This window comes from Corvus hawaiiensis, chromosome 7, assembly GCF_020740725.1.
Source record: "Corvus hawaiiensis isolate bCorHaw1 chromosome 7, bCorHaw1.pri.cur, whole genome shotgun sequence".
Classification (NCBI taxonomy): Eukaryota; Metazoa; Chordata; class Aves; order Passeriformes; family Corvidae; genus Corvus; species Corvus hawaiiensis.
The window spans coordinates 1-68839 of record NC_063219.1 but is presented as its reverse complement, the minus strand read 5'-3'; the positions used below and the strand labels follow the sequence as shown (position 1 = coordinate 68839).

Below are 68839 nucleotides of genomic sequence, written 5' to 3'. Positions count from 1 at the left end.
AGAAAAGATGGGAATGCCCTTGGCAGAAAAGCAGCTGTGAGGCACAGCAGGCTTCAAATGCCTGTCAGCAGGCGCTCCAGGAGAAATGGCTGCTGGCTCCGGGCATCCTGGGCTTTCCAGGCAGGTTTTGTACTGGATTGCAAGGCAGTTCTTCTGCCTCTGGGGGGTGGCACCTGCATCCCACTGGAAAGGGAAAATGTGGAGAGAGCGGCAAGCGGGAAGACGGTTGCTGATGTGTGTCCTTGGATTGCAGTTCCTCCCGGTGGGTCTGTGCTGCTGGAAGTTTGAAGGAGATCAGTCCTGGAGTACGTGTGGGTTCACCGGTGGGGCTTGGGAGAGATGCTGGACATGAAATTCCAGGGATGTTCCCCTTGCTGGAGTGAGAAGCAGTGGAAGCACTTTGCTGTCTGCTTCTTCATCGCCCTCACCTCGGTCCCCTGGGGCTCCAGGAAATCCCCTCTCACCTTTGCTTTTCCAAGGGTCTCTAAATGAGGGCTTGAGCTTTGGTGCAGCTGCCTTTACAGGGAAGATCTGTTCCAGGAAAGGTCTCCTGGTCTGGACCGATGGCGTTGCAGGAAGAGCAGGAAACCCCAGAGCTCCTGTGGCTCCCTCATCTGATTTGCCTGCAGGCAGCAAGGATCATTCCCAAGTGTCATCCCCTGGCTCCGTGACTCGGGGAGGTTGTGTTCCCCCAAAGGCCAGGGGCCGCTTTGTGTTGCAGCTCACGGAAGTCCAGCTCGGTGGTGCTGGGTTTGGTTTTTGTGTGCAATGAAGGCACTAAAAAATTCCCCTCCTTCACTGGCACAGCCCTGGAGTGGGAGCAGATTCCCCTTATCCCGGAGTTATCCCGCTCCTGCCCTGGATCCCTGCGGTGCCGTGTGTTCTCCAAGCTCACAGCACTGCTGGCTCTAAACAAGAAAAACAATCCCTGTTCCATCTCTTCTCTGTCCTTGATGTTCCCAGGCCCTGCATCTCCCTGGCTATTCCCTGTGGGAGTCTTCATCTCCATCCCACCTTATCCCGATCAAATAAGGGTCTGAGACGTGTTTAGCAGCAAATGCATTCTTGTAAAGAAAGCCAAGAGCAAGGAGCGTCCAGATGCAGAGAAGTCTTTAGAAAAGCATTGCAGACGTGCAAATGAGGGATGTGTCTTCCTGCATCTCCTGTTGTTTTTTCTCTGTCAGGTTTTGGAAGGGTTTTCTCTCAGTGATTTCCTGCAGTCCAGGTGCGTCCCTTCTTTTGTCCAAATCCAGTGCCAGAGGATCGAATAACTGACGAGTCGGGTCTGGGATGAAAACGGTTCTCCTAAAATGAGGGAAACAATGCTAGAAGAGAAATGAGCATCCTTTTAATGCCTGGAATAAAAATGCTGGAAAAGGGCAATTTTATTTGATATGGTGTCTTTCTCTTTTTTTTTTCCATGGCTAAAACTGCACGGTGAGCAATCAGAGCAGAAATAGGAAATGCAGGAGTCTTGGATTCCACAGTGGGATTAACTTCCCTTTTCTGCTCTCTTTCAGGACAGGAAAAATCCACTGAACTCGCCCCATCTTTGGGACCAAGAGCTTTGGTGTTGGAGTAGGCAAAGCCAGCTAGGGCCCCCCTTGTCCTGCCCATGGTGTGGGTCAGGGACAGGCTCCTCTTCTCCTCTGGGCTGGGATGAACTGGCTAGGGAATGCTCTTTCTGACAGGCCGGTCCTAGCCCCGGCTACTGGAAATGGGCAGAGGTGAAGAGGCAAGTGCCAGAGTTCCTTGGGGATGATGGAACTGTGGTGTTTGGCTGTGCCCAGAGGGGCAGGTTGGGCATTTCTGTGTGTGTGAGGAGCGGTTTGGGTGCTGGGGAGCCCGGGGAGCCGAGCTCTCAGTGCATTCCCAGCTCTCCCAGGGGTGGGAGCTGGTGCAGGGCTGGGTGACAGCCTCTGGTCGGGCTCGGGGCAGGCCCTGGCCCCGGCACAGACACGCTGGGGTGGTTTGGGGCCGCTTGGGGAGCCGTGGGAGGCAAATGAGGGATGGTGCTGGGCGGAGCGATCGGCCTGCGCTCGTGTCAGTGCAGCCGTGCAGGGCACTGGGATCTGGGTAAAACACCAGCTCTCCTGGCGTTCAGGGATGCAAACAGAATTTAATTCCCCCCCCTTGCCCATGTGCATGATGATCTCCTTCCTAATTGCCCATCCACGCTTTTCCCACAGAAGGGCTGTCCCGAGGTTGGAGATGGTTCCAGCTTTATGGAGCTTTGATCTTTATCTGGTTTTACTTTTTACAGAGCACAGAACCCGAGAGTGGCAACTGCTTTCCTCTTGTTCCTCCTGTGGCAGTGAACTGCTCTTCCCAAGGACGGCTGCAGGAATTCTCAGGCAGCAGAACGTATGGAATGCCAGGCACGCTACAGAATTCCAGTGGGAGCAGCAGGAACTTCTGTTCTTTACTGGCAGGGCTGTGCCATGAAGGGGAGCTCAGAGATATTGGTCAGCTCAGGGAATGAGCCTGGCTCATGGTAAGGAAATTCGCTGTGCAGTTACTTTGGGCCCTTTCTCCTCCTTCTCCTTCTCCTTCTCCTTCTCCTTCTCCTTCTCCTTCTCCTTCTCCTTCTCCTTCTCCTCCTTCTCCTTCTCCTTCTCCTTCTCCTCCTTCTCCTTCTCCTCCTTCTCCTTCTCCTCCTTCTCCTTCTCCTTCTCCCTCTCTTCCCAACACCGGTTCCAGACCTCAGTATAATCCATGTTCCCACAGCCTGACCTTGCAGTTTTCCCAGTTTAGCAGCCCCAGCAACACTTGCAGCCTCTCTGTCTGGACTTTGTCTTGCTGAAATCTCCCTTTGTTGCTGCCTCACCTTTTATCCAGCAATAACGTGCAGTGGGTGGAAGCTTCTCAGAATTCCCTCGCTGTTCCACTGGAAACATTCCCGAGTGGAAGCAGCTGCACTGCCCATCAGCACTTCCCTGCTTTTAGGGGTGGTTGAGGCATGAAGGATGCAACAAATGGAGTTGGCTCCAAGGGGATGAAATGCTCCCCCTGAGGTTGCTCAGAGAGCTGGAGCTGAGGAATCCGGGTGGGAATCACTGCAGGAAAAAGGAAGGAAAAGAGAGCGGAGGAACAGGGATGCAATTCCAACCTCTCCAAGGACTGGCATGGGCACATTCACCATCACCATTTAATCTAGACACGATTTCTTCTTTGTCTCTGGCTGCCAGGAGCAGGATGAGCAGTTTAATGAGTTTAAATAGTGAATAGTTTAATTAGCTGGAAGAGACTGGATCAATAGCTGCTTAAACAAACAACTGGCTCCCTGTTTCCAAGCTTGGATGTAGTTTTGGAAGGTTCCTGGCAATTTGGCAGGGATTAGTGATGCTGAGAATGTGTGCTTTTTTGTGGGTTTGGGGCTTTTACTCCTGTTCACGTGGCTGCTTTTTCTTGTTGCGTGGAAAACAGGAGGGAAAGAGCAACCACGGGAGGAATTCCACTCTTGCTGCTTCAAGGGATGGATCAGGAAGGGAAGAGGCTGCAGGGAATTTGGAGTGCAAACTGAGATCTCGCCGATATTTTCGGCTCAGTCAGTCCATCGGTGCTTGGTGGCTGTTTAGGCCACGTGCAAGGTGAAGGATGGTGCACATCGCAGAGCTGCTGGTGGCTCCTTCCCCTGCCCGGCTGTCAGTCACCCTGCAGGGTGCTGGAGCAGCGTGCCAGAGGCCACGGATCCTATGGATCCCATGGATCCCAGGGGCGTGATCAGGAGCCTGAGCCTGCTGGCCACTCCTTGCTCTCTCTTATCCTGACTTTTCAGCTCTGCAGCGAATCCAGCTCGAGCTTTTCAACCCTTAGAAACCCAGGGAACTTTCATGTCTGCTCTCAGATCTGGGATTTAAATCCAGCCCTTATCAAAGCACCCCGTGACCAGGCAGGCCCTGAATCCCAGCAGGGATCTGATAAAGAGGGACCTGACATCCTAAAGAAACCCTTTGAAATCCTGCTGGGATTGATTTGTATCCATAATGGAGCCCAGAGCTCTCTGCCAGGGAGAGATGAAGCTGCTCCTTTGCTTTATCATGCTCAGGCCCTTCCCAGCTTCGAGGGAAATTCACTCCCTCTTCAAGCCCCAAAATCATGGAAAAGTTCCTTTGTATCCTTCTCTCCACAGCCCCTACGTGGATTAATCAACTTTTTATTTGATATGGTGACATTCTCCTTTTTTTTCCCATGGATAAAACTGCACGGTGAGCAATCAGAGCAGAAATATGAAATGCAGGAGTCTTGGATTCCACAGTGGGATTAACTTCCCTTTTCTGCTCTCTTTCAGGACAGGAAAAACCACTGAACTCGCCCCATCTTTGGGACCAAGAGCTTTGGTGTTGGAGTAGGCAAAGCCAGCTAGGGCCCCCCTTGTCCTGCCCATGGTGTGGGTCAGGGACAGGCTCCTCTTCTCCTCTGGGCTGGGATGAACTGCCTAGGGAATGCTCTTTCTGACAGGCCGGTCCTAGCCCCGGCTACTGGAAATGGGCAGAGGTGAAGAGGCGCAAGTGCCAGAGTTCCTTGGGGATGATGGAATTGTGGTGTTTGGCTGTGCCCAGAGGGGCAGGTTGGGCATTTCTGTGTGTGTGAGGAGCGGTTTGGGTGCTGGGGAGCCCGGGGAGCCGAGCTCTCAGTGCATTCCCAGCTCTCCCAGGGGTGGGAGCTGGTGCAGGGCTGGGTGACAGCCTCTGGTCGGGCTCGGGGCAGGCCCTGGCCCCGGCACAGACACGCTGGGGCGGTTTGGGGCCGCTTGGGGAGCCGTGGGAGGAAAATGAGGGATGGTGCTGGGCGGAGCAATCGGCCTGCGCTCGTGTCAGTGCAGCCGTGCAGGGCACTGGGATCTGGGTAAAACACCGGCTCTCCTGGTGTTCAGGGAGGCAAGGTCTGTATTTATCCATACATATTTATCCCTATATTTATCCATATGTTTATCCGTGGATTATCCATCTATGTTTATCCATATACATTTATCCATATATTTATCCACGTATTTCCCCCTGTATTTATCCCTATATTTCCCCATGTATTTCCCCATGTATTTTATGAACACTCAAGTGCCATATCCATGTATTTTATGAGCACTTCCAGGGTTGGTGACTCCACCACTGCCCTGGGCAGCTGTTCCAGCGCTGGACAACCCTTCCCATGCTGGGCCAGGAGATGGATTCTGGAAATCCAGACTCCGAGGAGCAGGGGATTAAGGCAGCATTGGATTCCTTTATTCTCCCAGAAGGATAAAGGAGATTTATCCCCAGACGAACCAGAGGTGATCACACTGAGGTCATCAGTGGGATTTCTTCCTTACTCCCACAAATACCCACTGGGGTGACAGAGTTCCCTACAAGGGCGGTGTTGGAAGGAGCTGCTGGAATGTTTTGCTGTTCATTGGGATCCACAGGATGTTTGGTGTCTCTCAGAGCTGTTCCAGGCTCTCCACAGACCCAAACACACTTCTCCTCAGAGTAGAGAGGTTTCCCAGAGTGCTGGTTTTTAATTTCAGATGCTGGGATAACGACACGGCTTCAGGAGGCAGGAGACTCATTGTGCTGTGCCTCAGTCCAGGCAGGGACAACCCCCAGCTAATAAAAACCTCTTTAAAGCACAAAAAGTCCCATTAAACTGATATTATAAAGGCTGCAAATTGAAGCAGGCCTCAATCAGAAAGCAGCAGAATTTAATTCCCCCCCCTTGCCCATGTGCATGATGATCTCCTTCCTAATTGCCCATCCACGCTTTTCCCACAGAAGGGCTGTCCCGAGGTTGGAGATGGTTCCAGCTTTATGGAGCTTTGATCTTTATCTGGTTTTACTTTTTACAGAGCACAGAACCTGAGAGTGGCAACTGCTTTCCTCTTGTTCCTCCTGTGGCAGTGAACTGCTCTTCCCAAGGACGGCTGCAGGAATTCTCAGGCAGCAGAACGTATGGAATGCCAGGCACGCTACAGAATTCCAGTGGGAGCAGCAGGAACTTCTGTTCTTTACTGGCAGGGCTGTGCCATGAAGGGGAGCTCAGAGATATTGGTCAGCTCAGGGAATGAGCCTGGCTCATGGTAAGGAAATTCGCTGTGCAGTTACTTTGGGCCCTTTCTCCTCCTTCTCCTTCTCCTTCTCCTTCTCCTTCTCCTTCTCCTTCTCCTTCTCCTTCTCCTTCTCCTTCTCCTTCTCCTCCTTCTCCTTCTCCTTCTCCTTCTCCTTCTCCTTCTCCTTCTCCTTCTCCTTCTCCTTCTCCTCCTTCTCCTTCTCCTTCTCCTTCTCCTCCTTCTCCTTCTCCTCCTTCTCCTTCTCCTTCTCCCTCTCTTCCCAACACCGGTTCCAGACCTCAGTATAATCCATGTTCCCACAGCCTGACCTTGCAGTTTTCCCAGCTTAGCAGCCCCAGCAACACTTGCAGCCTCTCTGTCTGGACTTTGTCTTGCTGAAATCTCCCTTTGTTGCTGCCTCACCTTTTATCCAGCAATAACGTGCAGTGGGTGGAAGCTTCTCAGAATTCCCTCGCTGTTCCACTGGAAACATTCCCGAGTGGAAGCAGCTGCACTGCCCATCAGCACTTCCCTGCTTTTAGGGGTGGTTGAGGCATGAAGGATGCAACAAATGGAGTTGGCTCCAAGGGGGATGAAATGCTCCCCCTGAGGTTGCTCAGAGAGCTGGAGCTGAGGAATCCGGGTGGGAATCACTGCAGGAAAAAGGAAGGAAAAGAGAGCGGAGGAACAGGGATGCAATTCCAACCTCTCCAAGGACTGGCATGGGCACATTCACCATCACCATTTAATCTAGACACGATTTCTTCTTTGCCTCTGGCTGCCAGGAGCAGGATGAGCAGTTTAATGAGTTTAAATAGTGAATAGTTTAATTAGCTGGAAGAGACTGGATCAATAGCTGCTTAAACAAACAACTGGCTCCCTGTTTCCAAGCTTGGATGTAGTTTTGGAAGGTTCCTGGCAATTTGGCAGGGATTAGTGATGCTGAGAATGTGTGCTTTTTTGTGGGTTTGGGGCTTTTACTCCTGTTCACGTGGCTGCTTTTTCTTGTTGCGTGGAAAACAGGAGGGAAAGAGCAACCACGGGAGGAATTCCACTCTTGCTGCTTCAAGGGATGGATCAGGAAGGGAACAGGCTGCAGGGAATTTGGAGTGCAAACTGAGATCTCGCCGATATTTTCGGCTCAGTCAGTCCATCGGTGCTTGGTGGCTGTTTAGGCCACGTGCAAGGTGAAGGATGGTGCACATCGCAGAGCTGCTGGTGGCTCCTTCCCCTGCCCGGCTGTCAGTCACCCTGCAGGGTGCTGGAGCAGCGTGCCAGAGGCCACGGATCCTATGGATCCCATGGATCCCATGGATCCCAGGGGCGTGATCAGGAGCCTGAGCCTGCTGGCCACTCCCTGCTCTCTCTTATCCTGACTTTTCAGCTCTGCAGCGAATCCAGCTCGAGCTTTTCAACCCTTAGAAACCCAGGGAACTTTCATGTCTGCTCTCAGATCTGGGATTTAAATCCAGCCCTTATCAAAGCACCCCGTGACCAGGCAGGCCCTGAATCCCAGCAGGGATCTGATAAAGAGGGACCTGACATCCTAAAGAAACCCTTTGAAATCCTGCTGGGATTGATTTGTATCCATAATGGAGCCCAGAGCTCTCTGCCAGGGAGAGATGAAGCTGCTCCTTTGCTTTATCATGCTCAGGCCCTTCCCAGCTTCGAGGGAAATTCACTCCCTCTTCAAGCCCCAAAATCATGGAAAAGTTCCTTTGTATCCTTCTCTCCACAGCCCCTACGTGGATTAATCAACTTTTTATTTGATATGGTGACATTCTCCTTTTTTTTCCCATGGATAAAACTGCACGGTGAGCAATCAGAGCAGAAATATGAAATGCAGGAGTCTTGGATTCTACAGTGGGATTAACTTCCCTTTTCTGCTCTCTTTCAGGATAGGAAAAACCACTGAACTCGCCCCATCTTTGGGACCAAGAGCTTTGGTGTTGGAGTAGGCAAAGCCAGCTAGGGCCCCCCTTGTCCTGCCCATGGTGTGGGTCAGGGACAGGCTCCTCTTCTCCTCTGGGCTGGGATGAACTGCCTAGGGAATGCTCTTTCTGACAGGCCGGTCCTAGCCCCGGCTACTGGAAATGGGCAGAGGTGAAGAGGCAAGTGCCAGAGTTCCTTGGGGATGATGGAATTGTGGTGTTTGGCTGTGCCCAGAGGGGCAGGTTGGGCATTTCTGTGTGTGTGAGGAGCGGTTTGGGTGCTGGGGAGCCCGGGGAGCCGAGCTCTCAGTGCATTCCCAGCTCTCCCAGGGGTGGGAGCTGGTGCAGGGCTGGGTGACAGCCTCTGGTCGGGCTCGGGGCAGGCCCTGGCCCCGGCACAGACACGCTGGGGTGGTTTGGGACCGCTTGGGGAGCCGTGGGAGGAAAATGAGGGATGGTGCTGGGCGGAGGGATCGGCCTGCGCTCGTGTCAGCGCAGCCGTACAGGGCACTGGGATCTGGGTAAAACACCAGCTCTCCTGGCGTTCAGGGATGCAAGGTCTGAGGGACTGGATTTACTTGGGCCTTTCCAGGACAGCAGGAACAAGAGGAGGTGTGGTGCCAGAGTTGCGTCCCATCCGGTTGCATTTCCCTCTTTCCCATTTCCATTTCCTCCTCAGTGCAGGTGTCCCCTGCAGCCCATGAGCACGGGGCCGGTGACAACTCCCTGTCTGTAGAGGGATTCCTTATGGAACAAGGGCAGATGACACTTGTGTGAGGCTTACGACTGTTAGAATTAGACCAGGATGGGTTAAGAAAAAGAAAACTAGAATGGTGTGTTAATCTTACTGGTCAATTAACAAATAGAATCCACACTTCTGTAAGAAAAAATACAGTGTATGGAGCATATAGAAGAAGCTGGTTTTGCCTGCTGCTGCTGCTTGGCTTTATCATGTAACCCCATTCGAACTCTGCCTTCAAGACAGCTGTGAGACCGTGAAATAAAGAACTTAGCAGAACAGCAACCGCCTCTGCTCTTTCAACCTGGTCCGAGAAGGAAGGGTACCCTGTCAAAGGCTCAACACTTGCCTTTCTGAGTTTGTTTCTAAATTTCTACCTTTCTAATTTTGTTTCTAATTTTTTTTTTTGTTTCTAACTTTGGTTTTAACTTTCAACCTTTCTACCTTTAGAAATGTGTTCATTTCTTGTATTTTACCTCTTTGTTTGTTTCTAACTTCCTATTTTTAAATTTCATTTGTTTTTAACTTTTTATCATTCCTCCCAGGGAGGGATGTGTGCAAAATACCAAAACCTGTTAAGTTCTTCATTTTTACATCTCTAGGGAAATGCTACTGATTTAGATGTAAATTCATTTTGAAATAAGCCGGCCCTCCCTCTCTAATCTGTTGCATATAGGAGTACAAGAAGCTGGGAATAGAGATCAGCAAGTTTTGAGAATAACGAGCCGGCGTTTTTCTGTAGGAAGGAAAGAAGCAAGTGCCTGGCCCCAGGAGCCGAGACGCTCGGGCTGCAGGAGCTGCAGAGCGCCCAGAGCCGGCTTTTCCCTCTGCTGTCCCTGCCCCCGGGCTGAGCTGGGCGGCGCTGCTGCCGCCCGGTGCCGGCTGAGCCGAGAGGGCGGCGGCCTCGGTGGCTGCCGAGCGTGGCAAGGGCAAGGAGCGGGAGCGAGCGGGGCTGGGTCTGTCAGCGGAGGGGAGGGGCGAAGGGCGGTTCTGAGCGCCGAGGGACACGGCCGTGCGTGAGCGGGGCCACAGCTATGGAAAGGAGTGGGCGCCGTGCGGGGCGGCGACCGCGAGGAATGACAGGGCGGGGGGCGGCCCGGCGGGGCCGGTTTTGCCGGGCAGCAGAGGCGCGGTCGCAGCGCGACCCGGGCGGGGGGCACCGGGCGGGCACGGTCGGAATGGAGCCGCCCGCGTGCCGCTCTCAAGGGGGCGGCTCGGAAAGGAAGGCGCAGTTCTGCGCTCTCGGGACGGCGTTAAGTGACCTTGCAGAGGGTGGTTTACACTTCCGCCACACTCAAGATGGCGGACGCACTAGGCCCCTTTGAGAGGTGTCCCTGCCGATGCCTGCCGCCGGTCGCGGAGCAGTCGCCCGCCTCCGGTGCCGCTGACCCCATCAGCCGTGTCCTCGCGCCGGGAAGCACCGCGGAAAATCGCGCGGAAAGCGCGGGGCCGGCGTCGGAGTCCGGGCCGGATTCAGGCAGCTGAATAGACGCCCTTGTGAGGAGCGGCGGGGGCCCTTAAGTGTACCACACTAAAGATGGCGGCTCGACCGGAAGTGGCTTCTGCCAGCACCCAAGATGGCGGCGAAGGGCGGAAGTTTCGTCGCAGCCACACTAAAGATGGCGGTCGTGTCCAGTGTTTTCTGACCTTCTCAATATGGCGTCAGGGAAGGGCCCCCCGGCACCCCCCCCCCAAGGTGCGTCTTTTCGGCTGCCTGAACGCGACGCCGACGCCGACGCCAGCCCAGCGCTTGCACGCAATTTTCTGAGGCGTTTCCCGCTATGCGGACACCGACTGTGGGGTCAGCGGCGCCTGGGGCAGGCGGGAGCATTCAGGCAGTCGAATAGACGGAGCGGGGTCCTTCCGGCCGCCATCTTGAGAAGGTCGAATAGCCACTGACGCAATCGCCACATTGGTGCGGTACCGGTGACTTCCGCCCTTCTTCACCAGGAGCGGCAATGGCGGGGAGCCCGGGGAGCAGCGCGGCCGGGCCGGGGGCACCAGCGCGGCCGGGCCGGGGGCACCGGCGCGGGTGCTCCGGGCTCGGAGGTGAGCGGGGAACGGGGACAGCCCCGAGCGGACGGTGGGGGCCGCGGGGGATCGGTATTCCGGCCCAGGGATGGCTGCCCCGGCCCAGGGATGGGTCCCTGGACTATCTAATAATATTATATAACGATCGTACAAGGAGATCTATAAAAAAAAGTCCTCCATGGTCATCCTTCTCCCAGCCCCTCTGGGGGAAGAGTTTGGGTCTGGACAAGGCTCTCGGGCACAGGGTGGGATTCTTGGGGTGCAGGGCCAGGATTTGGACTCGATGCTCCCTGCGGGTCCCTTCCAGCCCAGGAAATGCTGCGATCCTGTGCCTCTGAGGGTGAAATAAAGGGCACCGGTGGGGTTTGTGCCCGCTGTGTTCACGGCCCCGCCGGCTCAGGGCGGGTTCAAGGCGCAGCTGCCCCGAGCCAGCGGGACCGGCCGGGGCTGCTCGCTCCCGGTGCTGCCGCCTTGTGGGGAGAGCCCGGCACTGCAGCCCGCACAGGCGCTGGACCACGGGATCGGCGTGGAACAGCAGCGCAGGGAGTGCTGAGGCAGCCCAGGGAATGCTGCGGTCCCAGGGAAGGCTGAGGCGTCCCCTGCCCGAGGCACTCGGCAGCAAATCCCTGATGTTGAGCAGCAAAAGGAAAGTTCTGGGTTAATGGGAGGAGGTTTCTGGAATGGAGCTGGGACAGGTGCTGATCCACGCATGGAATCACGGGCTGGTTTGGCTTGGAAGGGACCACCAAGATCATTTCCACTCTGTTTGTTGTCTGGTTCCACAGCAAAGAACATCCAGAACTGCCACCTCACCCTCACGGACAGCAGGAATGTCTTCCACAGCTCTTGTTTTGGAATGGGAATGGCTGTTGGGAGCTCTGGCAGGACCAGGTAAGAAGAGAAATGGGATCATTCTGGCTGCTGCTGGAGGTGGTTTTCTGCTTTCAGGCTGTTCTTCTCATTGATCCTTTCACAGCAGTGTTCTAGGGCACATTTGAGGGTAATTCCAGGAATTTCAAACCAGATAAAAACTGGTGGGGCAAAAATGTGAACCTGATCCATTTCTGGTAATTCCAAGCTTCTCCCACAACCTTTCCGTTCCAGGGGAAAGCTGATGAAAGGGTAAAGATGCAGAGGAACAAGTGCTGTAAACCCCCCATGCGCTCTTGACAGAGCAAACCTTGCAGTACTCCCAGCAGATCTCTTGGAGAAAGTGTGGGATCGCAAGGTTTTCCGGGAAAGCAAAACAGGGGCGGAGATGAGGGACTAGGCTTCCAGTTCTTCGTTTAGCTGAAAGCCTGGGGGAATTGAGAGGGGCCACAAGAACTGTTTGTGTAGGAAAATGGGAGTTTGGGGGCTGAATCTGAGTTTCCCTCTGGGGCGTTTTTGAGGGAAAAGCTGAGGTGCTGTTTAAGGGAGAGAATGCACATTTTTGGGGTAGAAAAGGTTTGATCAATATTGTAGAGGAAGTAAAATGTTGGGGGTAAAAGTGGATGCAATCTGGAGGGGACAGAAGGAATATTTTGGAGGCAAAATGGGGAACTCAGTAGTGGACAGATGGGGAACATTTTGGGGGCAACACTTGACAAACTCTCTGGGGTGGAGAACGAAGACATTGAGGGAAAAATGAGGTGATGAGCAGTGGGCATGTAGGGAAGGTGGTGGGGGTAAATGTTGAGAAAAGCCCCGTGGTATTCAAGAAATCCTTGGAAGCAGGACTGAGGAATTCAGTGGTGGAAAGATAGGGGAATTTTGCGGGGGTAAAACTTTAAAAGATCTAAGAGTTGAGAGTGAGTGTTTTTAGGTAAAAAGGATGTCTTGTTGAAGTTGGGCGTCTGGATTGTGGCATTTGTGGATCACAGGGTGTTTTTGCAGAAAGTAGGAGAAAAAGAAGACTCCCAAAGCCTCGGTAGCTGTGTTAAGAAATCCCTCGCAGGGAAGAAAGGTACCTAAACCTCCTAGAAGTAGGGACTAATTAGCACGGGAAGGGGAAAACCCACCCCCAGTGGGAGAGAGCCCGCCGGGTAAGGGAAGAGAAGGATGCCCTTAAGAAGGAGCAGGGAAGGTGAATTTCTCGGTTTGCTAAAATGTATCAAAAAGTTTGGAATCTGGGTCTGTGTGGAGGCCGGGATTTTCTCGGCCATATGCAGAGCCCAGCACTAGGAATAAAGTTTTGATATCCTTCCAGCACCCAAACGCAACAGAGGGAATCCTGGAGGAGGTGGAAAACGCTGTCGCTCCGTCGGTGGAATTCCTGGGAAATGGAAAGCAGCAGAAGCAGCAAGAACAGAGTTGGAAGCAGGCTCCAGCCGGGTAAGGCAGACACCAAATCCTTTGGAATTAGAAGTGGGCAGGGGTGGGAAGAATTAATTCTTACATTCGTAGCCCATGGATTCCTGAGCAGGATCCTGGCAGGGAAGACTGCAGGGATCAGACTGGGGACTGATCCCAGCTGGGGGCAGCGAGCCTTGGAATTGGCTGAAGGGAAGAAAGAGGGATCCTTTGAGCACAAGGATCAGCTGTCAAATGCGGAGATGGCATCAGACAATTCCTGGGGAGGGTTTAGTTCCTGGGCCAAATCGATCTCCTGCCTTGTGAAGGAGCTCAGAGACCTGGGAAGAGCCCAAGCAACGCAGGGAATGCAGTGGCAGATAAAACTGCCGGGGAACGGTGGGGAAAAGCATCGAACAGGGGGCCTCGTTTTGTACAGGAACGGTACAAAAAAATGTCCAAAAGAGCAGGAATCCAGTGGGATTTTACGTATTCCTCGGAGACGACAATCCAGTGGGAAGGCTGAGAGAAGGAAGCAAAGCCTAAAAAGGCAAATGAGCCAAATCCTGCCCAAAGCCTCCAATGGCCACATTCCCTGGCATTGCTGAGGACTTCAGCCGAGCTCCAGGCAAAAGGTGAGCCCCTATGGAATCCTTTCTGGGAGACCATATCCAGCTGGGACCCTTCCTGGAGAAGGCCATGGGATATGGGTTATGCCAGGTCCAGAGAATATGTCATTTCCTTGGAAAAACACTTGGATCACTGCATCACTTTCTTGTTTTAGGCTCATCAGTCACCCGGGCTATCCAAGTCCATCCTCCCCAGCGGGGAGAGCGGGAGCACGTCCGGCCATGGAGAATTTCTGGGAGAGCCCGGGAGAAGAAAGAAGGCTCCAGCTTCACAGATCTGTGTCATAACCCATCCTGTCGGCCGCTCCTGTTTGATCCCGGTGCATTTGTCCTCTTGGATTCAACCTGAGCAGCGCTAATTGCTGGGAATGAAGCAGCCTTTGGTACTTCTTTGCCACAAAACCTCTCCATCCTGCCCTTCAATCCTGTTGCAAACACGGGGAAAACCCAAAACTCCGTTTTTTCCCCTCTCCCCTTCACTTTGCCTCCTCTTTTCTTGCAGGCTTTGGGCTATCCAGGCTTGCATGTGGATTAGGCAGAGCACCCTGTAAGCTCAGCTCCAGGTGGGATTGCAGCGGTGTTGGAAGCACCAGGGATTCTCCCAAGGTTTGGTGTGAGGAGCTGCATCTTGGGAGGGGCTGGGATTTTGTGCACTTCTGGGGGTTTTTTTTCCTGTTTGCCTTTTGGGCCGCCTCAGAGAAAAGGCTGAAAACCGAAGGAGCTGAGGGGGGGGTTCCCAAATTCCTTTCCAGCCCTTCAGAGGAGGCACAAAGCCACGTGCAGCTGAGGAGAGGGATGTGAGGAGAACGGCAATAATGGAGCCTTGGGACTCTGCACTTCATTCTTTTCACGTGTTTGGAGGTGCAGGAAATGCCAAACCCCACAGGAATTCTGCGTCTGTAACATCGGGTGCAACCTTTTGAAACCCAAGTGCTCAGAGTGGGGTTTTCCCAAGGGTAAATCCCAATGTGACATGGCAAGGCTTCAGTGAGGATTTCCAGGCTTGACTGCACAGCTTTTGGGAAAGCTCAGTAGCCAAACAAGATCAGATTTCTGTCGGATTTGGATCAAACGTGGCGTTTAAATCTGGGACAGCTCAGCTCCCCGGGTGGGAAAGTGCTTGGAGTAGCCGAGAGCTGAGCCGTTTTTGAGAATTCCAAGCGTTGTGTCCTTACGCTCCTTAATACAGCGTTTAAATAATTGATCCTGAATGGAGCCAGTATCAGAGGGATTTGTTAGAGGGGCAGGGATGTTTTTTCACGTGGCAGTGTGTCGGGATAGTCAAGACTCCTTACGTCAGAATTAATTGGTCTTCCTTCTTTTCCCTTTTGTTCTTTCTAGATTGTGGCTGAGTGGGGAGAATATTTGGGATAAAGAAACGAAATGCCCGAGGGAAGCTTCGTGTTCCCATGGGGATGCTTTAGGCACGTGCAGCTTCTGAGCTGCACCGAAACTTGAGGCTCCCACGGAAGCCTTCCGAAGCTGGAAGGGCCGGGGAAGAGAATTGCAGGAGAGGTGTGGGAAGCGCTTTCTGCCGGGTCTGGACAGCACCGAGGTGGGAATGACTTCAAAGTGTTCCTTGTCCCTGTCCTGTTCCCAGCCCAGGACAAAGTTGGTGTTCCCTGAGCGGCTGCGGTTCCCTGGATGTGGCAGGAGGAGGTCTCTGCCGGGGAGTGGGAGAAATGTCCCTGCCCGGTGCCGTGTCCTTGGCGGGCAGAGAGCGCCGATCGTGGCAAGGGGGGTTTGTGAGTATGGAATCAATCCTAGCTCCTTTTTAAGGAGGTGTTTTAATGAGTCATCAGCAGGGACCACTTTTAGCCAGCTTTAGTTAAGTTCCTTTTGCACAGGTTTCATGTGGCTTTGATGGTGAAATCACCAAACCCTGAAGTTTGCCAAATTACCCCTGAAAAGCTTTAATGAACCAATCCTGAGGGAACTGGGGATTGCATATCTGGGATCTTATGGCCCTTTGAGGCCATGTTGGGTTTAGCCCCTGATTTTGGTGCCGAGGGAAACTCCAAGTTAAGAATAATCCAAATATGAAGCACTTCTCACAAAACTCAGCTTTGCAAACCTTTATTTGGGCTAAAAAAGAAAAGATGGGAATGCCCTTGGCAGAAAAGCAGCTGTGAGGCACAGCAGGCTTCAAATGCCTGTCAGCAGGCGCTCCAGGAGAAATGGCTGCTGGCTCCGGGCATCCTGGGCTTTCCAGGCAGGTTTTGTACTGGATTGCAAGGCAGTTCTTCTGCCTCTGGGGGGTGGCACCTGCATCCCACTGGAAAGGGAAAATGTGGAGAGAGCGGCAAGCGGGAAGACGGTTGCTGATGTGTGTCCTTGGATTGCAGTTCCTCCCGGTGGGTCTGTGCTGCTGGAAGTTTGAAGGAGATCAGTCCTGGAGTACGTGTGGGTTCACCGGTGGGGCTTGGGAGAGATGCTGGACATGAAATTCCAGGGATGTTCCCCTTGCTGGAGTGAGAAGCAGTGGAAGCACTTTGCTGTCTGCTTCTTCATCGCCCTCACCTCGGTCCCCTGGGGCTCCAGGAAATCCCCTCTCACCTTTGCTTTTCCAAGGGTCTCTAAATGAGGGCTTGAGCTTTGGTGCAGCTGCCTTTACAGGGAAGATCTGTTCCAGGAAAGGTCTCCTGGTCTGGACCGATGGCGTTGCAGGAAGAGCAGGAAACCCCAGAGCTCCTGTGGCTCCCTCATCTGATTTGCCTGCAGGCAGCAAGGATCATTCCCAAGTGTCATCCCCTGGCTCCGTGACTCGGGGAGGTTGTGTTCCCCCAAAGGCCAGGGGCCGCTTTGTGTTGCAGCTCACGGAAGTCCAGCTCGGTGGTGCTGGGTTTGGTTTTTGTGTGCAATGAAGGCACTAAAAAATTCCCCTCCTTCACTGGCACAGCCCTGGAGTGGGAGCAGATTCCCCTTATCCCGGAGTTATCCCGCTCCTGCCCTGGATCCCTGCGGTGCCGTGTGTTCTCCAAGCTCACAGCACTGCTGGCTCTAAACAAGAAAAACAATCCCTGTTCCATCTCTTCTCTGTCCTTGATGTTCCCAGGCCCTGCATCTCCCTGGCTATTCCCTGTGGGAGTCTTCATCTCCATCCCACCTTATCCCGATCAAATAAGGGTCTGAGACGTGTTTAGCAGCAAATGCATTCTTGTAAAGAAAGCCAAGAGCAAGGAGCGTCCAGATGCAGAGAAGTCTTTAGAAAAGCATTGCAGACGTGCAAATGAGGGATGTGTCTTCCTGCATCTCCTGTTGTTTTTTCTCTGTCAGGTTTTGGAAGGGTTTTCTCTCAGTGATTTCCTGCAGTCCAGGTGCGTCCCTTCTTTTGTCCAAATCCAGTGCCAGAGGATCGAATAACTGACGAGTCGGGTCTGGGATGAAAACGGTTCTCCTAAAATGAGGGAAACAATGCTAGAAGAGAAATGAGCATCCTTTTAATGCCTGGAATAAAAATGCTGGAAAAGGGCAATTTTATTTGATATGGTGTCTTTCTCTTTTTTTTTTCCATGGCTAAAACTGCACGGTGAGCAATCAGAGCAGAAATAGGAAATGCAGGAGTCTTGGATTCCACAGTGGGATTAACTTCCCTTTTCTGCTCTCTTTCAGGACAGGAAAAATCCACTGAACTCGCCCCATCTTTGGGACCAAGAGCTTTGGTGTTGGAGTAGGCAAAGCCAGCTAGGGCCCCCCTTGTCCTGCCCATGGTGTGGGTCAGGGACAGGCTCCTCTTCTCCTCTGGGCTGGGATGAACTGGCTAGGGAATGCTCTTTCTGACAGGCCGGTCCTAGCCCCGGCTACTGGAAATGGGCAGAGGTGAAGAGGCAAGTGCCAGAGTTCCTTGGGGATGATGGAACTGTGGTGTTTGGCTGTGCCCAGAGGGGCAGGTTGGGCATTTCTGTGTGTGTGAGGAGCGGTTTGGGTGCTGGGGAGCCCGGGGAGCCGAGCTCTCAGTGCATTCCCAGCTCTCCCAGGGGTGGGAGCTGGTGCAGGGCTGGGTGACAGCCTCTGGTCGGGCTCGGGGCAGGCCCTGGCCCCGGCACAGACACGCTGGGGTGGTTTGGGGCCGCTTGGGGAGCCGTGGGAGGCAAATGAGGGATGGTGCTGGGCGGAGCGATCGGCCTGCGCTCGTGTCAGTGCAGCCGTGCAGGGCACTGGGATCTGGGTAAAACACCAGCTCTCCTGGCGTTCAGGGATGCAAACAGAATTTAATTCCCCCCCCTTGCCCATGTGCATGATGATCTCCTTCCTAATTGCCCATCCACGCTTTTCCCACAGAAGGGCTGTCCCGAGGTTGGAGATGGTTCCAGCTTTATGGAGCTTTGATCTTTATCTGGTTTTACTTTTTACAGAGCACAGAACCCGAGAGTGGCAACTGCTTTCCTCTTGTTCCTCCTGTGGCAGTGAACTGCTCTTCCCAAGGACGGCTGCAGGAATTCTCAGGCAGCAGAACGTATGGAATGCCAGGCACGCTACAGAATTCCAGTGGGAGCAGCAGGAACTTCTGTTCTTTACTGGCAGGGCTGTGCCATGAAGGGGAGCTCAGAGATATTGGTCAGCTCAGGGAATGAGCCTGGCTCATGGTAAGGAAATTCGCTGTGCAGTTACTTTGGGCCCTTTCTCCTCCTTCTCCTTCTCCTTCTCCTTCTCCTTCTCCTTCTCCTTCTCCTTCTCCTTCTCCTTCTCCTTCTCCTTCTCCTTCTCCTTCTCCTTCTCCTTCTCCTTCTCCTCCTTCTCCTTCTCCTTCTCCTTCTCCTCCTTCTCCTTCTCCTCCTTCTCCTTCTCCTCCTTCTCCTTCTCCTTCTCCCTCTCTTCCCAACACCGGTTCCAGACCTCAGTATAATCCATGTTCCCACAGCCTGACCTTGCAGTTTTCCCAGCTTAGCAGCCCCAGCAACACTTGCAGCCTCTCTGTCTGGACTTTGTCTTGCTGAAATCTCCCTTTGTTGCTGCCTCACCTTTTATCCAGCAATAACGTGCAGTGGGTGGAAGCTTCTCAGAATTCCCTCCCAGTTCCACTGGAAACATTCCCGAGTGGAAGCAGCTGCACTGCCCATCAGCACTTCCCTGCTTTTAGGGGTGGTTGAGGCATGAAGGATGCAACAAATGGAGTTGGCTCCAAGGGGATGAAATGCTCCCCCTGAGGTTGCTCAGAGAGCTGGAGCTGAGGAATCCGGGTGGGAATCACTGCAGGAAAAAGGAAGGAAAAGAGAGCGGAGGAACAGGGATGCAATTCCAACCTCTCCAAGGACTGGCATGGGCACATTCACCATCACCATTTAATCTAGACACGATTTCTTCTTTGTCTCTGGCTGCCAGGAGCAGGATGAGCAGTTTAATGAGTTTAAATAGTGAATAGTTTAATTAGCTGGAAGAGACTGGATCAATAGCTGCTTAAACAAACAACTGGCTCCCTGTTTCCAAGCTTGGATGTAGTTTTGGAAGGTTCCTGGCAATTTGGCAGGGATTAGTGATGCTGAGAATGTGTGCTTTTTTGTGGGTTTGGGGCTTTTACTCCTGTTCACGTGGCTGCTTTTTCTTGTTGCGTGGAAAACAGGAGGGAAAGAGCAACCACGGGAGGAATTCCACTCTTGCTGCTTCAAGGGATGGATCAGGAAGGGAAGAGGCTGCAGGGAATTTGGAGTGCAAACTGAGATCTCGCCGATATTTTCGGCTCAGTCAGTCCATCGGTGCTTGGTGGCTGTTTAGGCCACGTGCAAGGTGAAGGATGGTGCACATCGCAGAGCTGCTGGTGGCTCCTTCCCCTGCCCGGCTGTCAGTCACCCTGCAGGGTGCTGGAGCAGCGTGCCAGAGGCCACGGATCCTATGGATCCCATGGATCCCAGGGGCGTGATCAGGAGCCTGAGCCTGCTGGCCACTCCTTGCTCTCTCTTATCCTGACTTTTCAGCTCTGCAGCGAATCCAGCTCGAGCTTTTCAACCCTTAGAAACCCAGGGAACTTTCATGTCTGCTCTCAGATCTGGGATTTAAATCCAGCCCTTATCAAAGCACCCCGTGACCAGGCAGGCCCTGAATCCCAGCAGGGATCTGATAAAGAGGGACCTGACATCCTAAAGAAACCCTTTGAAATCCTGCTGGGATTGATTTGTATCCATAATGGAGCCCAGAGCTCTCTGCCAGGGAGAGATGAAGCTGCTCCTTTGCTTTATCATGCTCAGGCCCTTCCCAGCTTCGAGGGAAATTCACTCCCTCTTCAAGCCCCAAAATCATGGAAAAGTTCCTTTGTATCCTTCTCTCCACAGCCCCTACGTGGATTAATCAACTTTTTATTTGATATGGTGACATTCTCCTTTTTTTTCCCATGGATAAAACTGCACGGTGAGCAATCAGAGCAGAAATATGAAATGCAGGAGTCTTGGATTCCACAGTGGGATTAACTTCCCTTTTCTGCTCTCTTTCAGGACAGGAAAAACCACTGAACTCGCCCCATCTTTGGGACCAAGAGCTTTGGTGTTGGAGTAGGCAAAGCCAGCTAGGGCCCCCCTTGTCCTGCCCATGGTGTGGGTCAGGGACAGGCTCCTCTTCTCCTCTGGGCTGGGATGAACTGCCTAGGGAATGCTCTTTCTGACAGGCCGGTCCTAGCCCCGGCTACTGGAAATGGGCAGAGGTGAAGAGGCGCAAGTGCCAGAGTTCCTTGGGGATGATGGAATTGTGGTGTTTGGCTGTGCCCAGAGGGGCAGGTTGGGCATTTCTGTGTGTGTGAGGACCGGTTTGGGTGCTGGGGAGCCCGGAGAGCCGAGCTCTCAGTGCATTCCCAGCTCTCCCAGGGGTGGGAGCTGGTGCAGGGCTGGGTGACAGCCTCTGGTCGGGCTCGGGGCAGGCCCTGGCCCCGGCACGGACACGCTGGGGCGGTTTGGGGCCGCTTGGGGAGCCGTGGGAGGCAAATGAGGGATGGTGCTGGGCGGAGGGATCGGCCTGCGCTCGTGTCAGCGCAGCCGTGCAGGGCACTGGGATCTGGGTAAAACACCGGCTCTCCTGGTGTTCAGGGAGGCAAGGTCTGTATTTATCCATACATATTTATCCCTATATTTATCCATATGTTTATCCGTGGATTATCCATCTATGTTTATCCATATACATTTATCCATATATTTATCCACGTATTTCCCCCTGTATTTATCCCTATATTTCCCCATGTATTTCCCCATGTATTTTATGAACACTCAAGTGCCATATCCATGTATTTTATGAGCACTTCCAGGGTTGGTGACTCCACCACTGCCCTGGGCAGCTGTTCCAGCGCTGGACAACCCTTCCCATGCTGGGCCAGGAGATGGATTCTGGAAATCCAGACTCCGAGGAGCAGGGGATTAAGGCAGCATTGGATTCCTTTATTCTCCCAGAAGGATAAAGGAGATTTATCCCCAGACGAACCAGAGGTGATCACACTGAGGTCATCAGTGGGATTTCTTCCTTACTCCCACAAATACCCACTGGGGTGACAGAGTTCCCTACAAGGGCGGTGTTGGAAGGAGCTGCTGGAATGTTTTGCTGTTCATTGGGATCCACAGGATGTTTGGTGTCTCTCAGAGCTGTTCCAGGCTCTCCACAGACCCAAACACACTTCTCCTCAGAGTAGAGAGGTTTCCCAGAGTGCTGGTTTTTAATTTCAGATGCTGGGATAACGACACGGCTTCAGGAGGCAGGAGACTCGTTGTGCTGTGCCTCAGTCCAGGCAGGGACAACCCCCAGCTAATAAAAACCTCTTTAAAGCACAAAAAGTCCCATTAAACTGATATTATAAAGGCTGCAAATTGAAGCAGGCCTCAATCAGAAAGCAACAGAATTTAATTCCCCCCCCTTGCCTATGTGCATGATGATCTCCTTCCTAATTGCCCATCCACGCTTTTCCCACAGAAGGGCTGTCCCGAGGTTGGAGATGGTTCCAGCTTTATGGAGCTTTGATCTTTATCTGGTTTTACTTTTTACAGAGCACAGAACCTGAGAGTGGCAACTGCTTTCCTCTTGTTCCTCCTGTGGCAGTGAACTGCTCTTCCCAAGGACGGCTGCAGGAATTCTCAGGCAGCAGAACGTATGGAATGCCAGGCACGCTACAGAATTCCAGTGGGAGCAGCAGGAACTTCTGTTCTTTACTGGCAGGGCTGTGCCATGAAGGGGAGCTCAGAGATATTGGTCAGCTCAGGGAATGAGCCTGGCTCATGGTAAGGAAATTCGCTGTGCAGTTACTTTGGGCCCTTTCTCCTCCTTCTCCTTCTCCTTCTCCTTCTCCTTCTCCTTCTCCTTCTCCTTCTCCTTCTCCTTCTCCTTCTCCTTCTCCTCCTTCTCCTTCTCCTTCTCCTCCTTCTCCTTCTCCTCCTTCTCCTTCTCCTTCTCCCTCTCTTCCCAACACCGGTTCCAGACCTCAGTATAATCCATGTTCCCACAGCCTGACCTTGCAGTTTTCCCAGCTTAGCAGCCCCAGCAACACTTGCAGCCTCTCTGTCTGGACTTTGTCTTGCTGAAATCTCCCTTTGTTGCTGCCTCACCTTTTATCCAGCAATAACGTGCAGTGGGTGGAAGCTTCTCAGAATTCCCTCGCTGTTCCACTGGAAACATTCCCGAGTGGAAGCAGCTGCACTGCCCATCAGCACTTCCCTGCTTTTAGGGGTGGTTGAGGCATGAAGGATGCAACAAATGGAGTTGGCTCCAAGGGGATGAAATGCTCCCCCTGAGGTTGCTCAGAGAGCTGGAGCTGAGGAATCCGGGTGGGAATCACTGCAGGAAAAAGGAAGGAAAAGAGAGCGGAGGAACAGGGATGCAATTCCAGCCTCTCCAAGGACTGGCATGGGCACATTCACCATCACCATTTAATCTAGACACGATTTCTTCTTTGCCTCTGGCTGCCAGGAGCAGGATGAGCAGTTTAATGAGTTTAAATAGTGAATAGTTTAATTAGCTGGAAGAGACTGGATCAATAGCTGCTTAAACAAACAACTGGCTCCCTGTTTCCAAGCTTGGATGTAGTTTTGGAAGGTTCCTGGCAATTTGGCAGGGATTAGTGATGCTGAGAATGTGCTTTTTTGTGGGTTTGGGGCTTTTACTCCTGTTCACGTGGCTGCTTTTTCTTGTTGCGTGGAAAACAGGAGGGAAAGAGCAACCACGGGAGGAATTCCACTCTTGCTGCTTCAAGGGATGGATCAGGAAGGGAAGAGGCTGCAGGGAATTTGGAGTGCAAACTGAGATCTCGCCGATATTTTCGGCTCAGTCAGTCCATCGGTGCTTGGTGGCTGTTTAGGCCACGTGCAAGGTGAAGGATGGTGCACATCGCAGAGCTGCTGGTGGCTCCTTCCCCTGCCCGGCTGTCAGTCACCCTGCAGAGCTGCTGGAGCAGCGTGCCAGAGGCCACGGATCCTATGGATCCCATGGATCCCATAGATCTCAGGGGCGTGATCAGGAGCCTGAGCCTGCTGGCCACTCCCTGCTCTCTCTTATCCTGACTTTTCAGCTCTGCAGCGAATCCAGCTCGAGCTTTTCAACCCTTAGAAACCCAGGGAACTTTCATGTCTGCTCTCAGATCTGGGATTTAAATCCAGCCCTTATCAAAGCACCCCGTGACCAGGCAGGCCCTGAATCCCAGCAGGGATCTGATAAAGAGGGACCTGACATCCTAAAGAAACCCTTTGAAATCCTGCTGGGATTGATTTGTATCCATAATGGAGCCCAGAGCTCTCTGCCAGGGAGAGATGAAGCTGCTCCTTTGCTTTATCATGCTCAGGCCCTTCCCAGCTTCGAGGGAAATTCACTCCCTCTTCAAGCCCCAAAATCATGGAAAAGTTCCTTTGTATCCTTCTCTCCACAGCCCCTACGTGGATTAATCAACTTTTTATTTGATATGGTGACATTCTCCTTTTTTTTCCCATGGATAAAACTGCACGGTGAGCAATCAGAGCAGAAATATGAAATGCAGGAGTCTTGGATTCTACAGTGGGATTAACTTCCCTTTTCTGCTCTCTTTCAGGACAGGAAAAACCACTGAACTCGCCCCATCTTTGGGACCAAGAGCTTTGGTGTTGGAGTAGGCAAAGCCAGCTAGGGCCCCCCTTGTCCTGCCCATGGTGTGGGTCAGGGACAGGCTCCTCTTCTCCTCTGGGCTGGGATGAACTGCCTAGGGAATGCTCTTTCTGACAGGCCGGTCCTAGCCCCGGCTACTGGAAATGGGCAGAGGTGAAGAGGCAAGTGCCAGAGTTCCTTGGGGATGATGGAATTGTGGTGTTTGGCTGTGCCCAGAGGGGCAGGTTGGGCATTTCTGTGTGTGTGAGGACCGGTTTGGGTGCTGGGGAGCCCGGGGAGCCGAGCTCTCAGTGCATTCCCAGCTCTCCCAGGGGTGGGAGCTGGTGCAGGGCTGGGTGACAGCCTCTGGTCGGGCTCGGGGCAGGCCTTGGCCCCGGCACAGACACGCTGGGGTGGTTTGGGGCCGCCTGGGGAGCCGTGGGAGGCAAATGAGGGATGGTGCTGGGCGGAGCGATCGGCCTGCGCTCGTGTCAGCGCAGCCGTGCAGGGCACTGGGATCTGGGTAAAACACCGGCTCTCCTGGCGTTCAGGGATGCAAGGTCTGAGGGACTGGATTTACTTGGGCCTTTCCAGGACAGCAGGAACAAGAGGAGGTCTGGTGCCAGAGTTGCGTCCCATCCGGTTGCATTTCCCTCTTTCCCATTTCCATTTCCTCCTCAGTGCAGGTGTCCCCTGCAGCCCATGAGCACGAGGCCGGTGACAACTCCCTGTCTGTAGAGGGATTCCTTATGGAACAAGGGCAGATGACACTTGTGTGAGGCTTACGACTGTTAGAATTAGACCAGGATGGGTTAAGAAAAAGAAAACTAGAATGGTGTGTTAATCTTACTGGTCAATTAACAAATAGAATCCACACTTCTGTAAGAAAAAATACAGTGTATGGAGCATATAGAAGAAGCTGGTTTTGCCTGCTGCTGCTGCTTGGCTTTATCATGTAACCCCATTCGAACTCTGCCTTCAAGACAGCTGTGAGACCGTGAAATAAAGAACTTAGCAGAACAGCAACCGCCTCTGCTCTTTCAACCTGGTCCGAGAAGGAAGGGTACCCTGTCAAAGGCTCAACACTTGCCTTTCTGAGTTTGTTTCTAAATTTCTACCTTTCTAATTTTGTTTCTAATTTTTTTTTTTGTTTCTAACTTTGGTTTTAACTTTCAACCTTTCTACCTTTAGAAATGTGTTCATTTCTTGTATTTTACCTCTTTGTTTGTTTCTAACTTCCTATTTTTAAATTTCATTTGTTTTTAACTTTTTATCATTCCTCCCAGGGAGGGATGTGTGCAAAATACCAAAACCTGTTAAGTTCTTCATTTTTACATCTCTAGGCAAATGCTACTGATTTAGATGTAAATTCATTTTGAAATAAGCCGGCCCTCCCTCTCTAATCTGTCGCATATAGGAGTACAAGAAGCTGGGAATAGAGATCAGCAAGTTTTGAGAATAACGAGCCGGCGTTTTTCTGTAGGAAGGAAAGAAGCAAGTGCCTGGCCCCAGGAGCCGAGACGCTCGGGCTGCAGGAGCTGCAGAGCGCCCAGAGCCGGCTTTTCCCTCTGCTGTCCCTGCCCCCGGGCTGAGCTGGGCGGCGCTGCTGCCGCCCGGTGCCGGCTGAGCCGAGAGGGCGGCGGCCTCGGTGGCTGCCGAGCGTGGCAAGGGCAAGGAGCGGGAGCGAGCGGGGCTGGGTCTGTCAGCGGAGGGGAGGGGCGAAGGGCGGTTCTGAGCGCCGAGGGACAGGGCCGTGCGTGAGCGGGGCCACAGCTATGGAAAGGAGTGGGCGCCGTGCTGGGCGGCGACCGCGAGGAATGACAGGGCGGGGGGCGGCCCGGCGGGGCCGGTTTTGCCGGGCAGCAGAGGCGCGGTCGCAGCGCGACCCGGGCGGGGGGCACCGGGCGGGCACGGTCGGAATCGAGCCGCCCGCGTGCCGCTCTCAAGGGGGCGGCTCGGAAAGGAAGGCGCAGTTCCGCGCTCTCGGGACGGCGTTAAGTGACCTTGCAGAGGGTGGTTTACACTTCCGCCACACTCAAGATGGCGGACGCACTAGGCCCCTTTGAGAGGTGTCCCTGCCGATGCCTGCCGCCGGTCGCGGAGCAGTCGCCCGCCTCCGGTGCCGCTGACCCCATCAGCCGTGTCCTCGCGCCGGGAAGCACCGCGGAAAATCGCGCGGAAAGCGCGGGGCCGGCGTCGGAGTCCGGGCCGGATTCAGGCAGCCGAATAGACGCCCTTGTTAGGAGCGCCGGGGGCCCTTAAGTGTACCACACTAAAGATGGCGGCTCGACCGGAAGTGGCTTCTGCCAGCACCCAAGATGGCGGCGAAGGGCGGAAGTTTCGTCGCAGCCACACTAAAGATGGCGGTCGTGTCCAGTGTTTTCTGACCTTCTCAATATGGCGTCAGGGAAGGGCCCCCCCCCGGCCCCCCCCCCCCAAGGTGCGTCTTTTCGGCTGCCTGAACGCGACGCCGACGCCGACGCCAACCCAGCGCTTGCACGCAATTTTCTGAGGCGTTTCCCGCTATGCGGACACCGACTGTGGGGTCAGCGGCGCCTGGGGCAGGCGGGAGCATTCAGGCAGTCGAATAGACGGAGCGGGGTCCTTCCGGCCGCCATCTTGAGAAGGTCGAATAGCCACTGACGCAATCGCCACATTGGTGCGGTACCGGTGACTTCCGCCCTTCTTCACCAGGAGCGGCAATGGCGGGGAGCCCGGGGAGCAGCGCGGCCGGGCCGGGGGCACCAGCGCGGCCGGGCCGGGGGCACCGGCGCGGGTGCTCCGGGCTCGGAGGTGAGCGGGGAACGGGGACAGCCCCGAGCGGACGGTGGGGGCCGCGGGGGATCGGTATTCCGGCCCAGGGATGGCTGCCCCGGCCCAGGGATGGGTCCCTGGACTATCTAATAATATTATATAACGATCGTACAAGGAGATCTATAAAAAAAAGTCCTCCATGGTCATCCTTCTCCCAGCCCCTCTGGGGGAAGAGTTTGGGTCTGGACAAGGCTCTCGGGCACAGGGTGGGATTCTTGGGGTGCAGGGCCAGGATTTGGACTCGATGCTCCCTGCGGGTCCCTTCCAGCCCAGGAAATGCTGCGATCCTGTGCCTCTGAGGGTGAAATAAAGGGCACCGGTGGGGTTTGTGCCCGCTGTGTTCACGGCCCCGCCGGCTCAGGGCGGGTTCAAGGCGCAGCTGCCCCGAGCCAGCGGGACCGGCCGGGGCTGCTCGCTCCCGGTGCTGCCGCCTTGTGGGGAGAGCCCGGCACTGCAGCCCGCACAGGCGCTGGACCACGGGATCGGCGTGGAACAGCAGCGCAGGGAGTGCTGAGGCAGCCCAGGGAATGCTGCGGTCCCAGGGAAGGCTGAGGCGTCCCCTGCCCGAGGCACTCGGCAGCAAATCCCTGATGTTGAGCAGCAAAAGGAAAGTTCTGGGTTAATGGGAGGAGGTTTCTGGAATGGAGCTGGGACAGGTGCTGATCCACGCATGGAATCACGGGCTGGTTTGGCTTGGAAGGGACCACCAAGATCATTTCCACTCTGTTTGTTGTCTGGTTCCACAGCAAAGAACATCCAGAACTGCCACCTCACCCTCACGGACAGCAGGAATGTCTTCCACAGCTCTTGTTTTGGAATGGGAATGGCTGTTGGGAGCTCTGGCAGGACCAGGTAAGAAGAGAAATGGGATCATTCTGGCTGCTGCTGGAGGTGGTTTTCTGCTTTCAGGCTGTTCTTCTCATTGATCCTTTCACAGCAGTGTTCTAGGGCACATTTGAGGGTAATTCCAGGAATTTCAAACCAGATAAAAACTGGTGGGGCAAAAATGTGAACCTGATCCATTTCTGGTAATTCCAAGCTTCTCCCACAACCTTTCCGTTCCAGGGGAAAGCTGATGAAAGGGTAAAGATGCAGAGGAACAAGTGCTGTAAACCCCCCATGCGCTCTTGACAGAGCAAACCTTGCAGTACTCCCAGCAGATCTCTTGGAGAAAGTGTGGGATCGCAAGGTTTTCCGGGAAAGCAAAACAGGGGCGGAGATGAGGGACTAGGCTTCCAGTTCTTCGTTTAGCTGAAAGCCTGGGGGAATTGAGAGGGGCCACAAGAACTGTTTGTGTAGGAAAATGGGAGTTTGGGGGCTGAATCTGAGTTTCCCTCTGGGGCGTTTTTGAGGGAAAAGCTGAGGTGCTGTTTAAGGGAGAGAATGCACATTTTTGGGGTAGAAAAGGTTTGATCAATATTGTAGAGGAAGTAAAATGTTGGGGGTAAAAGTGGATGCAATCTGGAGGGGACAGAAGGAATATTTTGGAGGCAAAATGGGGAACTCAGTAGTGGACAGATGGGGAACATTTTGGGGGCAACACTTGACAAACTCTCTGGGGTGGAGAACGAAGACATTGAGGGAAAAATGAGGTGATGAGCAGTGGGCATGTAGGGAAGGTGGTGGGGGTAAATGTTGAGAAAAGCCCCGTGGTATTCAAGAAATCCTTGGAAGCAGGACTGAGGAATTCAGTGGTGGAAAGATAGGGGAATTTTGCGGGGGTAAAACTTTAAAAGATCTAAGAGTTGAGAGTGAGTGTTTTTAGGTAAAAAGGATGTCTTGTTGAAGTTGGGCGTCTGGATTGTGGCATTTGTGGATCACAGGGTGTTTTTGCAGAAAGTAGGAGAAAAAGAAGACTCCCAAAGCCTCGGTAGCTGTGTTAAGAAATCCCTCGCAGGGAAGAAAGGTACCTAAACCTCCTAGAAGTAGGGACTAATTAGCACGGGAAGGGGAAAACCCACCCCCAGTGGGAGAGAGCCCGCCGGGTAAGGGAAGAGAAGGATGCCCTTAAGAAGGAGCAGGGAAGGTGAATTTCTCGGTTTGCTAAAATGTATCAAAAAGTTTGGAATCTGGGTCTGTGTGGAGGCCGGGATTTTCTCGGCCATATGCAGAGCCCAGCACTAGGAATAAAGTTTTGATATCCTTCCAGCACCCAAACGCAACAGAGGGAATCCTGGAGGAGGTGGAAAACGCTGTCGCTCCGTCGGTGGAATTCCTGGGAAATGGAAAGCAGCAGAAGCAGCAAGAACAGAGTTGGAAGCAGGCTCCAGCCGGGTAAGGCAGACACCAAATCCTTTGGAATTAGAAGTGGGCAGGGGTGGGAAGAATTAATTCTTACATTCGTAGCCCATGGATTCCTGAGCAGGATCCTGGCAGGGAAGACTGCAGGGATCAGACTGGGGACTGATCCCAGCTGGGGGCAGCGAGCCTTGGAATTGGCTGAAGGGAAGAAAGAGGGATCCTTTGAGCACAAGGATCAGCTGTCAAATGCGGAGATGGCATCAGACAATTCCTGGGGAGGGTTTAGTTCCTGGGCCAAATCGATCTCCTGCCTTGTGAAGGAGCTCAGAGACCTGGGAAGAGCCCAAGCAACGCAGGGAATGCAGTGGCAGATAAAACTGCCGGGGAACGGTGGGGAAAAGCATCGAACAGGGGGCCTCGTTTTGTACAGGAACGGTACAAAAAAATGTCCAAAAGAGCAGGAATCCAATGGGATTTTACGTATTCCTCGGAGACGACAATCCAGTGGGAAGGCTGAGAGAAGGAAGCAAAGCCTAAAAAGGCAAATGAGCCAAATCCTGCCCAAAGCCTCCAATGGCCACATTCCCTGGCATTGCTGAGGACTTCAGCCGAGCTCCAGGCAAAAGGTGAGCCCCTATGGAATCCTTTCTGGGAGACCATATCCAGCTGGGACCCTTCCTGGAGAAGGCCATGGGATATGGGTTATGCCAGGTCCAGAGAATATGTCATTTCCTTGGAAAAACACTTGGATCACTGCATCACTTTCTTGTTTTAGGCTCATCAGTCACCCGGGCTATCCAAGTCCATCCTCCCCAGCGGGGAGAGCGGGAGCACGTCCGGCCATGGAGAATTTCTGGGAGAGCCCGGGAGAAGAAAGAAGGCTCCAGCTTCACAGATCTGTGTCATAACCCATCCTGTCGGCCGCTCCTGTTTGATCCCGGTGCATTTGTCCTCTTGGATTCAACCTGAGCAGCGCTAATTGCTGGGAATGAAGCAGCCTTTGGTACTTCTTTGCCACAAAACCTCTCCATCCTGCCCTTCAATCCTGTTGCAAACACGGGGAAAACCCAAAACTCCGTTTTTTCCCCTCTCCCCTTCACTTTGCCTCCTCTTTTCTTGCAGGCTTTGGGCTATCCAGGCTTGCATGTGGATTAGGCAGAGCACCCTGTAGGCTCAGCTCCAGGTGGGATTGCAGCGGTGTTGGAAGCACCAGGGATTCTCCCAAGGTTTGGTGTGAGGAGCTGCATCTTGGGAGGGGCTGGGATTTTGTGCACTTCTGGGGGTTTTTTTTCCTGTTTGCCTTTTGGGCCGCCTCAGAGAAAAGGCTGAAAACCGAAGGAGCTGAGGGGGGGGTTCCCAAATTCCTTTCCAGCCCTTCAGAGGAGGCACAAAGCCACGTGCAGCTGAGGAGAGGGATGTGAGGAGAATGGCAATAATGGAGCCTTGGGACTCTGCACTTCATTCTTTTCACGTGTTTGGAGGTGCAGGAAATGCCAAACCCCACAGGAATTCTGCGTCTGTAACATCGGGTGCAACCTTTTGAAACCCAAGTGCTCAGAGTGGGGTTTTCCCAAGGGTAAATCCCAATGTGACATGGCAAGGCTTCAGTGAGGATTTCCAGGCTTGACTGCACAGCTTTTGGGAAAGCTCAGTAGCCAAACAAGATCAGATTTCTGTCGGATTTGGATCAAACGTGGCGTTTAAATCTGGGACAGCTCAGCTCCCCGGGTGGGAAAGTGCTTGGAGTAGCCGAGAGCTGAGCCGTTTTTGAGAATTCCAAGCGTTGTGTCCTTACGCTCCTTAATACAGCGTTTAAATAATTGATCCTGAATGGAGCCAGTATCAGAGGGATTTGTTAGAGGGGCAGGGATGTTTTTTCACGTGGCAGTGTGTCGGGATAGTCAAGACTCCTTACGTCAGAATTAATTGGTCTTCCTTCTTTTCCCTTTTGTTCTTTCTAGATTGTGGCTGAGTGGGGAGAATATTTGGGATAAAGAAACGAAATGCCCGAGGGAAGCTTCGTGTTCCCGTGGGGATGCTTTAGGCACGTGCAGCTTCTGAGCTGCACCGAAACTTGAGGCTCCCACGGAAGCCTTCCGAAGCTGGAAGGGCCGGGGAAGAGAATTGCAGGAGAGGTGTGGGAAGCGCTTTCTGCCAGGTCTGGACAGCACCGAGGTGGGAATGACTTCAAAGTGTTCCTTGTCCCTGTCCTGTTCCCAGCCCAGGACAAAGTTGGTGTTCCCTGAGCGGCTGCGGTTCCCTGGATGTGGCAGGAGGAGGTCTCTGCCGGGGAGTGGGAGAAATGTCCCTGCCCGGTGCCGTGTCCTTGGCGGGCAGAGAGCGCCGATCGTGGCAAGGGGGGTTTGTGAGTATGGAATCAATCCTAGCTCCTTTTTAAGGAGGTGTTTTAATGAGTCATCAGCAGGGACCACTTTTAGCCAGCTTTAGTTAAGTTCCTTTTGCACAGGTTTCATGTGGCTTTGATGGTGAAATCACCAAACCCTGAAGTTTGCCAAATTACCCCTGAAAAGCTTTAATGAACCAATCCTGAGGGAACTGGGGATTGCATATCTGGGATCTTATGGCCCTTTGAGGCCATGTTGGGTTTAGCCCCTGATTTTGGTGCCGAGGGAAACTCCAAGTTAAGAATAATCCAAATATGAAGCACTTCTCACAAAACTCAGCTTTGCAAACCTTTATTTGGGCTAAAAAAGAAAAGATGGGAATGCCCTTGGCAGAAAAGCAGCTGTGAGGCACAGCAGGCTTCAAATGCCTGTCAGCAGGCGCTCCAGGAGAAATGGCTGCTGGCTCCGGGCATCCTGGGCTTTCCAGGCAGGTTTTGTACTGGATTGCAAGGCAGTTCTTCTGCCTCTGGGGGGTGGCACCTGCATCCCACTGGAAAGGGAAAATGTGGAGAGAGCGGCAAGCGGGAAGACGGTTGCTGATGTGTGTCCTTGGATTGCAGTTCCTCCCGGTGGGTCTGTGCTGCTGGAAGTTTGAAGGAGATCAGTCCTGGAGTACGTGTGGGTTCACCGGTGGGGCTTGGGAGAGATGCTGGACATGAAATTCCAGGGATGTTCCCCTTGCTGGAGTGAGAAGCAGTGGAAGCACTTTGCTGTCTGCTTCTTCATCGCCCTCACCTCGGTCCCCTGGGGCTCCAGGAAATCCCCTCTCACCTTTGCTTTTCCAAGGGTCTCTAAATGAGGGCTTGAGCTTTGGTGCAGCTGCCTTTACAGGGAAGATCTGTTCCAGGAAAGGTCTCCTGGTCTGGACCGATGGCGTTGCAGGAAGAGCAGGAAACCCCAGAGCTCCTGTGGCTCCCTCATCTGATTTGCCTGCAGGCAGCAAGGATCATTCCCAAGTGTCATCCCCTGGCTCCGTGACTCGGGGAGGTTGTGTTCCCCCAAAGGCCAGGGGCCGCTTTGTGTTGCAGCTCACGGAAGTCCAGCTCGGTGGTGCTGGGTTTGGTTTTTGTGTGCAATGAAGGCACTAAAAAATTCCCCTCCTTCACTGGCACAGCCCTGGAGTGGGAGCAGATTCCCCTTATCCCGGAGTTATCCCGCTCCTGCCCTGGATCCCTGCGGTGCCGTGTGTTCTCCAAGCTCACAGCACTGCTGGCTCTAAACAAGAAAAACAATCCCTGTTCCATCTCTTCTCTGTCCTTGATGTTCCCAGGCCCTGCATCTCCCTGGCTATTCCCTGTGGGAGTCTTCATCTCCATCCCACCTTATCCCGATCAAATAAGGGTCTGAGACGTGTTTAGCAGCAAATGCATTCTTGTAAAGAAAGCCAAGAGCAAGGAGCGTCCAGATGCAGAGAAGTCTTTAGAAAAGCATTGCAGACGTGCAAATGAGGGATGTGTCTTCCTGCATCTCCTGTTGTTTTTTCTCTGTCAGGTTTTGGAAGGGTTTTCTCTCAGTGATTTCCTGCAGTCCAGGTGCGTCCCTTCTTTTGTCCAAATCCAGTGCCAGAGGATCGAATAACTGACGAGTCGGGTCTGGGATGAAAACGGTTCTCCTAAAATGAGGGAAACAATGCTAGAAGAGAAATGAGCATCCTTTTAATGCCTGGAATAAAAATGCTGGAAAAGGGCAATTTTATTTGATATGGTGTCTTTCTCTTTTTTTTTTCCATGGCTAAAACTGCACGGTGAGCAATCAGAGCAGAAATAGGAAATGCAGGAGTCTTGGATTCCACAGTGGGATTAACTTCCCTTTTCTGCTCTCTTTCAGGACAGGAAAAATCCACTGAACTCGCCCCATCTTTGGGACCAAGAGCTTTGGTGTTGGAGTAGGCAAAGCCAGCTAGGGCCCCCCTTGTCCTGCCCATGGTGTGGGTCAGGGACAGGCTCCTCTTCTCCTCTGTGCTGGGATGAACTGGCTAGGGAATGCTCTTTCTGACAGGCCGGTCCTAGCCCCGGCTACTGGAAATGGGCAGAGGTGAAGAGGCAAGTGCCAGAGTTCCTTGGGGATGATGGAACTGTGGTGTTTGGCTGTGCCCAGAGGGGCAGGTTGGGCATTTCTGTGTGTGTGAGGAGCGGTTTGGGTGCTGGGGAGCCCGGGGAGCCGAGCTCTCAGTGCATTCCCAGCTCTCCCAGGGGTGGGAGCTGGTGCAGGGCTGGGTGACAGCCTCTGGTCGGGCTCGGGGCAGGCCCTGGCCCCGGCACAGACACGCTGGGGTGGTTTGGGGCCGCTTGGGGAGCCGTGGGAGGCAAATGAGGGATGGTGCTGGGCGGAGGGATCGGCCTGCGCTCGTGTCAGTGCAGCCGTGCAGGGCACTGGGATCTGGGTAAAACACCAGCTCTCCTGGCGTTCAGGGATGCAAACAGAATTTAATTCCCCCCCCTTGCCCATGTGCATGATGATCTCCTTCCTAATTGCCCATCCACGCTTTTCCCACAGAAGGGCTGTCCCGAGGTTGGAGATGGTTCCAGCTTTATGGAGCTTTGATCTTTATCTGGTTTTACTTTTTACAGAGCACAGAACCCGAGAGTGGCAACTGCTTTCCTCTTGTTCCTCCTGTGGCAGTGAACTGCTCTTCCCAAGGACGGCTGCAGGAATTCTCAGGCAGCAGAACGTATGGAATGCCAGGCACGCTACAGAATTCCAGTGGGAGCAGCAGGAACTTCTGTTCTTTACTGGCAGGGCTGTGCCATGAAGGGGAGCTCAGAGATATTGGTCAGCTCAGGGAATGAGCCTGGCTCATGGTAAGGAAATTCGCTGTGCAGTTACTTTGGGCCCTTTCTCCTCCTTCTCCTTCTCCTTCTCCTTCTCCTTCTCCTTCTCCTTCTCCTTCTCCTTCTCCTTCTCCTTCTCCTTCTCCTCCTTCTCCTTCTCCTCCTTCTCCTTCTCCTCCTTCTCCTTCTCCTTCTCCCTCTCTTCCCAACACCGGTTCCAGACCTCAGTATAATCCATGTTCCCACAGCCTGACCTTGCAGTTTTCCCAGCTTAGCAGCCCCAGCAACACTTGCAGCCTCTCTGTCTGGACTTTGTCTTGCTGAAATCTCCCTTTGTTGCTGCCTCACCTTTTATCCAGCAATAACGTGCAGTGGGTGGAAGCTTCTCAGAATTCCCTCGCTGTTCCACTGGAAACATTCCCGAATGGAAGCAGCTGCACTGCCCATCAGCACTTCCCTGCTTTTAGGGGTGGTTGAGGCATGAAGGATGCAACAAATGGAGTTGGCTCCAAGGGGATGAAATGCTCCCCCTGAGGTTGCTCAGAGAGCTGGAGCTGAGGAATCCGGGTGGGAATCACTGCAGGAAAAAGGAAGGAAAAGAGAGCGGAGGAACAGGGATGCAATTCCAACCTCTCCAAGGACTGGCATGGGCACATTCACCATCACCACTTAATCTAGACACGATTTCTTCTTTGCCTCTGGCTGCCAGGAGCAGGATGAGCAGTTTAATGAGTTTAAATAGTGAATAGTTTAATTAGCTGGAAGAGACTGGATCAATAGCTGCTTAAACAAACAACTGGCTCCCTGTTTCCAAGCTTGGATGTAGTTTTGGAAGGTTCCTGGCAATTTGGCAGGGATTAGTGATGCTGAGAATGTGTGCTTTTTTGTGGGTTTGGGGCTTTTACTCCTGTTCACGTGGCTGCTTTTTCTTGTTGCGTGGAAAACAGGAGGGAAAGAGCAACCACGGGAGGAATTCCACTCTTGCTGCTTCAAGGGATGGATCAGGAAGAGAACAGGCTGCAGGGAATTTGGAGTGCAAACAGATCTCGCTGATATTTTCGGCTCAGTCAGTCCATCGGTGCTTGGTGGCTGTTTAGGCCACGTGCAAGGTGAATGATGGTGCACATCGCAGAGCTGCTGGTGGCTCCTTCCCCTGCCCGGCTGTCAGTCACCCTGCAGGGTGCTGGAGCAGCGTGCCAGAGGCCACGGATCCTATGGATCCCATGGATCCCAGGGGCGTGATCAGGAGCCTGAGCCTGCTGGCCACTCCTTGCTCTCTCTTATCCTGACTTTTCAGCTCTGCAGCGAATCCAGCTCGAGCTTTTCAACCCTTAGAAACCCAGGGAACTTTCATGTCTGCTCTCAGATCTGGGATTTAAATCCAGCCCTTATCAAAGCACCCCGTGACCAGGCAGGCCCTGAATCCCAGCAGGGATCTGATAAAGAGGGACCTGACATCCTAAAGAAACCCTTTGAAATCCTGCTGGGATTGATTTGTATCCATAATGGAGCCCAGAGCTCTCTGCCAGGGAGAGATGAAGCTGCTCCTTTGCTTTATCATGCTCAGGCCCTTCCCAGCTTCGAGGGAAATTCACTCCCTCTTCAAGCCCCAAAATCATGGAAAAGTTCCTTTGTATCCTTCTCTCCACAGCCCCTACGTGGATTAATCAACTTTTTATTTGATATGGTGACATTCTCCTTTTTTTTCCCATGGATAAAACTGCACGGTGAGCAATCAGAGCAGAAATATGAAATGCAGGAGTCTTGGATTCCACAGTGGGATTAACTTCCCTTTTCTGCTCTCTTTCAGGACAGGAAAAACCACTGAACTCGCCCCATCTTTGGGACCAAGAGCTTTGGTGTTGGAGTAGGCAAAGCCAGCTAGGGCCCCCCTTGTCCTGCCCATGGTGTGGGTCAGGGACAGGCTCCTCTTCTCCTCTGTGCTGGGATGAACTGGCTAGGGAATGCTCTTTCTGACAGGCCGGTCCTAGTCCCGGCTACTGGAAATGGGCAGAGGTGAAGAGGCAAGTGCCAGAGTTCCTTGGGGATGATGGAATTGTGGTGTTTGGCTGTGCCCAGAGGGGCAGGTTGGGCATTTCTGTGTGTGTGAGGAGCGGTTTGGGTGCTGGGGAGCCCGGGGAGCCGAGCTCTCAGTGCATTCCCAGCTCTCCCAGGGGTGGGAGCTGGTGCAGGGCTGGGTGACAGCCTCTGGTCGGGCTCGGGGCAGGCCCTGGCCCCGGCACGGACACGCTGGGGTGGTTTGGGGCCGCTTGGGGAGCCGTGGGAGGCAAATGAGGGATGGTGCTGGGCGGAGCGATCGGCCTGCGCTCGTGTCAGTGCAGCCGTGCAGGGCACTGGGATCTGGGTAAAACACCGGCTCTCCTGGTGTTCAGGGAGGCAAGGTCTGTATTTATCCATACATATTTATCCCTATATTTATCCATATGTTTATCCGTGGATTATCCATCTATGTTTATCCATATACATTTATCCATATATTTATCCACGTATTTCCCCCTGTATTTATCCCTATATTTCCCCATGTATTTCCCCATGTATTTTATGAACACTCAAGTGCCATATCCATGTATTTTATGAGCACTTCCAGGGTTGGTGACTCCACCACTGCCCTGGGCAGCTGTTCCAGCGCTGGACAACCCTTCCCATGCTGGGCCAGGAGATGGATTCTGGAAATCCAGACTCCGAGGAGCAGGGGATTAAGGCAGCATTGGATTCCTTTATTCTCCCAGAAGGATAAAGGAGATTTATCCCCAGACGAACCAGAGGTGATCACACTGAGGTCATCAGTGGGATTTCTTCCTTACTCCCACAAATACCCACTGGGGTGACAGAGTTCCCTACAAGGGCGGTGTTGGAAGGAGCTGCTGGAATGTTTTGCTGTTCATTGGGATCCACAGGATGTTTGGTGTCTCTCAGAGCTGTTCCAGGCTCTCCACAGACCCAAACACACTTCTCCTCAGAGTAGAGAGGTTTCCCAGAGTGCTGGTTTTTAATTTCAGATGCTGGGATAACGACACGGCTTCAGGAGGCAGGAGACTCGTTGTGCTGTGCCTCAGTCCAGGCAGGGACAACCCCCAGCTAATAAAAACCTCTTTAAAGCACAAAAAGTCCCATTAAACTGATATTATAAAGGCTGCAAATTGAAGCAGGCCTCAATCAGAAAGCAGCAGAATTTAATTCCCCCCCCTTGCCTATGTGCATGATGATCTCCTTCCTAATTGCCCATCCACGCTTTTCCCACAGAAGGGCTGTCCCGAGGTTGGAGATGGTTCCAGCTTTATGGAGCTTTGATCTTTATCTGGTTTTACTTTTTACAGAGCACAGAACCTGAGAGTGGCAACTGCTTTCCTCTTGTTCCTCCTGTGGCAGTGAACTGCTCTTCCCAAGGACGGCTGCAGGAATTCTCAGGCAGCAGAACGTATGGAATGCCAGGCACGCTACAGAATTCCAGTGGGAGCAGCAGGAACTTCTGTTCTTTACTGGCAGGGCTGTGCCATGAAGGGGAGCTCAGAGATATTGGTCAGCTCAGGGAATGAGCCTGGCTCATGGTAAGGAAATTCGCTGTGCAGTTACTTTGGGCCCTTTCTCCTCCTTCTCCTTCTCCTTCTCCTTCTCCTTCTCCTTCTCCTTCTCCTTCTCCTTCTCCTTCTCCTTCTCCTTCTCCCTCTCTTCCCAACACCGGTTCCAGACCTCAGTATAATCCATGTTCCCACAGCCTGACCTTGCAGTTTTCCCAGCTTAGCAGCCCCAGCAACACTTGCAGCCTCTCTGTCTGGACTTTGTCTTGCTGAAATCTCCCTTTGTTGATCCTTTGCTGCCTCACCTTTTATCCAGCAATAACGTGCAGTGGGTGGAAGCGTCTCAGAATTCCCTCGCTGTTCCACTGGAAACATTCCCGAGTGGAAGCAGCTGCACTGCCCATCAGCACTTCCCTGCTTTTAGGGGTGGTTGAGGCATGAAGGATGCAACAAATGGAGTTGGCTCCAAGGGGATGAAATGCTCCCCGTGAGGCTGCTCAGAGAGCTGGAGCTGAGGAATCCGGGTGGGAATCACTGCAGGAAAAAGGACGGAAAAGAGAGCGGAGGAACAGGGATGCAATTCCAACCTCTCCAAGGACTGGCATGGGCACATTCACCATCACCATTTAATCTAGACACGATTTCTTCTTTGCCTCTGGCTGCCAGGAGCAGGATGAGCAGTTTAATGAGTTTAAATAGTGAATAGTTTAATTAGCTGGAAGAGACTGGATCAATAGCTGCTTAAACAAACAACTGGCTCCCTGTTTCCAAGCTTGGATGTAGTTTTGGAAGGTTCCTGGCAATTTGGCAGGGATTAGTGATGCTGAGAATGTGCTTTTTTGTGGGTTTGGGGCTTTTACTCCTGTTCACGTGGCTGCTTTTTCTTGTTGCGTGGAAAACAGGAGGGAAAGAGCAACCACGGGAGGAATTCCACTCTTACTGCTTCAAGGGATGGATCAGGAAGGGAACAGGCTGCAGGGAATTTGGAGTGCAAACAGATCTCGCCGATATTTTCGGCTCAGTCAGTCCATCGGTGCTTGGTGGCTGTTTAGGCCACGTGCAAGGTGAACGATGGTGCACATCGCAGAGCTGCTGGTGGCTCCTTCCCCTGCCCGGCTGTCAGTCACCCTGCAGGGTGCTGGAGCAGCGTGCCAGAGGCCACGGATCCTATGGATCCCATGGATCCCATAGATCTCAGGGGCGTGATCAGGAGCCTGAGCCTGCTGGCCACTCCCTGCTCTCTCTTATCCTGACTTTTCAGCTCTGCAGCGAATCCAGCTCGAGCTTTTCAACCCTTAGAAACCCAGGGAACTTTCATGTCTGCTCTCAGATCTGGGATTTAAATCCAGCCCTTATCAAAGCACCCCGTGACCAGGCAGGCCCTGAATCCCAGCAGGGATCTGATAAAGAGGGACCTGACATCCTAAAGAAACCCTTTGAAATCCTGCTGGGATTGATTTGTATCCATAATGGAGCCCAGAGCTCTCTGCCAGGGAGAGATGAAGCTGCTCCTTTGCTTTATCATGCTCAGGCCCTTCCCAGCTTCGAGGGAAATTCACTCCCTCTTCAAGCCCCAAAATCATGGAAAAGTTCCTTTGTATCCTTCTCTCCACAGCCCCTACGTGGATTAATCAACTTTTTATTTGATATGGTGACATTCTCCTTTTTTTTCCCATGGATAAAACTGCACGGTGAGCAATCAGAGCAGAAATATGAAATGCAGGAGTCTTGGATTCCACAGTGGGATTAACTTCCCTTTTCTGCTCTCTTTCAGGACAGGAAAAACCACTGAACTCGCCCCATCTTTGGGACCAAGAGCTTTGGTGTTGGAGTAGGCAAAGCCAGCTAGGGCCCCCCTCGTCCTGCCCATGGTGTGGGTCAGGGACAGGCTCCTCTTCTCCTCTGTGCTGGGATGAACTGCCTAGGGAATGCTCTTTCTGACAGGCCGGTCCTAGCCCCGGCTACTGGAAATGGGCAGAGGTGAAGAGGCAAGTGCCAGAGTTCCTTGGGGATGATGGAATTGTGGTGTTTGGCTGTGCCCAGAGGGGCAGGTTGGGCATTTCTGTGTGTGTGAGGACCGGTTTGGGTGCTGGGGAGCCCGGGGAGCCGAGCTCTCAGTGCATTCCCAGCTCTCCCGGGGGTGGGAGCTGGTGCAGGGCTGGGTGACAGCCTCTGGTCGGGCTCGGGGCAGGCCCTGGCCCCGGCACAGACACGCTGGGGTGGTTTGGGGCCGCTTGGGGAGCCGTGGGAGGAAAATGAGGGATGGTGCTGGGCGGAGGGATCGGCCTGCGCTCGTGTCAGCGCAGCCGTGCAGGGCACTGGGATCTGGGTAAAACACCAGCTCTCCTGGTGTTCAGGGATGCAAGGTCTGAGGCACTGGATTTACTTGGGCCTTTCCAGGACAGCAGGAACAAGAGGAGGTGTGGTGCCAGAGGTGCATCCCATCCGGTTGCATTTCCCTCTTTCCCATTTCCATTTTTTCCTCAGTGCAGGTGTCCCCTGCAGCCCATGAGCACGGGGCAGGTGACAACTCCCTGTCTGTAGAGGGATTCCTTATGGAACAAGGGCATATGATACCCCTGGAAAGATTGGACAACCCAGGGTTGCTGAGGAAAAGCCCCTGAACAGGCCCCTGACTGCAGGCAGCCCTGAGTGTCCTTGGCAAGGTATACAGCTGCCCGGCTCCCCCCCTCATTAGAGGCCATCTAGAGGGACTGGGTGTGAATCTTTGCAAAAGTAGATGTAAGTTGGCATAGTTGAACAATAAGGGGAGAACAATGCTTAATCATATTGGTGTACATGTCATTTATGCGGCCAGCTCTCCGGACTCGGTCCCTAACACCTGTCCTCCTCCTGTCCCCCTGTGCCCCTTTTCTTGGACAAGTCTCAAATGGCAACACACATTCCCAAAGACTGTCTGCTTCCTTAAATCCACGGACCAGCTAGTGCTGTCACTCAACAGCTGAAATGAGCTTTCAGAGCCTAGAAACTAGCAGGAGTGACAAACAAAGGGATTTGAATCTGGAAATAGGTGAGTTCCACCCACCCACTGCTGCTGATGCAGAGACGGGCTCAGGGCATCTGCGCAGCCCTTCCCTTTGGCACTGATCCTGCACTGGAATGTTGTGTTGTTGCCAAACCGGGCCTCAAACCAGGAGAAGGTAAGCCCTGACCATTTGCCCCTGACCCTGGCACACCCACAGTGTGTTATCTGGAGCATGTGCCTCAGCTGGTGTCACTTGAGTTTCACCAGAGTTGCAAGTTGGCTCCTGCTCTGGGCGATTCCGAGTGACCATCACATCAGTTGTGCACTAAGCACCGTTTAGCCAGACCCAGAGATTTGGCCACATAGTGACTTCTGAACAGAAAATCAAAATGCAGGAAAAGTGCCAGGACCACGGACGGGCCTGGGTACAGCACGGTCTTTGTGGGTCACTGTCACTCCAGGCCCTTACAGTCTCTCCTCATCTTTCTTGTAGGCTCCCTTCAGGTACAGGAGCCGTTGCTCACTGGTGTTTTTGACTATTCTCTGCCAAGGAAATGAGTTGAATTTCCTTGTCAAATCTAATAGGCTTTTATACTTGGGCTTCTCTGCTGTGGGATTCATACTCAGAGACTGGTGTTGGTGTCTGGACGCTTCCAGAAGGTGGATGTTATCCCTGGATGTATAAAGAAAACGCCTATCCATCATCTCTCAGGCAATGAGAGCGGTGCAGGTGTCTGGCATGGCAGCCTTTCCACCAGTTCACTGGTTGAGCTGGTGCCAAGGTGAGCCTACTCTCTAAATTTCCCTTGCATGCCTCAAGGCGTGCATCGTAAGATTCGTGCTTGTTGGAAGGACAGGATTGAGCCGGTCTTCCGTGCAGTGAGTGTCAGGCGACGTTCTCTTTGCTGCACGTTGGTGACTCCAGGGGGTTCTGGAGTAACACAGACATGCTGGCTCGAGAAGGCACAAAAGAGTGCTTTCCTTTCAAACACGGGAACTGGTGAAAAAGTGTGGTTTGTCTCTCACTGCCTGCATTCCCTTCAACCCAGGGAGGCCGTATGGAGCTGATGACTTCCTGCCTGTGTTGACATAGGCCCTAGCCCAGTGTGATGAGCTGGAGACTGAAATCGAATACATGACAGAGTGGCTGGATCCATCCTTGGTGTATGGAGAAGGTAATGGATTTTTTTTATTTTTACTAGAACCCCCTGAAGGACTAGTGAGGGGATGTTCTTCCTCACAGCACAGTTGCTGTTCCTCTTGTTTGAGTAGAAATCCTGTTAAGGGGAGACCTAATGACAGTGATGTTAGTAGTGTAGCAGGACAATGTCCTAATCATTTCCACTGCTGGGTAGCTCGCAGAGCACAAGCCCTAGCAGCCTGAAAATGTGCTGCTGTGCATTGCTTTACGAGCAAATACGTTGTTTCTAACCCGTTTTGACTCTGCAGGCAAGGACATCCATTGTGCAGGTGCCCAGTGGCCTTAGCCTTTTGTGCCTGAAAAATTTCCTGAGAGTACTTATAGGGCAGCAGCACTCAGCTCACTGTGAGGCACATAATGAGACTTGGGTTAGGTGCTGTGTGAAAACTTCTGGGGGACTCTTTGCACCTTTGGGGAAGTGCTTTGAAAATATTGCTCCCTTTTAATGATTTTTACTTCTTTCCAATATTTGCTTCTCACAAAGTATTTTTCTGAGCCCTAGGAATGTGTTTCTTGAGGCATTACTTGCATGAGGACTTAAGTCTGCTAGAAGCAAGGAAATCTGCCTCCTTGCTGTTTCCATGGTAGCATTTTTAACAAACAAGTTTTCTGCAAGGCTCCGGTAGGCCCCAGAATCTAAAAAGTTTATGAGAAAGTTTAAAGGTTCTTGCGGCCAAGCCTAGCTGCGTGTTTAGGTATATGTATGTGTTTCCTATTCCTGCTGCATCTTGGCTTTCTGAAGTTGCTGTATCCTCTTGTATGCCATTATGCCTGGGAGAATTCATGCCACGATTCCTCCAGTCTGGCACTAGTGTGCTCCTTGCTTGGTGTACAGAGCATCCTTGGGCACATTGTTAGGAATCTTAGCATGGAAAATAATTGAGATGTGAAGCTGGAGATCAGTAACGCGCTTGAAAAGCCGAAAGTTTTCCTGGACTATTAAGTCACATTATTATGAATGCCGCAAAGGAAGTCTGTCCATAGGCTGGGCCTGTCTTTGGCACTAGCTCAGCTCTACCGTGCAGAAAAAATTGTGTAGTGCTTTGGGGTTGTGCATTTCAACTGTAATGTATTGTCCAATTTATCTAATGGGTCTCGCATGAATTTTGTGTGTCAATCTCGTTGCAAAGCTAAAGGCTGAGAGGGGACACTGTCGGTAATACAGAAAATACTACCCTGTGTACAGAACGCATCTCTGAACGCCTCTGAACAGACTGTGCTGCCTCTTAGCTGGACACTCCCACCCAAATGGCTGACTTGGAAAAGATAAGACAGACAGTGGGTCTCCTGTTGCTGCGGACCGTTACCTCCCGTCGAGACTCTTTTACTTTGTGACCTGCAGCTTCTTTTGTACATTGCAACTCTGTTGTGGCTTTAATTTGTTCTCTGTTTGTGTAATAAAGGTGGAGTATGCAGGACTGTACACACCATCTCCCGAACAAGTTGGACATTATGGGGAATGCCACAAAGGTGACAGACCAGTTGTTGTTTTAAAAACAAAGGCAACCCTTTGGGATGATTGCAGAGTACAAATCTCACACTCAATTGTTGCTTTATTGCCACTAAGAGCGGTTGCTTTGATGTTGATGAACACCGGTAGATTGTCTTTTACTTTGTTTAAGCAGCCGTGTTTATTTCATCCACCTCTGAAGCTTGGGAAGAAGACAAAACCCTGTTAGATAATCATTTAAAATAAAGCTGGTGTTCCAAGAGTAGAGGAATAAACACGTGGGAGTAAAGGAGAGACAGGAGTCTTTTAAGGAATCGGCTTTCCTCAGCATGAGTGGACCCAGCCACGGGCACCGCCGTATCATATGGAGCACATGCAACCACTGAATGCGTCTCAGTGGCTGAGAATACACACTCCAGCATTTTGCAGGCCAATGAGCTGTTTTCCTTTTGTGTGTAAATATTTTGGCCATAGAATAAAGGGACTTTCTGTATATCCGTGTGTGTGTCTGGGTGCCTCTCTGGATGTATTTATACATCTCAAAGAAAACGGTCTGTACCTGTGACTGAGACCACTCTGAGACGTTCTTCCCTTGCTGTCCTTCACAGGAGGCTATTATTTGACAAGTGCTTATGGAGCACTTTCACTGTTCAAGAACTTCCAGGAAGAACAAATAGCCCTACAGCTCAGCTCAGAGGCCAGGGATACTCTCTGGCAGTGGCACAACAGGAGGACAACAAACAGGACAATACCTCTGGTTGATGATTTTCAGATAGAGCTTAGGGCTGAAATAAGAACTGGGATGATTGTGTTGTTGTAAATTGCTATTTGAGAGGTATGATTTGTAGCAAATTCTCTTGGTGCTGCCAAACACCTCTGCAAACCTACACTACTGCTTACATGAAAGTTCCTTACCAAACTCCTTCACCACCTCCTGTAAGGAGCCTGAAGCAGCAGACTGATGGATTTCAATCCTAAATCGGGTTCTCCACATTCTTTCTCTGCTCCTTCTCTACAACCCTTTCCTTCAATTTGCTCTTGTAGCCTCCTAGTTTTGTTTAAAACACTGCATCTAAGCAATAATAGAGATAACAATACATCAAGTTCAGATAAAGGCACTGGAATCAGTAGTTCTGATGTTGCAACCTTCTCACAGATAACACAAGCTTCCAAAGAACTCTCTTGGAACAGGGAAAGAAGAGAAAGTACATGGACTTTCAATGCCATACTCGAAAACCAGCAAGAGATTTAGTCTTGTATATCAAATGTCAAAAATCACATGCATAATTACAGAATTTTTTATAGTTAAAGAAGTATTTCAAAACCCAACCCTGACAGTTCACCTGCAACTTGCATCAAATATCTGTTATCCATAGGAAGGAAAGCCCGGTGCCCCAGTGTGTCAGGTGCAGAGGATGAGCTGTCCAGGGAATGAGCAGCAAATCCTTTCTGCACCTGCCCTCACACTGGGACTGGCAACAACCCCGGGTGTGAGCTGTGAGGATGATGAGGGGTCAGAGCAGCCCCAGGTGTGAGCTGTGACGGTGAGGAGAGGGCGGCTCCTGCCGGGGGCTGTTTTAGGAGGGGTTTCCTCAGCTCACTTTTGCACGGCGATGCTGGAAGAGAGGCGCTTATGCCGGGCTCCTGGGGGGCGGGGGGTGTCTCTCACGGAAGGACGGTGAGAGCGTCTCCCAGGGTCTGGGGGAGCGCTTGGATGTGGAGCGTTGCTTAAATGAGGTGCCGAGGGATGAACCTTTGTGCCGGGGAGTAGCAGGTGAGCCACGGTGTGGATTTGCAAGGGGGATCTTTCTCCTTTCCCCTTTTTCCTTTTGATTTCATCTTGCCAACCCCTCGACACGCCCGCCCCCCCCCCCCCCCCCCCTCCCCCGCCAGTACCCCCAGAAAAAAAAAAAGGGGGTTGCGAGGACAAAAGGGGTGTAAATTGCCGGAAGAAATTCCTCTTTCGTTATTGCCTGTGTTTAAACTGGGGGGATGCCCCTTCACTTATGACTTTAAGGGTATTGATTGAAGGAAAACCTGCCTTTTCTATGGTGTTAGGGTTATCAGTTGATAGGGAGTTCCCACGTTCCACTTTAATGGAAGGGGAGAGTACGGGTCTTGCCACTTTAGGGGTTTGAATTGCGGGTAACCCCCCCGCATTTTCATCATCCTGAGGTTTACGCTGAGGGGGAAGCCCTGTTGTCCCTGCTTTTTAAGGGTTTTAATTGAGGTAAAAATCGCCGTTTTCCCATTATTTGAAAGATTTAATTTGAGGAAAGCCCGTCTCTTTCTGATATTTCAGGGGATTGAGCTGAAGGGGAGAACCCATTTATTTGCCATTGTATTGGTTTAAATTGTGGTAAACACTGCCCGTTGCCTCAGTTCCAGGGGTTAAATTGAAGGAAACGCCAGCTCTTCCAGCATTTGAAGGGTTTAAATCGTGGCGTGCCGCTGCATTTGAGGGCGCTTTTGCCCGTGCCCCGGCACCGAATGTCTTGCGCGGGAGCACTCCTGGCCCCTGGGGAATTTCTGAGGAGGAATGGCAGTTTGGGGGCTGGGCTGCCGACAGGGACTGATGGAACCGCGGCGGTCCGAGCCGTGCGGAGCCCAGGCGAGCGCTGTCAGGGCGGGCAGGCGGGAGACGAGGCGCGGAGCCGAGCCGCTCCCTGTCGTCCCGCCCGCTGCGTGCGCTCCGTGCGCGGGGCTCAGGCGCCGCCGGGTCCCCCTCGGCCCGGGGCTGCTCGGCAGGCGCCGGGGGCGGGCGGGGCTCTCCCGGCGCGGGGCCGCCTCCGCCTGCCGGAGGAGCCACTTCCGTGCCGGGAGCTGCGCTCCGCCCGGGTCCGGGAGCGCGGGGCCGCCCCCGGGCGCCGAGTGCCGCCGGTGCCGTGGGTCGCGTGGCTTTTCCGGTCCCCTCGCACCGTGGAACGGCGCCAGCCCGGCCCGAGTCCCGGCAAGGGACGCTGGGGGACGCTTGTGGCTTGTCCGCTTCAGAGCTTGCTTGCAAAAGTCACTGAAAGGAAGATTGGAAAAAACCCAACCCCGACTCCCCAGGCTTTTTGCCTGGGGACTTTGTTGGTATTGCTCTTTAACTGAGCCACGCCTTTAAACACCAACGTGGGTGCCTGCTGGAAGCGGTGTTCCATGTATATTGTACTCTCTCATGAGACCTTCGTGGTGTCATATTTCCATTGCTGTGTCAATCCAGCGGCAGGGGTGGAGATAATTGGAGGTCCAAGCTGACAGTGTCCCGTGCATCTGTTGTTCATTGATCTATTTGTGGTGTGAAAAACGAGGTTCACTTTCCTGTGAGAATTTAAAGGGTTTAATATAAAGACAATAAGAGACACAAAATAAAGCAAAGGGGTAATGGCCCCGGTGCCTTGGCGCTCTGCCAAGAGCACACCTGATGCTCGAGGTGAGTCCTTTTTATACTATTTTTACTGTCTGTTCTCGATTAATATTCAAACTTTTCCCGGAGCTGTTCTGCATGGCCACTCCTTGGTTCCGCCTTTTTAGAGCATGCTACTCTTCTGCCTTGTGGTTTTATTTCTTTTGATTCTTGGGGTTGGGCTCACTAGGTAAGAGTCGATGGTAGGGTGGATCTCTTAATTCTCTAGACAGTCAGGGCTGATTGCAGCTTTGGGCCTCTTCGTCTCCCCGGGCAGAGCGGTGATAGCAGCTCTCGGACTCTCCTGGCCGCCCGTTCTTCGGGCGGAGTAGCCTTTGGGCCCTTTTGTTCCCTGGACAAAGTGTTGATTAGCAGCTTCTCGGGCCTCATCCTCTGTTCGCTTGGAGGTTATCTTACTTGGTCACACTTGCTAACATTCTTGCTAAAAAGAGAGAAAACCACATCCACACAGCAAAAAGCATTTCTAACATTATATAATACCTACTTTTATACTTGCGAGAAGCCAATATTATATGTTTATAACAATCCCCCCTTTTTCTATTTTATAAATCATTTGGCTTGAGCAATAATTCTTTTTTCTTGGCTTCTAATGTCCGTTTGTTCTTTTCACAGATCAATTTGGCTTCTTCGAGAGGGTCTTTTATATCACTTTGTCTTTTTAATACTATAATTTTTTGTGCTGTTCCAGACATAGCCAACTTTGGGTCTGTAGGCATTGCCACAACTTGCATGCCTTGAACTACGCTTGTGATTAGCTGAATAAAGCAGGGGATCAAGCAAGGGAGAAATATTAGACTAGCTGTAGCACATAAGAGGAAGAAGCCTAGCTTCTTCCACCATTCTTTCCCTGATATGCCATCCCACCAGTTAGCAGTCGTCATTGATTCCCATTTTTGGACTGGTACATGGGCTATTTTTCTGATATTGTTGGCGATATCTAGAATGGCATCCTCATTGTCATCGACTTTTAAACAACAATCCGATGTATTGAACTTCCCGCATACACCCCCTTCTTCAGCCAGTAAATAGTCTAAAGCCAGCCTATTTTGATATATTGCAGCTCTAGTTTGGCGTTGCTGGCTGACTATTAATTCCATAGCCCCGGCTGTTTCATTGGTTATGATTTCTACAAGAGCTTGGAGTCTGATGATACGATTCAGCATGTAAATTGGGGTTCGATATCCCCAACTTCTATCTTGTGCCCAGGTAGCTGGCCCATGTGTTTCTAATATTTGTTCAGGGGGCCATTCCTCATCTTTCCGTTTTTGGAATCCTCCAATCAAATCTTTTATTTCTTTTGAAGTCTTCATAGACAGCTATTTCTAATTGATCTCCCTCTGGTTCTGGTAAAAGGAAAAACCCTGGTTGAATGATTCCTAGTGTACAACTCCCTTTCCAGTGTGAAGGGAGTCTCGGGTATGCCCTTTCCCCACATATCCGAAATAAGCCATCTGGTGCTTTCCAATAATTAATTTCTTGTTGATTTATATTCTCCCAAAATTTGGATATTTCTGGGATTCCAAAATAAGGATTTTTCCTTGTGTTATTACACTGAAAGAGTCCAATTTCATTATCATATACACAGTCTTTTCTTTTTTTCTGAGCCCAATACCAAGTTGATTTTCCTGGGACCCACTATGTTGAGGTTTTGTTACTCACTTTATACCTTTTACAGGGAGTGTTTTTTACTTCATTAAGAAAGTTTTTCCCAGTTCGCCAGAGGCATTCTTCCCTTATCACTGTTGAACTTAAAATCCACCCCTCAGGTCGGTTCCCCCCTCTTATATTTGTCTGGTTCCATTTAAGGAGTTCTACTGGGCCTGCACTGCTACCTTTCCATGGCCATTCTTCTGTCATTAAAGCTCCTCCAGAGACCCAACAGTTGGTTATGTTAAGTTCTTTACTTATCCTCTCCCCCAATTCCACAAAGAGATTTTTTCCTAACCTTGGGGTTTTTTTCTCTTTTAACTGTTGTTTAAGCTTTGCATACAGGTCCTGATGTGAGGTGAATATAGGGCGAGGTTGCTGTGCTGGCTTTGTATTTTTACTTACCACTTGTTCTTTTACCAAATCTTGGACTATTCCCCTGGTGGCACCTGTGAAGCAAATCCATTTTTCTCCTTTTGGACAATTACTTCTTAGTCTGTTTCCACTTGTTCCCAAATTTTCTGTAATCTAATATTTTTCTCCTTTATGCATGCAAATACCTAATTTGGATGAGTCATAACAGTGACTGTTGATATGGGTATGAGTAATATGTCTTTCCATGTAGAGCTTTCGGTAGCATTTGTCACATGGTCTTGCCGGTGTCCCGAAAGGGACCAGGATAAGTGACAAAAGAAGGAATAACAGAGGTCCGGCATGGCTTATCCTCCCACCTCCCTTGCCTATGAGGTTGCAACCCATAGCAGGTGTATTGGATCATCTTGGTGGCAAGTACAGTGGCCAACCCGGTCTTGCCCTCTATTTCCTTGTAGAAATTTTTTTTCTATTTTCTCCTCTATTACTTCCTTTGTAGCTTTTAGGCAAGTTTCTTTTGGCACCTTTTTTTTTTTTTTTTTTTTTTTTTTTAACTGTAGTATCTTATTATATCTTAGGTATTTCCCATTCAACAGGCACTAGTAATTCCTATCTGCAGAGCAAAGTTGTTGCTTTTGTTGCTTATGATTTTGTCTGGGTAGGGGGTCGATTTTGTGCTTGACACCCTTGCCAATTTCCCTCTAGGTTAATTACTTACATTTGACCTGGCTGGCATGCCCTGTGTTAGAATGATTCAAACAGAGTATATGATGTGGCATTGATGGAAGTTGTGATTCTCCCCCTTCTTAACACAAATCACAGGCTAGAATCAGAACATGAGAGTTCCCTGTTTGATACAGTCCCAACCCTTCCTGTTTGAAGTGAGAATATTCTTCTCCAAGATGTCCCAGAATTTCTCCAGGGGGCACTTGAAACTACTGATATAAATTTGGCTTTTACTTCTCAGTTAGGTGTGATTCTTTGCATATCCTTTGGATTATTTAGATTTGTTCTAGTTCATTGCCACCTGGCCTCCGTTTAAGAATCAATTTGGTATCACTTGGTTTGGATATTGCAGTCCATTCTTCAGGTTCTTTTACAGGTCCTTTGATTCTGCTGGCATGGATCCACCCTCGTTCCTTGGTCCGGATTGCGGCCTCAGTCATCAGCAGTACCTGAAAAGGACCCTCCCATTGTGGAGTCAAAGGTTGTTCTTTCCATATTTTTACTAGTACCCATTCCCCTGGATGGATATTATGAATTTTGAACTCCAAAGTTGTGGTTTGAGGGATCATTCCTTTCAGCTGCAAATTTTCAAGTGTTCTGGCAATTGTGGTGACATATTTTCTGTCACTTACTTCTCCTACTTCATAAGAGGCTGTTTCATGTTGAGTGGTAAGGAAAGGTAATCTGAACATCATCTCATAAGGAGTTACTCCCAGGTCTGACCTGGGCTGTGTTCGGACTCTCAACAGAGCCAAAGGTAAGCACTTTACCCACGACATTTGAGTTTCAATCATTAATTTTGTTAAAGTTTTTTTCAAAGTCTGGTTCATTCTTTCTACTCGGCCTGAACTTTGTGGGTGCCAGGGGGTATGTAATTCCCATTTTATCCCCAAGGCTTGAGTTATTTGTTGTAAGACTTTGGATGTAAAATGTGTTCCTTGATCTGAGTCTATTTTATTAACCATTCCATATCTGGGAATAATTTGTTCCAGAAGGGTTTTGCATACTATGTTAGCTGTAGCTCTAGTAGCAGGAACTGCTTCTACCCAATGAGTTAGATGGTTTACTATTACTAACAGGAACTTCCATCTCTGTACTTGAGGAAGTTCAGTGAACTCTACTTGGATACTTTGGAATGGTCGCAGAGCTAACTCACGGCCTCTTAATGTTGTTTTTCTCATTATTTTCCTATTCACTCTTTGGCAAGTTATACAGTTCCCAGTTATTTGTTTTGCTACCCCAAAGATTCTAATACACCCATAATTTCTCAGAAAATGATCACACAAAGCTTGAGTACCCCAATGAGTTTTTTGATGCATATCTTCTAATATTCTCTTAGTGAGCGGCTTATTAAGTAACTGTCTTCCATCAGGGAGTTTCCATTTTCCAGATTGATCTTGTTCTCCCCCTATCTTAAATAATTCCTTTTCTTCTTTACTAAATTTGGGGATTTCCAATTCTCCCCTTTCTGGGGTCAGGATTAACATAATTCGTTTAGTCCCATTTTCTGCTGCATCTTTGCCTTCTTGGTCTGCTAGATTATTCCCTCTTATTTCTGGGGTCATCCCTTTTTGGTGTCCTTTGATATGCACTATGGCTATTTCTTCAGGCAATTTTAATGCCTCCAGAACTTCTGAAATCAGGCCTTCATGTATCAGTTCCTTCCCCTTTGAATTTAGTAAACCCCTTTCTTCCCTGATCTTTCCAAAGGTATGTATTACCCCAAAGGCGTACTTTGAATCAGTATAGATGGTCCCCTTTTTGTGTGCTAAATGCTCCAGCGCTCTCTCTAGAGCGTATAATTCACAAGATTGCGCCGACCAATTTGAAGGTAGTTTTCCTTTTTCAATGGTCTGCATATTTATCCCATCGACTAAGGCGTATCCTGACATTCTTTTTCCTTGCAAGCATCTGGATGAACCGTCCACATATATTCTTTCCCCTTCTAAGAGGGCTTGTTCTGCTAGATCTTCCCAAACTTTTGTTTGGTATTGAATAATTTCTAAGCTATCATGTGCCAGGTTATCTTTTGGTTCCCCATACAGGAATTGGGCCGGATTAAGGCTTTTGCTTGTTTCTATAGTTAGATCATTACTGTCAATCAGAATTGCTTCATATTTTAATATCCTGGAGTCTGTTAACCATTTTTCAGCTTTTTGATTTAGCACATTTCGGACTGCATGGGGTGTGTATACAATCAGTTTACTTCCAAAGGTGAGCTTACGGCTTTCCTCCACCAAAATAGCAGTAGCTGCTATGGCTTGAATGCATACCAGCCAGCCACGGCTTACTGGGTCCAATAATTTAGATAAATAAGCTATTGGTCTTCTCACTCCTCCCCATTCCTGGACTAATACACCATGAGCTACTCCATTTTCTGCATTCACATATAAATGAAAGGGTTTTTCTAGTGAGGGTAAGCTTAGGGCTGGTATCGAGGCTAGTTTCAACTGCAGTTTTTCTAATTTATCATCATCATTTTTGGTCCATTGTGTATTGTCTCCCCCTGTTAATTTTTCATGTAGAAATTTTACTGCTTGTGTATATCCTTTAATCCATAGTCTGCAATATCTCAGTAGCCCCAGCAGTCTTTTAACCTCCTTCTTTGAAGAGGGAGGAGGGAGGGATAAAATCCCTGTAATTCTTTCAGGACTTAGTTTTTGGCTACCTTTGCTTATCAGGTGGCTGAGATATTTTACTTCTGATTCCACAAACTGTAATTTCCTTTTTGATGCCCTTAGTCCCTTTTCCCCAAGAAAATTTAGAGCCTGGCAAATCCATGCCTCATCAGACCCATATTTTGGCCAGTACACATGATCATATCTGATTTCCTTTTTGACCCACTCTTTCATGCAGAATTGAATCATTTTTACTTTATCTTTTCCTTTTGTAGAAGGATCAGTTTCCCAGTTTGCGAGTTTGACCCCGAGGGGACTGTCTTGGGGTATATCCTCTGGCACCCTTTTATAATTTGAACTTAATTTACTAGGTTGTTGTCCCATTTTTCCAGGGGTTCTCTATTCTAACTTAATTAAAATACCAATTTATCCCCCCCTTTGAAATACTAATTCATTCTTTTAAAACACCAATCTTCACTGCTGTAAAATACTACCCACCCTTTCACAGTACAAAAAACAAAAAAAAATTTATTATAGCCCACCTTCCCCAAAAACCAAGTTAACTTCTAATTACACAGTTTTTCATTCACACATTCACTCTTTTTTAATATTTGTTCACTCACCTATTCTTACTCACAATAGAATAATAAGGTACCTCTTTCAAGTCACTTGTTAGTATCCACGCATGGGTATGATATAATCCTTAGGATTCTGGGTGTTCTTGGATTTCCCTCAACCTAGCACTGCTAGCATCCAACCCCAAATTCTCTTGGGGTAACTTTAGACCCTGGGTGCTCTAGGAGTTTTCCTCAACCCAGCATATGGGGGGGGGGGGGGGGGTAGCTCCCACTTTGCAACCCCTGGTGCCTTGGTGCTCTGCCAAGAGCACACCTGATGCTCGAGGTGAGTCCTTTTTATACTATTTTTACTGTCTGTTCTCGATTAATATTCAAACTTTCCCCGGAGCTGTTCTGCATGGCCACTCCTTGGTTCCGCCTTTTTAGAGCATGCTACTCTTCTGCCTTGTGGTTTTATTTCTTTTGATTCTTGGGGTTGGGCTCGCTAGGTAAGAGTCGATGGTAGGGTGGATCTCTTAATTCTCTAGACAGTCAGGGCTGATTGCAGCTTTGGGCCTCTTCGTCTCCCCGGGCAGAGCGGTGATAGCAGCTCTCGGACTCTCCTGGCCGCCCGTTCTTCGGGCGGAGTAGCCTTTGGGCCCTTTTGTTCCCTGGACAAAGTGTTGATTAGCAGCTTCTCGGGCCTCATCCTCTGTTCGCTTGGAGGTTATCTTACTTGGTCACACTTGCTAACATTCTTGCTAAAAAGAGAGAAAACCACATCCACACAGCAAAAAGCATTTCTAACATTATATAATACCTACTTTTATACTTGTGAGAAGCCAGTATTATAGTATGTTTATAACAGTGGTGTTCATTTCATCTGGATGCAGAGTTGGGCTTTTTGGGCAGATGGTCCCCCTCAAACCACAAGGCTTATTTAAACCTTGTACACTATTTTTTGAAGATGCAGGGTGGGTGAGGACTTTTTCTTGTTGCTGTACTAGGGAATGGAATGCAGGAGGTTCCTACAATATTGGCATTGAGGTTGGAATGTTCAAGGATATCAGTGTGACTATTCTCAAGGATGAATCTTGCTCCCGGCAGTCTGTAGCGTGGTAGAGCAAGACACGACAAAGCAGGGTGTGAGGCACAGGCAGGGTAGGAACAGTGAGGTGCTTCATGCTGGCAGCTCAGTTTGGTGTTGCTGATGTTTTCAGAGTGGAAGCAGATTGATTTGGTTCCGGTGCACTGGAACAGGATCCAAACCTTAGAAAGTATTTCTTTGTCCTCAGGCTGAAAAATATTGCTGTGCAGCACTTGTTCCCTTGTACCTTCAGTTCATTGTGGAAAGCATTTATTTTAGTGAGCACATGTTGTTGTGGCTGGTGCAGTGAAAAGCAGAAGAGTTCTTGATAAGATCAACTTGGAGAGCTGAAGTGCCAGCCAAAACCTTGCTGTGTTCCGCTGTGATGCCACTGAGGGAGGAAAAGAGTGAGTGTGGAAAGCCTTGAGCAGAGTGGTGGGAAATGGGAGGAGAGGAAGAGTCAGGCTGATATGCAGAAAAGATTCCACTACTGGAGTAAGTAGTAAAGTATTTTTTATTATGTATGTTTATTCCAGCGCTGGAACACATGGGGGAATAGTTCCTCCAAAGTCATGCATGCCGACAGCTGCATTCAGCTTGGTATATATCGGGTTACAAGTTCCATATTCATTAAGTTTCCCAATATGCCTATACCTATTCGTTGCCTAGCCTCGCCTTGTATTACAATGAGCCCAAAAGTCATTTATGTCTGCGTTGCGCTTGCGCAGTGTTGTCTGGTGGTTGTGGGCAGGGGTCTCCGGAATGAAATAAGAGTCTTCCTCAGATGAAGTAAAGGGTCTTCCTCATCCTGAACTTTTCACCTTGCTTCCATGTGCATGCTCTTTATGTCCCTGGCCCAAGTCTAAACTTCAAGACTGGTTTGAGTTAGTTTTAGGTTAAAAACAGGATCTTTGGTCAAGATTCCTTCCCTTTATCAATAGTCTTCTATCTTCTCATCTTGCTTTGGTAGGCACAATAAGTGTTGAGCAAGTTGTATGCATTGCTTTTAACAAACAACTTCTTAGCAAATCATTTAACCTCTGCTTCCCCATCCCCCCGATTAAGGGCTAAGTATGGATTTAAACTGGGCCAGGTGTTAGTGTAGGAAGAGACATTTAACTGCAATTTATTTGTTTCAGGAGGTGTCTCATCATTTAGTCTGCTATTTAACAGTTTCCATGCCAGGTTAATTGTAGTGGAAGACAGCAAATGAAGCCAAGAGACTCAGTTAGGATGTCCCAGGTCCCCGCCAAGCACAGATTACAAAAAACCCAAACCCTGGGATTACAAAAATACTGAAAGCTAATCTTAAAAAATACTAAAAAAACAGCCTACCAAAAACTAGGTTCAAAAATACTAGAATAACATTCTTTCAAAATAAGAGAAACCCAAATTTCAAAATACCAGAAAACCAGGTTTCAAAATCTCAGTTTTAAAATACCAGATTACCAAATTCCAAAAGACCACAGTTACCCTGTTTCAAAATTGCAAACTACCAGGTTCCAAAATACCAATTTTTTTCCATTTCATAATAGCAGAGTCTCAAGTTCCAAAATATCAAAATGACTCTGTTTCAAGATATCAAATTGCAAAATGCCAATTTTCAGATGTCTTATACAGGCAGGATTCCCAAACCCACAAGAATGCAACATTGTCAAAATGGGATCCGTGCTACCAAAATGGATATTTTATCCTCTGAAAAGCTTTCTTGCAGTGACCATCAACACAGGTATTTATTTTAATTGCACAGCCAGATGCAACAAGACTTTTACTTCAAAAGCAAACACTCACAGTAGTTTTCTGCTTAGATCGTGTCCGTGAGGACCGGCATTTGGGCCGGAGAGCTGCAGTTGGGATCAAAGGATGGAGTCAATCTGCTCCCTGCAGATGCACAAGGAAAGATCAAGTAGCAGGCAGAGGGAGTATTTATAAACAATATCAATGTTTCACTGAAATTCAGGGTGGACTGGTGATGGGTGTGCCTGCCAGGATCAGCCATAAACAACCCGGCCAAACCCCCGACCCCTCAAGGGGTGCGTCAAACACTTCAACAGAAACGCAAGTCAGTAATGATTATGGAAGAAAAATTACTGGTAATTGCTTGTGATCTGTGGGGAATTTCCTTGGTAGTTACCAGTCTAGGACATACGGAATTTTGAAGGCAGGATCCCAATTTTGGCCACGGGCACCCAGATGAGAAGGCCAGTCCTTTTCCACAGAAAGGAAAGCCCGGCACCCCGGTGTTTCGGGGGTGGACGATGGCCCGCGTAGGGGAGGGAACAACCGGCAAGACCATTCTCTGCCTCATCCCTGCACTCCAAGATGCAGCAGCCCCAGGTGCGACCAGTGAGAATGAGGAGGGGGTGGCTCCTGCCACAGGCTGCTTTCAGAGGGTTCCCCGGGCACACCTATGCAGGGAGCTGCTGGTTGAGAGGGGCCAACGGAGGCATCTCGAGAGCCCCTCTGGGAACAACGGTCACAGCATCGGGCAGGAGCTGGGAAGTTGGCCGGATGCACCCGGGTACAGAACATCGCTTCAAGAAGATGCCCAGGGAAAAACCTTTTTGCCAAGGGGCGGCACTTGAGCAGGCAGGGGAGCCTGTGAGGTCCCTTTCATCTTATCAGCCTCTCTCCAGAGCCCCCAGTCCCTCCCCAGTGCCCCCAGAAAAGAGAGGAGTTATTAGGAGAAAAGGGGCTTAAATTGAGATAATCAGCTTCCTTTTCCATAATTGTCTGTGTTAAAATTGTGGGGGAATCCGCTTCCCCTGTCATTTTAATGGTCTCATTTGAAAGAAACCCTGCATTTTCCATGCTATCGGGGTATAAATTGACAGGGAATCCTCACTGTCCATTATTTTCCAGTTTAAATGGAAGGGGAAAACCTTTACAATGCTCTTTTATGCGTTTGAATTAAGGGTAGCTTCCCCCTTTTCATTGTCCTAAGGTTTAAATTGAGGGGGAAGCCCAGTTGTCCTTCCTTTTTAAAGGTTTGAATTGAGGAAAAATCCCCCTTTTTCCATCACTGGAGAGATTTAAAGTGAGGAAACCCCTCTTTTCCCAATAGTTTAGGGGATTAAATTGAAGGGGAGAAGCCATTTATTTGCCACTGTATCAGTTTCAGTGGAGGTAACTACCCCCCATTCCCTCATTGTAAGGAGTTCAATTGAAGGAAGCTCTCCCTTTTTGAGTATTTTAAGGATTTAAACCTGCATTTCAGGGTGCTCCTACCCGAGCCCTGGTACCGAATGTCATATGGGAGCGAGTCTGGCACAGATGTAACCCTAATGCCACCTGGGAGTGTATTAATTTTTCTTGTTTTTATTTTTAATGTATATAGCCCTAATTAGAGATCCCAATGAGAGTTACATCATTCATACAATTACTATTCTTCTCTACCTTACTTAGTCACATGTGGAATACTACTTATTAATCACTAGGGAATATTTATCCAAGTTAGGAGCAAATTATTCAAGTTATCTAGCTGTGCTGCCAAAACACAATGTTTTATTTCTTACCGGTTTTCTGCCCTTTTGCTTGACGTTGTTGAAGCAGAAAAGAAAGTGTCATCATTTCCCTGAAGAGTTTTCTTCTCTATTGAGCCCTTTACTCATCTCGAATTTAAGTCAGAGGAGCCAAATGACCACTGCTCCTCCAAGGGCTTTTATACCTTGCGGTATTTGCCTTCTCCCTTTTCCCGGGCATTGTGGGATTGAGAGGTGGGCCCGGCCAGAGCTATATCAACCCCAGCCTTTGGCAAAGGGCTTCATTCTCTCCCTGGGAGTGACTGTGACAAGAGCTTTTCTCTTATTTCAATGAAAGGGATCTTTCAGCTTAGCTTGTTTTCAGTAGGTGCTTTTGGTGTCTAAAGCATCAGAGACCTTGAAGGCACTGTGAAGAAGATAGCATTGAACACAGAGAGTATATAAGTTCACAATTTTTGGTTGTGCATTCAGGGGTGATAAGGTGCTTTTGCGATTTCTGTTTTTCTTCTTGTATTTTTTTTTTAGGAGTTGTGTAACTTCCCGCAATTCCAGATTGCGTTGAGTGGGATACTTCAATTTTTTTCAGCAAATGCATTGTGTCCCAAAAGGGGTTTGCCCCATGTCAAAGATGATGACTGAGATCGAGGCTTCTAATAGGTAAGTCAAGGATTGTGACTGGGAGAGGGAGGGGTGTGCAGGGTATTGGACTAGGGGTTACCGTGGGGAGGTTTTGAAGGCAGCACAGTAGGAAACAGTGTCCATTTGGGGCCCAGTAAAGCTTTTCTACACGTGCAGCAGGTGCATTTACGTGCGTCTTACGGCCCACAAACGCATCCACTGCACTCACAGAAATGCCTCGTAATTTTGTCTCTCGCTAATGCAGGTGCCCATCATAATAACAGCCACAGCCTTGACATGGGCTAAAGCCAGAGACTTGAGGACCTAGGTGCACTTAGGAGCGAGCGAGCGGCTGACTTGTTGGGATTTGGCCCATGTGCTCCTAAACTCGTCTATTGATTTTGGCTCTTTTTTATCCAAGAGGCTAACCAGCAATTGCGGGGCCTTCCGAGATGGCCGAGGCAGATTTATTTCGCATCCAATGCAGATGCACATCGCGGATCATTTGAAAGATAAGTTGGGTGCCACAACCTGGGGATGGGATGCCAGCAGAGCAGCGGGTTAGAAATTCCTGGGAGAGATTTAAAAATTAGCAGAGGGGAAAGGGGATGCCCTTTAAGGGGCTTCTTTGGACAGCTAAAGAGAGCAGCTCTACTTTTGATTGCAACCGTAGGACATGCAGAGCAGTTCCCCTCAGTCTTGTGCTGTCTAGCATGCTTTTGGGATCCCTTGGATCAGATATCTTTGCCTTTTCCCTTTGAGGGCCTTATTACAAGCATTGGCTGCCATCTCTAGGTTCTTGAATATTTGTACTTTATCGGCATGATGCCAATATAATTTGTTCTTTTACCGGCGGGCTCAGCCACATCTTGGAATCCCATCTTGGAATCGCATCTCAGAAGCGTCGAGTCGGATGCCTTTTGAGGCCTTGTTCCTGGCTCTATTGCCATCCATCCTTTGCAGCCGTGAGCTGTCATGTCCTGGGGCTTCTAAGACTGTAAGGATATGGGGAACATTCTGAATGTAGCATTGTCTCGCAGCCATCTTGATCATTGTGACCAACAGTCCTTCTCACAGGTCATTGTTACAGTTTTTTTCTTCTGCTCCGTAGAGCCTCCACCATCGCCATACCATCAGTCATCTCTTTGGCGTTGTCTCGGTCCTTGCCATTATTCTTCTTCCTGAGAGCTTTTTTTATCATCCTAGTGTCACACTGTTTGTAGTATAATGTGTAGTTTGTGTTTAGCCTGAAACTGCTCTGCCCTGTGGAGTAGACTGGGGGGGTAGGTGGAGTAGAAAGAAGACTTTACGGGGAACTTTTTGCTTTGTTTAGCCACCTGAGCCACACCTCGGATGGAGCAACCGCAGCCAGTTCATGCAAGGTTCGGTGGAGGCATGGGAGAAGTACTGCAGTGTCTCGCAGTTTTCTAGTCATTTGTTTTAATGCATGCTGTTTGCGGCTCCTAGATGGTTTGCTTTGAGAAATGAGAACTTGGGGAAGGCGAAGCTTTCCCTGTGTGCCTGAGTGACTTTGACAAATAATTTTTTTTGCAGAGGGATAGGATGTAAACCAGACACAAATGGAGGAGGCCAGAGGAGCACAGCAATGAGGTGGGTTGGCACCTGAAGCCCAAGCTCCAGCCTGACTTTCTTCAATGCTTACCCCGTTGTTTGGCTCTTTATTTCATTAGAAGATGCGAAGCGCTTGGTACGGCCAGGTACTGGTACCGGGGGCACCATGAGCCAGATGAGTATTGGTGACTGAGATGAGTATTGATTCCAGCACAGAGCTGGATGTTACCGGAGTTTTAATGTGTTAGTAATAAAACTATAAACATCCTTTGTTTTTTTGTGTTTTACAGGTGGTCTGAAGCATTCCAACCGCTGGTCCAATATGACAGAGGCCCTTGCGGAAAGAGGTCACGGTCAAGCGGTTTCAGATGGAAACTAATCCGGCAATGCCATGCTTTCAGACCCTATGTCGGTACATGCCTTTCCGTTTTGTTTTGCCCTGTCTCCCCCGGGAAGGTCCATTGTCATTCAGCTTTTCAGGGGAGGTGTAAACAGTGGCTATGTCACCAGATTGTTCTTTGTCTTAATTTTTAGGAAGTAAAGCCAGGTATCACCAATCAATGTCAAATGAGTGAGGTGAGCAGTGACCGGTGGACAGAACCAGTTGTTATTGCATGGTTGCCACGTTCTGGTGCAGCTCTAAGCATCCGTTGTTGTTTGTATGTTTAAGGTGGTCCACTTTTTTATGCTGAATCGCCTTGCCACCGGCTGATGGACCCGGCTCGCCGCCATCGTGAGCCTGTTGGAAGTATCACGGGACTCTGTGACGGAGCCTTGACCTTTTCCATTTGAAGGTGCCCTCCACGTTGAATTTGGCAATGGCTGAGGATTTGTGGCAAGTTGGGGGAGGGGGGGAGGAGGGGTGAGGGTCCCCTCAAGTTTCAGCCATGCCACGTGGCCTTGTCTCCTCTTATCTCAGGTATGCCCTGTGACGGCGGCGTCAGACTGGGAGTGCGGCCGGAGCATGTGGCCCGAGGGCCCTGGCCATTTTAGGAGATGGTGAGTACAAGAATTGTTGGGTTTTGGCCAGTGTGCCACTAAGTTCACGGCTTGACGTTTGGTTTTCTTTCTTGTAGCCAACTAAGAGACAACAGCCCGGTGACGGCAGGAACTTCCCAGATGGCGAGACGGCCTTCTTTCACACCTGACCTGGATTCGCATTCCCGGACCTCCGAGAGATAAGTGGAGGGCTACGCCTCACAGAGGGGATGAGAGCGATGTGCCGGGTCAGGACTCGTCGGAAGGATTTTTGAATTAGCTCTGGAGACGGGGATGTCCAAGAAATGGTCCCTTTAGGCCACACGATGGGAAAGTCTCACTTTTGATCACAATGCTGAGGCACGTAGGACAGAACAGTCCCGGTGCGTGTCGTGTCACTCGTCTATCGTGTGTTCTGCGTCTTTTGGGCTTCTCGCATCGTGTGTCTTTTTCCTTAGCCCTTAGAGGTGACTGGCGGCCTTTCTTCTCACTGGGAGTTTTCTTTCCGTGTTGCACCCCCTTGTTGGTCACGTCCCGTGTCACAGGGGCCAGCGTGGGTTTGGCCCGGAGCTGCTCTGCCCTGCTGCATAGTCTGGCATTATAGGTGCGATAGGGCAAAGCCCGGGGACTTGAAATTTGTTGTGTAGGCTGTAGTTGCCGTCTAGATGGTATTCCTAGATTGACACGAGGTGCCTGTAGCCTTTAAGTTCTCATGCAGCGCTTTGACTTTTGTCATCACTGTCTTTCAGACGCAGATCGATTCTATCTGTGGTGGAGCGCTCCATACTAGGTGAGGGGGTTCGCACAGGAAGGTGAGTTGCCGTTTGTGTTTGCAGGGCAAGTGTAACAGGGTGGCTCTGTTCCACTGTTGTCCTGTCCTCATTTTTAGGAGGTAAAGCCGGATCTCAGCAGTCAATGTCAAGTGAGCGAGGTAAGCAGTGGCCGCTGAAAAGAAAAAGTTGTTCTTGCTTGGGTGCCAAGTTCTGGTGCAGCCCTTAGCATCCATTGTCATTTGTGCGTTTTAGGCGGTCCACTTGCATTACGCCGAACCCCCTCGCAGAACGGCCGACGGACCCGGCTCGCCGCCCTCGTGACCCCTCCGCAAGTATCGCAAAGCTCTGCGATGAAGCCTTGACCTTTTCCACGTGACGGTGCTGTCCGGGTAGCCTTCGGCAACGGCCGAGGAGTTGCGGCGAGTCGGGGAGGGAGGGAGGAGCGAGGGTCCACTCGGGTTTCAGCAATGCCACATGGCCTGTCTCCTCGTAGCTCAGGTATAGCCTGCCACGGTGGCGTCAGCCTCGGAGCGCGGCCGAAGCGTGCGGCCCGAGGACCCCGGCCATCTTAGGAGATGGTGAGTACAAGAATTGTAGTGGGCCACGTGCCGCTAATTTCAGGCCTTGACGTTTGGTTTTTTTTTTATCGTAGCCGACTAAGAGACAACAGCCCGATGACGGCAGGAGCTTCCCAGACGGTGAGCGGCCTTCTTTTGCACCTGAGGAGGATTCGCATCCCTGGATGTCCGAGAGATAAGTTGAGGGGATGCAAGCGGGGTGTCGGGTCGGGGCTCGCCGGGAGGGAATATTGAGTCAGCTTCAGAGATGGGGATGTCTAAGAAGGGGCCCCTTTAGGGCCCCTAAAGGGCAAGTCTCCCTTTCGATCACAGCGCTGAGGCGTGCCAGGCAGAGCAGTCCCAGTGCACGTTGTGCAGCTTGTCTATTGTGTGTTCTGTCTCTACTGGGTATCTCGTGTCTTCTGCTTTAGCCCTTCGATGTGCCTGCGGTCATTCTTCTCACCGAGAGTTTTCTCTCCTCGTTGCTTCCCCGCATTTGTCATCTGCTGTATCACGGGTGCCTGTGTGGGTTTTCTCTGGAGCTGCTCTGCCCTGCTGCACCGTCTGGCATATAGGTGTAATAGGACAGGGCCCAGGGACTTGAAGTTTGTAATGTAGGGTGTAGTTTGACCTCAAGGTGGTATTCCTAGATTGACACAGGATGGCTGGAGCTATTAAGATCCTATGCATCGCTTTGATTTTTGTCATCACTTTCTTTCAGATGCAGACAGATTAAATCCGTGGCAGAGCACCCCACACCGGGTGAGGGGGTTCCCGCAGGAAGGTCAGTCGCCGTTTGTGTTTGCAGGGCAAGTGTAAATGGTGGCTACGTTACAGCATTGTTCTTTATTTTTAGGAGGTCAAGCCGGATCGCAGCAGTCAAAATGAAGTGAGCAAGGTAAGCGGTGAGAGGCAGAAAGAAAAAGTTGTCATTCCTTGGGTGTCAAGTTCTGGTACAGCTCTAAGCATCCGTTGTCATTTGTGTGTTTTAGGTGGTCTGCTTGTATTCTCCGAGCCTCCTTGCTGCCAGACCTGCCTCGCCACCCTTGTGAGCCCTCTGAAAATATTATGGGACTATTCGACCAAGCCTTCACCTTTTCCGTTCGAAGGGTCTTTCTGAGCAGCCTTTGGCAACGGCTGGGGAGTTGCATCGAGTCAGGGAGGGGGAGGAGGAGTGAGGGTCTGCTCAAGTCTCAGCAATGTCGCATCACCTTGTCTCCTCCTAATCCAGGTATACCTTGCAATGACAGTGTCAGTATCGGAGCGTGGCCAAAGCGTACGGCCCGAGGACCCTGGCCCTATTAGGAGATGGTGAGTAGCGGAATTGTCGGGTTTTGGCTGAGGTGCCACTAAGTTCATGCACTGATGTTTGTTCGGTTTTCTTTGTGGCAGTCGACTAAGAGAGAACAGCCCGATGACAGCGGGAGCTTCTCGGATGGCGAGGCGGCCTTCTTTTGTGCCCGAGGCAGACGTCTGAGAGATAAGTCAAGGCTTGTGACCCACAGATGGGCTGACAGCAGAGTGTTGAGTTGGGACTCGCCAGGAGGGATTTTTGAGTCAGATTTGGAGGTGGGGATACCCAAGAAGGGGACCCTTAGGCCAACATAAAGGGAAAATCTTGATCACAATGCCGAGGTGTGCAGGGCAGAGCAGTCCTGGTGCATGTCACTTGTCTATTGTGTGTTCTCTGTCTTTTGGGCATCTCGTGTCACAGGTCTTTTGTCTTAGCCCTCTGAGCTGCTTATTGCAAATGCTGGGCGTTATTCTTAGCATCTCTTCTCTTGGTGTTCCTCAGTGTGGTGCTGATACCATCGATCCTTTGACTCTTGAGCTTGGAACTTCATCAGAATCGCGTCTCTTTAGCAATGTTGAGTCGGGTGTCTTTTCAGGTCTTGTTCTGAGCTGCATCGACAGCTGTGCACCACAATGATCCATTACAGGGGATGAGGACTTGTAAGAATGCGAAGACAGCTAGAGGATTCTGCCCATACAATTCTCGGGCATCCATCTTTGCGGTTCTTGGATTAAGTCTTTCTGTTAGCGTCCTCTTCTGCCAGGGTTCTTGGAGCCTAGTCGGCTCACCGCTGGTCTCGCCTAGGTCATCTCATTCCTCATTCTCTTGGTCCTTGTGCTCATCTAGCCCAGAGTTTTCTCTCCTCGTAGTGTCCCCTTGTTTGTCATCTCCTGTGTCATGGCTGCCTGCTTGGGTTTGTCCCGGAGCTGCTCTGCCCTGCTGCATAGCCTGGTGTATGGATGTAATAGGACAAGGCTCGGGGACTTGAAATTTGTAGTGTAGAGTGTAGTTTGGCCTCTAGGTGGCATTCCTAGATTGACACAGGATGGCTGGAGCTGTTAAGTTCTCATGCAACCCTTTGACTTTTGTCATCACTATCTTTCAGATGCAGACGGATTAAATCCGTGGCAGAGCGCCCCACACCGGGTGAGGGGGTTCCCGCAGGAAGGTCAGTCACCGTTTGTGTTTGTAGGGCAAGGGTAAATGGCGGCTACGTCACAGCATTGTTCTTTGTCTTTATTTTTAGGAGGAAAAGACGGATCTCAGCAGTCCATGTCAAGTGAGCGAGGTAAGCAGTGACGGGTGGAAAGAAAGCGGTTATTGCTCGGGTGCCAAGTTCTGGTGCAGCTCTTAACATCCATTGTCTTTTGTGCGTTTTAGGTGGTCCACTAGTATTACACCGCCGCCCCCCCCCCCCCCCCCCCCCCCCCCTTGCCGACCGGCCGACGGACCCGGCTCGCCGCCCCCGTGAGCTCTCCACAAGTATTACGGGACTCTGCGACGAAGCCTTGACCTTTTCCACGTGAAGGCAACGGCCGAGGAGTTGCGGCGAGTCCGGGAGGGGGGAAGCGCCAGGGTCCGCTCAAGTTTCAGCGATGCCGCATCACTTTGTCTCCTCTTAACCCAGGTATGTGCCGCAATGACAGCGTCAGCCTCGGAGCGCAGCCGAAGCGTGCGACCCCCAAGGAGCCTGGCCCTCTTAGGAGAGGGTGAGTAGAGGAACTGTCGGGTTCTGGCTGATGTGCCACTAAGTTCACGCCTTGACGTTTGGTTTTCTTTCTTGTGGCCAACTAAGAGACAACATCCTGGCAACGGCTGGAACTTCCCAGATGGCGAGGTGGCCTTCTTTCACACCTGATGCAGATTTGCATCCCTGGACAGCCGAGAGGTAAGTCGAGGGCTACGCCTCACAGAGGGGATGAGAGCGATGTGCCGGGTCAGGACTCGTCGGAGGGATTTTTGAATTAGCTCTGGAGGGAGACGGGGATGTCCAAGGAAGGGCCCCTTTAGGCCACGTATAGGGAAAGTCTCATTTTGGATCACGATGCTGAGGCACGTAGGACAGAACAGTCCTGGTGCGTCTTGTGTCGCTCGTCTATCGTGTGTTCTGCGTCTTTTGGGCTTCTCGCGTCGTGTGTCTTTTTCCTTAGCCCTTAGAGGTGCTGGCGGCCATCCTTCCCACTGGGAGTTTCTCTCCGTGTTGCACCCCTTTGTTGGTCATGTCCCGTGTCACAGGGGCCAGCGTGGGTTTGGCCCGGAGCTGCTCTGCCCTGCTGCATAGTCTGGCATTATAGGTGCGATAGGGCAAAGCCTGGGGACTTGAAATTTGTTGTGTAGGATGTAGTTGCCGTCTAGATGGTATTCCTAGATTGACACGAGGTGCCTGTAGCCTTTAAGTTCTCATGCAGCGCTTTGACTTTTGTCATCACTGTCTTTCAGACGCAGATCGATTCTATCTGTGGTGGAGCGCTCCATACTAGGTGAGGGGGTTCGCACAGGAAGGTGAGTTGCCGTTTGTGTTTGCAGGGCAAGTGTAACAGGGTGGCTCTGTTCCACTGTTGTCCTGTCCTCATTTTTAGGAGGTAAAGCCGGATCTCAGCAGTCAATGTCAAGTGAGCGAGGTAAGCAGTGGCCGCTGAAAAGAAAAAGTTGTTCTTGCTTGGGTGCCAAGTTCTGGTGCAGCCCTTAGCATCCATTGTCATTTGTGCGTTTTAGGCGGTCCACTTGCATTACGCCGAACCCCCTCGCAGAACGGCCGACGGACCCGGCTCGCCGCCCTCGTGACCCCTCCGCAAGTATCGCAAAGCTCTGCGATGAAGCCTTGACCTTTTCCACGTGACGGTGCCGTCCGGGTAGCCTTCGGCAACGGCCGAGGAGTTGCGGCGAGTCGGGGAGGGAGGGAGGAGCGAGGGTCCACTCGGGTTTCAGCAATGCCACATGGCCTGTCTCCTCGTAGCTCAGGTATAGCCTGCCACAGTGGCGTCAGCCTCGGAGCGCGGCCGAAGCGTGCGGCCCGAGGACCCCGGCCATCTTAGGAGATGGTGAGTACAAGAATTGTAGTGGGCCACGTGCCGCTAATTTCAGGCCTTGACGTTTGGTTTTTTTTTATCGTAGCCGACTAAGAGACAACAGCCCGATGACGGCAGGAGCTTCCCAGACGGTGAGCGGCCTTCTTTTGCACCTGAGGAGGATTCGCATCCCTGGATGTCCGAGAGATAAGTTGAGGGGATGCAAGCGGGGTGTCGGGTCGGGGCTCGCCGGGAGGGAATATTGAGTCAGCTTCAGAGATGGGGATGTCTAAGAAGGGGCCCCTTTAGGGCCCCTAAAGGGCAAGTCTCCCTTTCGATCACAGCGCTGAGGCGTGCCAGGCAGAGCAGTCCCAGTGCACGTTGTGCAGCTTGTCTATTGTGTGTTCTGTCTCTACTGGGTATCTCGTGTCTTCTGCTTTAGCTCTTCGATGTGGCTGCGGTCATTCTTCTCACTGAGAGTTTTCTCTCCTCGTTGCTTCCCCGCATTTGTCATCTGCTGTATCACGGGTGCCTGTGTGGGTTTTCTCTGGAGCTGCTCTGCCCTGCTGCACCGTCTGGCATATAGGTGTAATAGGACAAGGCTCGGGGACTTGAAATTTGTAGTGTAGAGTGTAGTTTGGCCTCTAGGTGGCATTCCTAGATTGACACAGGATGGCTGGAGCTGTTAAGTTCTCATGCAACCCTTTGACTTTTGTCATCACTATCTTTCAGATGCAGACGGATTAAATCCGTGGCAGAGCGCCCCACACCGGGTGAGGGGGTTCCCGCAGGAAGGTCAGTCGCCGTTTGTGTTTGTAGGGCAAGGGTAAATGGTGGCTACGTCACAGCATTGTTCTTTGTCTTTATTTTTAGGTAGTAAAGCCGGATATTGATGTTTAAGGTTGATGGAGTGACGTAAAAGGTGACTGGTGGACAGAAGGAGTTGGTATTGCTCCAATATCAATGTCTGGTTCAGCTCTAAGCATCCATTGTTGTTTGTTCCTTTTCAGCGGTCCACTCACAAGATGTCCCGGCCCAGAATGCCAGAGGCCAGGTGGGTGCAAGCTTAAGGTATCGGTGTGGCATACTTCAGTCGGAGTGGGGAGGTTGTGATTTCAGTCTCTCTGCATGTTTTTTTGCTTTGTTTCTTTGCAGGTGCTGCCGCCGCCCTAGGCGTGCCAAGGAACAGAGGCGAGCAGGCAAGTTGGCATTAAGGTGGGGCGACTAATAGGCGGGCGGTATGCGGCGGCGTGCCAAGCTTGTACCTTTTCACTTTGCAGGTCTTCTCCAGGCCACCTCCAGAGTCGGATGATTTGAGGTGCTCTGGGGCAGCAGTGTAGAGGTGCCCTGGGGATTAATCTTCTGGAGGGCGATAGTCACGTTTTCTGTTTTGTTGTCTTAGGTACCATGAGCCGGTGTGGAGCCAAGTTTGGAAACGGTGTAAGAGACAGTCCAAAGATCCCTCATCTGCCTCAGGATCATTGCCGAGGACAGAGACTGAGCACAGGAGTCCTGGCCTGGCTGAGGTGGGATGTCTGCCAAGTGTTGCCTGTGGGTGTGCCCACTGGGAACTGGTACGCATTCCTGAGGAAAATTAGTGCAGGTTGCAATGGACTGTGCCGTTCATGCTTCCCAGGTGGGAAGGACTGCGCTGAAGGGGAAAGGAATGACCTGTCCTGTACACCTGTCTTGTACGTCTGTCCTGTACCCATTTCCCAAAGCAACGGACCCCATAACAACAGCTGTAGGTTTCCCAACCTCTTGGCCAGTTGCCCCTCACTTCTGAAAAGGACATAAAAGGGACTTTCTGAAATAACCGCGTCTGAGATCTCCCCACGGAAAGAAGACGAATCTATTGGCGGAAGACCATGTGGACTTCGTCTCATCTGTTGGTAGCTATTGCCCCCCTCTTTTTCTTCCTCTCTGTGTTTCCTTCTCTCTCTCTCTCTTTCTCTCTTCTATTGCGTTACTGTGTTGTGGGCACTTAATAAAGGTGCACTGTTCTGATTAAAACTGCAATCTCTCGTGTCCTTTTACGCCCTGAGATCGATAAACAAACCATCACAACCCCCGCTTATATTAGCGGATTGTGACATTAAACTGGCATCACGGACAGGATTTGACAGACACAAGGGGTTGCAAGGTTGTGTGTAGTCTGTAATAGGGGAAGGACGTTTTGCCCCAGCTGCACCTAGCCCGACACCCCCGAAAAGGGTGAGCGGTGTCTAGAAAGCAAGGGGGGTGACTTGAATTTCCCGCAAACTGCACATGCCTGGGTGAAAAGCACCCCATCCTCAGTTGAAGGCTCTGTCTTCAGATTTTTCGCAAAAGATCTCTTAGTGTAAAAGGGGGAACTGTTTTAGTGTGTGTGTGTGTGTGAATTTAGACTGCTTGGTGTAGCAAAGAGACAACCATAAGTAACTTAAGGAGTACCTCCCAAGCAGATTTGGTCTCTTCACCCACCCAGGGAAGCGAAGGGAGACACAGTGAAGCTGTGTGTGTCGCAGTGTGTAATTAACTTTTACCTCCCTGTAGTGGTTTTTATCCCTTCATAAAATGACTGAAAACCCCAGTGCAAAAGTTAAAGCTGCGTTTTATGCTCTGCTAGCAAAACATAATGCCCAGCCCTCTCTGGGAGACGAAGAATGGGCTCAAAATAACTGGTTTAATTTGGATAATGTAACTGATAGAGTGTGTTCTTTACAACGTGAGACTAGATTTAAATTTGGCCAAAATAAAATCATAATCTGCTCCGTTTTAAGAGCATGCCTTGTGGCAGCTATAGATCACCGCTTAAAGCGATGTACGGAGGAGAAAGCAATCATAGATTCCCTTCAAAACCTAGTGGAGATTTTACAGAAACAATTAGATGAAGAGAAGAATAAAAATCATTTGCTAGAGGCTGCTTTAAAACAGGAATACTTTAGGAATTCAAAGAATACTGACTCACCCAAAGAGACAGAGTAAAAGCAAACTCCTCACATTCACCAAATATACCCCCAGCAAGAACTAGTGCTAGTGAAAAATGGTGGGGAAAACTGCTGCCCTTGTATGAGACCTCTAATTAAAACTGAAATCTCTTGTGTGCTTTTACACT

General features: G+C 50.9%; 7 long non-coding RNA genes across 11 annotated transcripts; all 7 read left to right on the top strand.

The window, feature by feature from the left end:
- The first annotated feature begins 33858 nt into the window (after nucleotides 1-33858).
- LOC125328929 lies at nucleotides 33859-43017 on the top strand. 3 transcript variants are annotated; one of them, XR_007204957.1, is made up of 4 exons: nucleotides 33866-33898; nucleotides 40979-41175; nucleotides 41443-41568; nucleotides 42725-43017. It is a non-coding gene; the product is annotated as an uncharacterized LOC125328929 (long non-coding RNA). The 3 variants fall into 3 exon arrangements; XR_007204958.1 differs by lacking the exon at nucleotides 40979-41175 and having other exon boundaries at nucleotides 33859-33898; XR_007204956.1 differs by lacking the exon at nucleotides 33866-33898 and having other exon boundaries at nucleotides 39982-41175.
- Nucleotides 43018-44583: 1566 nt separating this feature from the next.
- LOC125328867 lies at nucleotides 44584-59524 on the top strand. The gene is made up of 4 exons (XR_007204913.1): nucleotides 44584-44818; nucleotides 59115-59171; nucleotides 59252-59317; nucleotides 59423-59524. It is a non-coding gene; the product is annotated as an uncharacterized LOC125328867 (long non-coding RNA).
- Nucleotides 59525-59652: 128 nt separating this feature from the next.
- Nucleotides 59653-60261, top strand: LOC125328735. Its single transcript, XR_007204826.1, has 4 exons — nucleotides 59653-59708; nucleotides 59803-59926; nucleotides 60052-60131; nucleotides 60209-60261. It is a non-coding gene; the product is annotated as an uncharacterized LOC125328735 (long non-coding RNA).
- Nucleotides 60262-60268: 7 nt separating this feature from the next.
- LOC125328734 lies at nucleotides 60269-61259 on the top strand. Of its 2 annotated transcripts, none has more exons than XR_007204825.1 (4): nucleotides 60269-60493; nucleotides 60860-60900; nucleotides 61000-61041; nucleotides 61136-61259. It is a non-coding gene; the product is annotated as an uncharacterized LOC125328734 (long non-coding RNA). The 2 variants fall into 2 exon arrangements; XR_007204824.1 differs by having other exon boundaries at nucleotides 60860-60922.
- A 599-nt stretch (nucleotides 61260-61858) lies between these two features.
- On the top strand, nucleotides 61859-62751 carry LOC125328733. 2 transcript variants are annotated; one of them, XR_007204823.1, is made up of 3 exons: nucleotides 61859-62224; nucleotides 62297-62338; nucleotides 62433-62742. It is a non-coding gene; the product is annotated as an uncharacterized LOC125328733 (long non-coding RNA). The 2 variants fall into 2 exon arrangements; XR_007204822.1 differs by lacking the exon at nucleotides 61859-62224 and having other exon boundaries at nucleotides 62238-62338; nucleotides 62433-62488; nucleotides 62672-62751.
- A 3754-nt stretch (nucleotides 62752-66505) lies between these two features.
- LOC125328789 lies at nucleotides 66506-66945 on the top strand. Its single transcript, XR_007204862.1, has 4 exons — nucleotides 66506-66537; nucleotides 66616-66664; nucleotides 66753-66796; nucleotides 66898-66945. It is a non-coding gene; the product is annotated as an uncharacterized LOC125328789 (long non-coding RNA).
- Nucleotides 66946-67018: 73 nt separating this feature from the next.
- On the top strand, nucleotides 67019-67545 carry LOC125328790. Its single transcript, XR_007204863.1, has 3 exons — nucleotides 67019-67060; nucleotides 67145-67268; nucleotides 67379-67545. It is a non-coding gene; the product is annotated as an uncharacterized LOC125328790 (long non-coding RNA).
- Nucleotides 67546-68839: the final 1294 nt, after the last annotated feature.